The sequence below is a fragment of the Ranitomeya imitator genome, chromosome 2 (genome assembly GCF_032444005.1).
Source record: "Ranitomeya imitator isolate aRanImi1 chromosome 2, aRanImi1.pri, whole genome shotgun sequence".
NCBI lineage: Eukaryota > Metazoa > Chordata > Amphibia > Anura > Dendrobatidae > Ranitomeya > Ranitomeya imitator.
The window spans coordinates 743,201,432-743,273,520 of record NC_091283.1 but is presented as its reverse complement, the minus strand read 5'-3'; the positions used below and the strand labels follow the sequence as shown (position 1 = coordinate 743,273,520).

Sequence of the window (72,089 nt, the reverse complement as noted above, 5' to 3'; positions counted from 1 at the left end):
AACAGGTGTAAAACGCCGCGGAAACCGCACAAAGAATTGACATGCTGCGGAAAATAAACCGCAGCATTTCCGCGCGGAATTTCCCGCAGCATGTGCACTGCGGATTTTGTTTTCCATAGGTACTGTACAACACATGGAAAACTGCTGCGAATCCGGAGGGCCAAATCCACAACGTGTTCACATACCCTAAGATCACAAACAAAGCCGATACTCGCCCTCTCCTGATCCAGCACTGGCTCTTCACTGCTATGCCAGTCTGTTCCCTGCTGGCAGCGGTGACGTCGTGATTTTAGGGCATGTAATCGCTGCAGCCATTTACTGACATCAGAAGCTCTGCCAAGGCAAATGGTGGAAGCTCAGTGACTGGCTGCAGCGGTGCCGTGCTCGGTACTTGTGATGTAACCATTACAGCCTGTAATCACAGCAGTGTAGCAGTGGAAAGAAGGCATTAGATTGGAGGAGGTTGAGTAGCAGCATTACTAGAAATGAAAAGTATAAAATTACAAACACATCAGGACTGTGGTTTTATTATAATGGCTTCAACCTGACAATTTCTGCAGCAGATTCCTCTTCCAGTTTGTGGATAAGATCACATCCCCTGTGCTGCATCTGTAATGGATGCGGATGATACTGAAGATCCACGGCGGTAAATCACAACAAATATGCAAGGTGTGCACGTGGCCTGGAGGGCGCCACACAGGACCGTCGCCCAGAAGTCAGATTCCTGACTGTACAGTTTGCAGGACAGTGGCGTGATCAATACTATACTGGGTAAATTAGTATACATGGTGAGAATGGAGTCCCCGGACCTGATCCACCTGTGCTCGCTGAATGGGAGCACCAATACTTTCTCTTCCCCGACTGTATCAGCAACTCATCCAGACCAGCATCATTGTTACGGCACAATGCACATGTGACTTTATGCCAGGCCAGATCATCAAATATGTGGTCGGGTAGGAGGCAGCTCAGGGGTCCCATCTATGGCCACAGATCACTGACTCAGTTCATTACATATGTGGTCGGGTAGGAGGCAGCTCAGGGGTCCCGTCTATGGCCACAGATCACTGACTCAGTTCATTACATATGTGGTCGGGTAGGAGGCAGCTCAGGGGTCCCGTCTATGGACACAGATCACTGACTGGGGTCATCACGTATGTGGTCGGGTAGAAGGCAGCTCAGGGGTCCCGTCTATGGCCACAGATCACTGACTCAGCTCATCACATATGTGGTCGGGTAGGAGGCGGCTCAGGGGTCCTGTCTATGGCCACAGATCACTGACTGGGCTCATCACATATGTGGTTGGGTAGGAGGCGGCTCAGGGGTCCGGTCTATGGCCACAGATCACTGACTGGGCTCATCACATATGTGGTCGGGTAGGAGGAGGCTCAGGGGTCCTGTCTATGGCCACAGATCACTGGTTGGGCTCATTACGTATGTGGTCGGGTAGGAGGCAGCTCAGGGGTCCTGTCTATGGCCACAGATCACTGGTTGGGTTCATCACATATGTGGTCGGGTAGGAGGAGGCTCAGGGGTCCTGTCTATGGCCACAGATCACTGACTGGGCTCATCACATTTGTGTTCGGGTAGGAGGCGGCTCAGGGGTCCGGTCTATGGCCACAGATCACTGACTGGGCTCATCACATATGTGGTCGGGTAGGAGGCAGCTCAGGGGTCCGGTCTATGGCCACAGATCACTGGTTGGGTTCATCACATATGTGGTCGGGTAGGAGGAGGCTCAGGGGTCCGGTCTATGGCCACAGATCACTGACTGGGCTCATCACATATGTGGTCGGGTAGGAGGAGGCTCAGGGGTCCCGTCTATGGCCACAGATCACTGACTCAGCTCATCACATATGTGGTCGGGTAGGAGGCGGCTCAGGGGTCCCGTCTATGGCCACAGATCACTGGTTGGGCTCATCACATATGTGGTCGGGTAGGAGGCAGCTCAGGGGTCCGGTCTATGGCCACAGATCACTGGTTGGGCTCATCACATATGTGGTCGGGTAGGAGGCGGCTCAGGGGTCCCGTCTATGGCCACAGATCACTGGTTGGGCTCATTACGTATGTGGTCGGGTAGGAGGCGGCTCAGGGGTCCCGTCTATGGCCACAGATCACTGGTTGGGTTCATCACATATGTGGTCGGGTAGGAGGCAGCTCAGGGGTCCGGTCTATGGCCACAGATCACTGGTTGGGCTCATCACATATGTGGTCAGGTAGGAGGCGGCTCAGGGGTCCGGTCTATGGCCACAGATCACTGGTTAGGCTCATCACATATGTGGTCGGGTAGGAGGCGGCTCAGGGGTCCGGTCTATGGCCACAGATCACTGGTTGGGCTCATCACATATGTGGTCAGGTAGGAGGCGGCTCAGGGGTCCGGTCTATGGCCACAGATCACTGGTTGGGCTCATCACATATGTGGTCGGGTAGGAGGAGGCTCAGGGGTCCCGTCTATGGCCACAGATCACTGGTTGGGTTCATCACATATGTGGTCGGGTAGGAGGCAGCTCAGGGGTCCCGTCTATGGCCACAGATCACTGGTTGGGCTCATTACGTATGTGGTCGGGTAGGAGGCAGCTCAGGGGTCCTGTCTATGGCCACAGATCACTGGTTGGGTTCATCACATATGTGGTCGGGTAGGAGGCGGCTCAGGGGTCCTGTCTATGGCCACAGATCACTGGTTGGGTTCATCACATATGTGGTCGGGTAGGAGGCAGCTCAGGGGTCCTGTCTATGGCCACAGATCACTGGTTGGGCTCATTACGTATGTGGTCGGGTAGGAGGCAGCTCAGGGGTCCTGTCTATGGCCACAGATCACTGGTTGGGTTCATCACATATGTGGTCGGGTAGGAGGAGGCTCAGGGGTCCTGTCTATGGCCACAGATCACTGACTGGGCTCATCACATTTGTGTTCGGGTAGGAGGCGGCTCAAGGGTCCGGTCTATGGCCACAGATCACTGACTGGGCTCATCACATATGTGGTCGGGTAGGAGGAGGCTCAGGGGTCCCGTCTATGGCCACAGATCACTGACTCAGCTCATCACATATGTGGTCGGGTAGGAGGCGGCTCAGGGGTCCCGTCTATGGCCACAGATCACTGGTTGGGTTCATCACATATGTGGTCGGGTAGGAGGCAGCTCAGGGGTCCGGTCTATGGCCACAGATCACTGGTTGGGTTCATCACATATGTGGTCGGGTAGGAGGCAGCTCAGGGGTCCGGTCTATGGCCACAGATCACTGGTTGGGCTCATCACATATGTGGTCAGGTAGGAGGCAGCTCAGGGGTCCGGTCTATGGCCACAGATCACTGGTTGGGTTCATCACATATGTGGTCGGGTAGGAGGCAGCTCAGGGGTCCGGTCTATGGCCACAGATCACTGGTTGGGCTCATCACATATGTGGTCGGGTAGGAGGCAGCTCAGGGGTCCGGTCTATGGCCACAGATCACTGGTTGGGTTCATCACATATGTGGTCGGGTAGGAGGCAGCTCAGGGGTCCGGTCTATGGCCACAGATCACTGGTTGGGTTCATCACATATGTGGTCGGGTAGGAGGCAGCTCAGGGGTCCGGTCTATGGCCACAGATCACTGGTTGGGCTCATCACATATGTGGTCAGGTAGGAGGCAGCTCAGGGGTCCGGTCTATGGCCACAGATCACTGGTTGGGCTCATCACATATGTGGTCGGGTAGGAGGAGGCTCAGGGGTCCCGTCTATGGCCACAGATCACTGACTCAGCTCATCACATATGTGGTCGGGTAGGAGGCAGCTCAGGGGTCCTGTCTATGGCCACAGATCACTGGTTGGGCTCATCACATATGTGGTCGGGTAGGAGGCAGCTCAGGGGTCCCGTCTATGGCCACAGATCACTGGTTGGGCTCATCACATATGTGGTCGGGTAGGAGGCGGCTCAGGGGTCCGGTCTATGGCCACAGATCACTGGTTGGGTTCATCACATATGTGGTCGGGTAGGAGGCAGCTCAGGGGTCCTGTCTATGGCCACAGATCACTGGTTGGGCTCATCACATATGTGGTCGGGTAGGAGGAGGCTCAGGGGTCCCGTCTATGGCCACAGATCACTGACTGGGCTCATCACATATGTGGTCAGGTAGGAGGCAGCTCAGGGGTCCGGTCTATGGCCACAGATCACTGGTTGGGTTCATCACATATGTGGTCGGGTAGGAGGCAGCTCAGGGGTCCTGTCTATGGCCACAGATCACTGGTTGGGCTCATCACATATGTGGTCGGGTAGGAGGAGGCTCAGGGGTCCCGTCTATGGCCACAGATCACTGACTGGGCTCATCACATATGTGGTCAGGTAGGAGGCAGCTCAGGGGTCCGGTCTATGGCCACAGATCACTGACTGGGCTCATCACATATGTGGTCGGGTAGGAGGAGGCTCAGGGGTCCCGTCTATGGCCACAGATCACTGACTCAGCTCATCACATATGTGGTCGGGTAGGAGGCGGCTCAGGGGTCCCGTCTATGGCCACAGATCACTGGTTGGGTTCATCACATATGTGGTCGGGTAGGAGGCAGCTCAGGGGTCCGGTCTATGGCCACAGATCACTGGTTGGGTTCATCACATATGTGGTCGGGTAGGAGGCAGCTCAGGGGTCCGGTCTATGGCCACAGATCACTGGTTGGGTTCATCACATATGTGGTCGGGTAGGAGGCGGCTCAGGGGTCCTGTCTATGGCCACAGATCACTGGTTGGGTTCATCACATATGTGGTCGGGTAGGAGGCAGCTCAGGGGTCCTGTCTATGGCCACAGATCACTGGTTGGGCTCATTACGTATGTGGTCGGGTAGGAGGCAGCTCAGGGGTCCTGTCTATGGCCACAGATCACTGGTTGGGTTCATCACATATGTGGTCGGGTAGGAGGAGGCTCAGGGGTCCTGTCTATGGCCACAGATCACTGACTGGGCTCATCACATTTGTGTTCGGGTAGGAGGCGGCTCAAGGGTCCGGTCTATGGCCACAGATCACTGACTGGGCTCATCACATATGTGGTCGGGTAGGAGGAGGCTCAGGGGTCCCGTCTATGGCCACAGATCACTGACTCAGCTCATCACATATGTGGTCGGGTAGGAGGCGGCTCAGGGGTCCCGTCTATGGCCACAGATCACTGGTTGGGTTCATCACATATGTGGTCGGGTAGGAGGCAGCTCAGGGGTCCGGTCTATGGCCACAGATCACTGGTTGGGTTCATCACATATGTGGTCGGGTAGGAGGCAGCTCAGGGGTCCGGTCTATGGCCACAGATCACTGGTTGGGCTCATCACATATGTGGTCAGGTAGGAGGCAGCTCAGGGGTCCGGTCTATGGCCACAGATCACTGGTTGGGTTCATCACATATGTGGTCGGGTAGGAGGCAGCTCAGGGGTCCGGTCTATGGCCACAGATCACTGGTTGGGCTCATCACATATGTGGTCGGGTAGGAGGCAGCTCAGGGGTCCGGTCTATGGCCACAGATCACTGGTTGGGTTCATCACATATGTGGTCGGGTAGGAGGCAGCTCAGGGGTCCGGTCTATGGCCACAGATCACTGGTTGGGTTCATCACATATGTGGTCGGGTAGGAGGCAGCTCAGGGGTCCGGTCTATGGCCACAGATCACTGGTTGGGCTCATCACATATGTGGTCAGGTAGGAGGCAGCTCAGGGGTCCGGTCTATGGCCACAGATCACTGGTTGGGCTCATCACATATGTGGTCGGGTAGGAGGAGGCTCAGGGGTCCCGTCTATGGCCACAGATCACTGACTCAGCTCATCACATATGTGGTCGGGTAGGAGGCAGCTCAGGGGTCCTGTCTATGGCCACAGATCACTGGTTGGGCTCATCACATATGTGGTCGGGTAGGAGGCAGCTCAGGGGTCCCGTCTATGGCCACAGATCACTGGTTGGGCTCATCACATATGTGGTCGGGTAGGAGGCGGCTCAGGGGTCCGGTCTATGGCCACAGATCACTGGTTGGGTTCATCACATATGTGGTCGGGTAGGAGGCAGCTCAGGGGTCCTGTCTATGGCCACAGATCACTGGTTGGGCTCATCACATATGTGGTCGGGTAGGAGGAGGCTCAGGGGTCCCGTCTATGGCCACAGATCACTGACTGGGCTCATCACATATGTGGTCAGGTAGGAGGCAGCTCAGGGGTCCGGTCTATGGCCACAGATCACTGGTTGGGTTCATCACATATGTGGTCGGGTAGGAGGCAGCTCAGGGGTCCTGTCTATGGCCACAGATCACTGGTTGGGCTCATCACATATGTGGTCGGGTAGGAGGAGGCTCAGGGGTCCCGTCTATGGCCACAGATCACTGACTGGGCTCATCACATATGTGGTCAGGTAGGAGGCAGCTCAGGGGTCCGGTCTATGGCCACAGATCACTGGTTGGGCTCATCACATATGTGGTCGGGTAGGAGGCAGCTCAGGGGTCCCGTCTATGGCCACAGATCACTGGTTGGGCTCATCACATATGTGGTCGGGTAGGAGGCGGCTCGGGGGTCCGGTCTATGGCCACAGATCACTGACTCGGCAGCTGAAATGTCACCAGAGTCCAGAGAATCGCTGCACCATCTCTAGTAATTCGCTATTCAGGGCTCTGGGAAAGCGGAGCGCCCCCTGCAGGAGCTGTGGCCACACTTCACACCGTGGTAATTGGAAATGTGCAGTGTTGTGTTCCTGTGATGGAAGGACAGACTCTTCACCTACCTCCAAGCTTAAACCTCCGGTTGGCCACTTTGTCAGCCAGTGCCAGCGGCAGCCGAGGCTTCAGCACGGGCTTCCCATACCGCCGGCTCACCAGCCTGGCCACCTTCTCGTTGAGAAAGTTGCCCTGAGACGCCATGACAGTCAAGGGCACCGCAAGGCACTCTGGGAGGGGAAGTGGCGTCGACGCTGCACCTTGTCTCCGCCCATTCCCATGACGTCACCCGGCGTCTCCTCAGCTGTAGGATCACGTGGTCAGTAGTCATCTTTCTGTCGAGTCCTGAGCACAAATGAGCGGCCGGATACGGTTGGGGGCGGGGCTGATACGGATTCATTTGTCCATTTGCTATTCACATTGTGAAATCTGCGTAAAAAATCCGCGACATAATCGATGTACTGAAAGTGGGAAATGAGCGGAATCTGCCTCGGAACCTCAGGCTGTCCTATCACTATGGCAGAGGTGGCGCACAGTGTAATTACAAGACAATGGCAGAGCTGGCGGATTCTTAGTGGGACGGTGCTGATTCTTAGTGGGATGGTGCGGATTATTAGTGGGACGGGCGCGGATTATTAGTGGGACGGTGCTGATTCTTAGTGGGACGGTGCTGATTCTTAGTGGGATTTCGGATGCTTAGTGTGACGGTGCGGATTCTTAGTGGGACGGTGCGGATTCTTAGTGGGACGGTGCGGATTCTTAGTGGGACGGTGCGGATTCTTAGTGGGACGGTGCGGAGTTTTAGTGGGACGGTGCGGATTCTTAGTGGGATTTCGGATGCTTAGTGTGACGGTGCGGATTCTTAGTGGGATGGTGCGGATTCTTAGTGGGACGGTGCGGATTCTTAGTGGGACGGTGCGGATTCTTAGTGGGACGGTGCGGAGTTTTAGTGGGACGGTGCGGATTCTTAGTGGGACGGTGCTGATTCTTAGTGGGACGGTGCGGATTCTTAGTGGGACGGTGCGGATTCTTAGTGGGACGGTGCGGATTCTTAGTGGGACGGTGCTGATTCTTAGTGGGACGGTGCTGATTCTTAGTGGGACGGTGCTGATTCTTAGTGGGACGGTGCTGATTCTTAGTGGGACGGTGCTGATTCTTAGTGGGACGGTGCTGATTCTTAGTGGGACGGTGCGGATTCTTAGTGGGACGGTGCGGATTCTTAGTGGGACGGTGCTGATTCTTAGTGGGACGGTGCTGATTCTTATTGGGACGGTGCTGATTCTTAATGGGACGGTGCAGATTCTTAGTGGGATGGTGCTGATTCTTAGTGGGACGATGCGGATTCTTAGTGGGACGATGCGGATTCTTAGTGGGACGGTGCTGATTCTTAGTGGGACGATGCGGATTCTTAGTGGGATGGTGCGGATTCTTAGTGGGATTTCGGATTCTTATTGGGACGATGCGGATTCTTAGTGGGACGGTGCTGATTCTTAGTGGGACGATGCGGATTCTTAGTGGGACGGTGCTGATTCTTAATGGGACGGTGCTGATTCTTCATGGGATGGTGCTGATTCTTAATGGGATGGTGCTGATTCTTCGTGGGATGGTGCTGATTCTTAGTGGGACGGGTGCTGATTCTAAGTGGGATGGTACTGATTCTTAGTGGGACGGGCGCGGATTCTTAGTGGGACGGTGCGGATTCTTAGTGGGACGGTGCGGATTCTTAGTGGGACGGCGCGGATTCTTAGTAGGACGGGCGCAGATTCTTAGTGGGATGGTGCTGATTCTTAATGGGATGGTGCTGATTCTTCGTGGGATGGTGCTGATTCTTAGTGGGACGGGTGCTGATTCTAAGTGGGATGGTACTGATTCTTAGTGGGACGGGCGCGGATTCTTAGTGGGACGGTGCGGATTCTTAGTGGGACGGTGCGGATTCTTAGTGGGACGGTGCGGATTCTTAGTGGGACGGCGCGGATTCTTAGTAGGACGGGCGCAGATTCTTAGTGGGATGGTGCTGATTCTTAGTGGGATTTCGGATGCTTAGTGTGACGGTGCGGATTCTTAATGGGACGGGGCGGATTCTTAGTGGGACGGTACGGATTCTTAGTGGGACGGTGCGGATTCTTAGTGGGACGGTGCGGATTCTTAGTGGGACGGTGCGGATTCTTAGTGGGACGGTGCGGATTCTTAGTGGGACGGGTGCTGATTCTTAGTGGGATTTCAGATGCTTAGTGTGACGGTGCGGATTCTTAGTGGGAAGGTGCGGATTCTTAGTGTGACGGTGCGGATTCTTAGTGGGACGGGTGCTGATTCTTAGTGGAACGATGCGGATTGTTAGTGGGACGGGTGCTGATTCTTAGTGGGATGATGCGGATTCTTAGTGGGACCAGTGCGGATTCTTAGTGGGACGGTGCAGATTCTTAATTGGACAGGCGCAGATTCTTAGTAGGACTATTCGGATTCTTAGTGGGACGATGCGGATTCTTATTGGACGGTGCGGATTCTTAGTGGGACGGTGCGGATTCTTAGTGGGACGGTGCGGATTCCTAGTTGGATGGCACGGATTCTTAGTGGGACGGGCGCGGAATGTCGCCGCAGACTTCAACTTTCGGGCTCCTGTAGATTTTGGTGAAAAATGTGCGTGTGAGTTTGTGGTGGAATTGTCCCGGCCATGGGCCTGGCAAGGGTTAATCCACAGTGGACAACACAAAAAGGAATGACGTTCTGCAGAGGTCGGGGTGAAGGAACGTGCCGGAAATCTCTACGACGTGTGCTCTCCTCTGCACGGCCGATCTGTGTTAGGGCTGGTGCGCACTGAGGGGATTTTAGGAACAGAAACTCAAATTCGGCGTCAAAAGTAATCTAAAAGTTGTCGTTTTCTAAAAATTCAGGAATAAGACGTGTGTGCACGAGGCCTTACACCATGATACACTGGAGAATAACTGCAGGAAATCTGCACCTAATACACAAAGCATGTGGCTCTGTGTCCTCAGAGACATCCGCAGGCGCAGACAATGTGGCGCCCCCTGTTCTGGAGCAGCAGATGTCTGGCGGACAGGACACAGTGCAGATTTGGTCCATTTCCCGTTTTTACCATCAGAGAGAAATTCTGATTTTTCTCCCACCATTAAAGGGAGACTGGTGCTGCCAGAACCGCAGGCAGCAGGAATCGCACACGGCTGCTAGAGATGGTGGCAATCCGTTCTCTGGACGGCATCCATCGGTCCCATCAATAATCTGTGGCTGCACGGTAGGAGCCTTAGGATCGCCACTTCCCTGACAGCATCCTTGGCTCTTGGTTTGGTTATCCGGCCTAATGTGACATGTTGCCAGGCCGGCTAAGAGCCGCCAGCCGCCAATGTTGGGAGCTAGGAGGCTGATCACTAGGCTCTCGTCTCACCGCCATAGAGGCGCAGCACTGTGAATCAGTTTGCACCGTCTCTCCTGGCCACGTCAGTGCATGTATGTTTTGAAAAACCGGCTGTGGACTTTCCATCTTGGAAACCTAATTTGAGGAAAGTCGCATACGACCTCTACGTGGCCCACTTCCTTAGGGCCGGAGCGGACCAGCGTATATTTTGTCATCCAAGAAAATCACATTAATTATGCTATCATCCTCTGACCAGACTGATGAGAGTTTGATCAGAGTGCGATGAGAAGAAGTTGGAGAAAAAATGTTCTCCATCATCTCCATTTTGTCAGTGCTCAGAAATTTGACTGCAGTCAGATGTCGTCCAAGTGCAGTCTGATGTTTTCCACTCATTGACTTGCATGGCTGAGAGCGATCTGAATACTGGATTAAACTTGGGCATGTAGCGAGTTTTTCCTCTGATGTGTGCCCGTCCCCGTGAAATAACTTTGGTCACAGTGCGACCCGGTGTTTTGCTGGATCGCACTCGGATTGAAAATACGCTCATGCCCTTAGACTGACAGGTCTCCATCTGTGTATTCTGTGAGTCAAGGGAAGTGGGGTGGGAAGAAGCTGCTCGGGACGTTCCTGGCACTCGTCATACAAGTTCCATAGTCCCTAGCTGACCAATCACAGTATGTGTTCAGTGAAACGCTCACATCTGTAATAATGCAGCCAGTGCCTGATTCATGCGGCTTGTGGTTCGGGCAGCATGAATCTCCTGTCCAAGTTCCCATTAATAGGTAGGAGAAGCTAGTGAATTCTTTTTATTTCTTTTTTTTGGTACAAGAACGATCTGCATGCACCACACTGATGGTAACAATGGATACACCGACTAAAAATGGGTGAAAATCAGATCAGCACCCTGGTAAAAGAAAAAAAACAAAACAATCTGTTTCTTTTTATTTGCAAAAAAAAAACATCTGAATGTGTCCTTAAAATGACAACAAACTGTCCACAGCTGTGACGACTCATAACAAAAATCACATCGCCCTTCATTCTGTGTTTTTGAAGTCACATTGCCGTTGCCCAAGCACGATCCTCAAAATATAGCCACAAAATCTTAACATTCAAGTGTTTTATTGTGGATATTTGGTGACAATTAGTACTGAGAAGTGAAGAAGCATTGACTGGTTGCTATGGGTAAATAAGTCAGTTTTGCTAGACAGTTTTGATTATCTCCCCCATTGTGTGCACTTTTAACAAGACACTCTTTACTACTCAATGCCTATGTTGCTGACCACCTTTGTAATTAGCAGTGGCCGGCCTTGTAGGCAAGGAGCACAGCACTTACAAGCTCTTTTCTATAGTGCTAGTAAGGATTGCTCTGAACTTGTCTGGTTCCAGAATGTTTCAGTGCCTTTGCTGGTATCATAGTTAGGCCGGTTTCACACGTCAGTGGCTCCGGTACGTGAGGTGACAGTTTCCTCACGTACCGGAGACACTGACTCACGTAGACACATTAAAATCAATGTGTCTCTGCACATGTCAGCGTGTTTTCACGGACCGTGTGTCCGTTTGAAAAACACGGAGACATGTCAGTGTTTGTGGGAACGCACGGATCATACGGACCCATTAAAGTCAATGGGTCCGTGTAAAACACGTACCGCACACGGATGCTGTCCGTGTGCAGTCCGTGTGCCGTGCAGGAGACAGCGCTACTGTAAGCGCTGTCCCCCCAGCTTGTGGTGCTGAAGCCCCATTCATTTCTTCTCTCCAGCAGCGTTCGCTGGAGAGAAGGAATGAAAAATCATTTAAAAAAAATTTTTGTTGTTAAAATAAAGTTCCCGGTAATCTCCCCCCTCTTACCCTCTGTGCGCCCGCCCGCTGGCATTAAAATACTTACCCAGCTCCCTCGGTGCTTCCTCTCAGCGATGCAGCTCTTCCTGTATGAGTGGTCACGTGGTGCCGCACATTACAGTGATGAATATGCGGCTCCACCTCCCATAGGGGTGGAGCCGCATATTCATCACTGTAATAAGCGGCACCACGTGACTGCTCATACAGGAAGAGCTGCGACACTGAGAGGATGGAAGCGCCGAGGGAGCTGGGTAAGTATTTTAATGCCAGCGGTTGGGCGCACAGGGGGTGGGAGGGGGGAGATTACCGGGAACTTTATTTTAACAACAAAAACATTTTAAAAAAAATGATTTTTCATTCCTTCTCTCCAGCAAACGCTGCTGGGAGAAGGAATGAATTTTGGATTCAGCACCCAAAGCAGGGCACAGCGCTTAACTCTAGTTCTGTCTCCTGCACGGTGCATGTGGTACCCAGTCGGCACACGGCTGCCGCACGTGTGCCACGTGAGCACACGGACATCCGGTACCAATTTTTCCGGTACCAGAATTATCTGGACGTGTGGGACAGGCCTAAAGCACACAGCGTGGGCCGGTGGTGCAATGATGCTGCTGGTTTGATCTGAACTATCAGGAGTGCGCTGTCCCTGTCAATCAAGCAGGGCGCTGGGGAGCCACCTTAGTGGGGTGATGACTTGCAGCGGTGTACACCGAGAATGATGTGATCAAGAAATAACTTCCAGTGAAAAGAGATCTTGGGTGTAAGCCAGGCATGGACCAAAGCGGTCAGAGGAGGATGTCAAGAATCCTTCTGATTAACTAGCAGTGCCCTTGTTTCCTAAGGGAAACAGAAAGGTAAGGCTCTACAGGGCAAAAGAGCACAAGAATTGGATCATTGCATGGTGGAAAAACATTTCTGATGAACACCGGATTCACATCCCTGTGTCGTGGTCATGGATTGCGATAGCCAATGCCTTTGAGAGCCCCGGACTACTTCCATGAATCACAGACCATGACCCTCAAATGTGTGAATACAGCCAAATCCAGATTTCCATAGTTACATAGTTATTAAGGTTGAAGGAAGACTATATGTCCATCTAGTTCAACCCATAGCCTAACCTAACATGTTGATCCAGAGGAAGGCAAAAAAACCCCATGTGCAAAGAGTAAGCTCCACATTGGGGAAAAAAATTCCTTCCCGACTCCACATACGGCAATCAGACTAGTTCCCTGGATCAACGCCCTATCAAGGAATCTCGTGTATATACCCTGTAACATTATACTTTTCCAGAAAGGTATCCAGTCCCCTCTTAAATTTAAGTAATGAATCACTCATTACAACATCATACGGCAGAGAGTTCCATAGTCTCACTGCTCTTACAGTAAAGAATCCGCGTCTGTTATTATGCTTAAACCTTTTTTCCTCCAACCGCAGAGGATGCCCCCTTGTCCGTTTCAGGTCTATGATTAAAAAGATCATCAGAAAGGTCTTTGTACTGTCCCCTCATATATTTATACATTAAAATAAGATCACCCCTTAGTCTTCGTTTTTCCAAACTAAATAGCCCCAAGTGTAATAACCTATCTTGGTATTGCAGACCCCCCAGTCCTCTAATAACCTTGGTCGCTCTTCTCTGCACCCGCTCCAGTTCAGCTATGTCTTTCTTAAACACCGGAGACCAGAACTGTGCACAGTATTCTAAGTGTGGTCGAACTAGTGACTTGTATAGAGGTAAAATTATGTTCTCCTCATGAGCATCTATGCCTCTTTTAATGCATCCCATTATTTTATTTGCCTTTGTAGCAGCTGCCTGACACTGGCCACTGAATATGAGTTTGTCATCCACCCATACACCCAGGTCTTTTTCGTTGACCATTTTGCCCAGAGTTTTAGAATTAAGCACATAATTATACATCTTATTACTTCTACCCAAGTGCATGACCTTACATTTATCCCCATTAAAGCTCATTTGCCATTTATCAGCCCAAGCTTCTAGTTTACATAAATCATCCTGTAATATAAAATTGTCCTCCTCTGTATTGATTACCCTGCAGAGTTTAGTATCATCTGCAAATATTGAAATTCTACTCTGAATGCCCCCTACCAGGTCATTAATAAATATGTTAAAAAGAAGAGGGCCCAATACTGACCCCTGTGGTACCCCGCTGCTAACCGCTACCCAGTCCGAGTGTGCTCCATTAATAACAACCCTTTGTTTCCTATAGAACAAAATAGAAGAGAAAATCCAGCTTCCAAAAATATCCAATTTATTAAAGTTAAAATCCAAGGTCCAAAAACATGGTTCACAGGAGAGGAGATAGCAGCATGCTACGCGTTTCGAACACTAGGTTCTTTTTCAAAGCTGCCTACTATGCACCAGAATGAGGTTTAAATAGCAACTGTGACCAATCACAGTGAATTAATCCACACCTGATACATCAGTAATTATATACAATAAAAACGCAATAATATTGCAAAAGAGAAAAACAAAGAAAATATATAATACAGACATATAAAAAACATATAATATAACTAAACAGCATTGATCTCTCAGTAATGAAACATGATTTCCTTGCGAGCATTTAAACCCATGGGATAGCAAGTGTTAAGGCAAAACATCCAGTAGGCTTCACGCGTCATTAAGCGTCTTTTCAGATCTCCTCCTCTGGCTGTTATCAGAAGCTTTTCAATGCCGACAACCCGAAGGAATGCAGTATCTCTTTGATGACTGATAATAAAATGCTTAGAGGCGTGAGACATAGAGCGATTATTATTAGTAGAAACAACAATGTCAGTGATATGTTCAGAAATACGCGTCTTTAACATGCGAGTAGTGCAACCTATATAACTTAAATTACATTTAATGCATGTTATCATATAAACTACATTCTTACTATTGCAGTTAATAAATTGCTGAATTTTGTGTTCTTGTCTGTTACTACTATCAGTAAAGGAATGCATAACAATGGAATGCGCACATGTGCGACATTTAGAAGCACCACAATGATGAAAGCCTTTATGATGTAACCATGTGTGGGAGACCTTGCTAGATTTAAATAGGCTGGGTGAAAGAATATCAGACAAAGTGGTAGCCTTTTTTGCAATCACCTGACAGCCTGAAGACAGAATTTTGGAGAGAATCTCATCCTCATAAAGAATGGGAATGTTTTTCAAAATAAGAGATTTGATGTTATTGTATTGAGGACTGTATTTAATGGAGCAGAAATTTTTTTGGTTTTGATGCAATTTACTCTTATTTTTAGATAACAGCATGTCACTGCGTTTTTTATGTTGTACTATATTTTTGGCTCTATCCAGAGACCAATTAGAGTAGCCTCTTTTTTCTAATTTTTTACAACACAAATCAGTCTCTTGCTTTAAAATGCTAGCATCACTACAATTTCTGGTTATTCTAGTCAGCTCACCCACTGGTATAGACTTTATTGTATGTCCAGGATGACTGCTGGACGCATGTAAAATACTATTACCAGATAAAGGTTTATGAAATGTGGAAGTGGCAATACCAGAGCCAACAGTACTATGCAGCATCAAGTCCAAAAAGGAAATCATGTGTGAATTATGGCTGCATGTAAAACAGAGATTAAATTCATTAGAATTGAGATAACTGAGGAACTCCGGTATGGTAGATTCATCGCCACTCCATATGAGGAGCAAATCATCGATATATCTACCATACCAGAATATGTCCATCAAAAATGGATTACGATCCGAATAAAGAAATAATTCCTCCCAGTATGACATTACCAAATTAGCAACGGATGGTGAATGTTTGCCTCCCATAGAAACTCCTTTACATTGGAGAAAAAACTGCTGATCAAAGAAAAAATAATTGTGAGTCATTAAAAAAACAATAACCTGCAAGATATAATTGCACAAATCAATGGTGTAATTACTGTACTTATGCAAATGAAATTCAAGTGCTTGAATAACAATATTTTGTGGAATGCAGGTGTACAGAGAGATGACATCACAACTTATCCATTGAAATCCATCACACCATACAATATTAGAGAGCTTCGGGTTGTCGGTATTGAAAAGCTTCTGATAACAGCCAGAGGAGGAGATCTGAAAAGACGCTTAATGACGCGTGAAGCCTACTGGATGTTTTGCCTTAACACTTGCTATCCCATGGGTTTAAATGCTCGCAAGGAAATCATGTTTCATTACTGAGAGATCAATGCTGTTTAGTTATATTATATGTTTTTTATATGTCTGTATTATATATTTTCTTTGTTTTTCTCTTTTGCAATATTATTGCGTTTTTATTGTATATAATTACTGATGTATCAGGTGTGGATTAATTCACTGTGATTGGTCACAGTTGCTATTTAAACCTCATTCTGGTGCATAGTAGGCAGCTTTGAAAAAGAACCTAGTGTTCGAAACACGTAGCATGCTGCTATCTCCTCTCCTGTGAACCATGTTTTTGGACCTTGGATTTTAACTTTAATAAATTGGATATTTTTGGAAGCTGGATTTTCTCTTCTATTTTGTTCTATTGTTTCACGTGAAGACTGCACGGCATCCGGGCTTCCCCCACAACAAATGCCTAGTAGGTGAGCTGGTTTCTCTCCATTTTTTTTTTTTTCCTTTTGTGTTAGTCCAGTTTTGAAACCGTGCACACCTAGAGCCTGTATATACAAGTGCTAGCTTTGTCTAAATACGTTTGTGCTCTAAAGGCATTCAATTTTTTCTTCCTCTTTGTTTGTGGGTTTTTTGATATATATTTTTAAAATGAATGAAAGTCCAGAAAGAGCTCGTAAGGCTGCTCAGCTGTTTTCAATGGATCTTTCTTCCACAACTGATAGGTCTGAGTCAGACCTCTTCAGCACAGACGTTAACAAACTGGAAAAACTCATGATAAATGAAATGAAAGTGTGGTGGGATTTTACTACATTGGACAATTATGTGCAAAAAGACATGATCCCAAGAGGATTGCGCATTAAAAAAATTCCCACCACCATATATTCACAGCAGTTTGTGGATGAATGGAATATGATCCTAAGTAATTGCTCGACTAAATTAATGCAATTAATTATGAAATATGAGGACATTAAGCTGAAAAACATTCAGTCAGAAATTAATGACATTAAAACTAGTCTTGAAAAGAAAGATATCAATAAATATAATGAGGAATTAAAAAATATTAAAACGTCTCTATTGAAATCAGAGGATTTAATTATGAGCCGCAAGAAAAATAAATTTCAACGTGACTTAAGTGACTATCAAAATAATCAGGTATATGAATGGGGCAGGTGGCAGAAAGCATATAAAAGCCCTCGCCCTATCCTGAAACGTACTAATTCCTCTGATACATCTGAGCGCCGAGTCTCTTTCAGTTCCTCAGACATGGATTCTATGGATAATGGGTCTATTGAAACTGGTGGTGACGCAAACATCAATCAAAGTATGGACAACATCAACACTTACTACCGTAGACCAAGAAGAATTAATTCAAAAAACGCAAGAGGCGCGGGGGCCGTAAACACCGCAGGAAACTTCCGCATGGCTACCCGCAACAGAAAGTAACATCTTTTTCAGGTGATTTTTCTAATATTTTAAATATTTCCAGCTGTGATCTTTCAGTTGAACAATTGCAAGTGTTGTCTTTGGGACTTAAATATGCATCGGATCAACGATTTGATTTATTTCATACATTGATGGACATTAATAGATTTATTCGCAATTTGACAGTTAAAAGACATTTTTTTAAACAGGAATCAACTGTCACTGCGGACACTTCTGTTGTTATAAATGAATTCTGTGATCTCACATTTAATGAACAATGTCTTTTGATGAACTTGAATGAATTGAATGGTTCTAATGTATCTTTGAATCGCGATGTAAATCAAGCTGATCAATTCATAACAAAAAATCCATCATTCTACCCCATTCATTCGAGGGTAGATTGCATGGACAGATTCCAGGCTGTCATGGAACGAGATTTAAGATCTTTGGATACATATGTCCAGCAAGAAACTCACAAAGGTAATTTAAATTGGAAGCAGCGCAGAGCTCTCCATGAAATTAAAAAAATGGACGAGATCACTATAAAAAAGGCAGACAAAGGTGGCCTAATTGTGGTGATGGACACATTGGTCTACAAAGAACAAATGAATGATCTCCTAAATGACAGCACCACGTATAGAAAATTACTCTCAGATCCTACATCTTCTTACAAAAAGGAATTGTTCAGTTTGATTGATGATGGTGCAGCTCTGGGTGTTCTTACTAGAACACATGCTGAATACCTAAAGGTTGATTGCCCCATTATACCTACAATATATGGCTTACCCAAGGTACATAAAGGTGTTACACCTCCACCAATGCGCCCTATATTATCAGGGATGGGCTCTCTAACAGAACATCTTAGTCAATGGGTAGATTCCCTCTTACAGCCATTGGTTACGAGAGTTCCAGGATTCTTGAGAGATTCGAGAGATGTTTTACATCAGCTCTCTAATATTGTATGGTGTGATGGATTTCAATGGATAAGTTGTGATGTCATCTCTCTGTACACCTGCATTCCACAAAATATTGTTATTCAAGCACTTGAATTTCATTTGCATAAGTACAGTAATTACACCATTGATTTGTGCAATTATATCTTGCAGGTTATTGTTTTTTTAATGACTCACAATTATTTTTTCTTTGATCAGCAGTTTTTTCTCCAATGTAAAGGAGTTTCTATGGGAGGCAAACATTCACCATCCGTTGCTAATTTGGTAATGTCATACTGGGAGGAATTATTTCTTTATTCGGATCGTAATCCATTTTTGATGGACATATTCTGGTATGGTAGATATATCGATGATTTGCTCCTCATGTGGAGTGGCGATGAATCTACCATACCGGAGTTCCTCAGTTATCTCAATTCTAATGAATTTAATCTCTGTTTTACATGCAGCCATAATTCACACATGATTTCCTTTTTGGACTTGATGCTGCATAGTACTGTTGGCTCTGGTATTGCCACTTCCACATTTCATAAACCTTTATCTGGTAATAGTATTTTACATGCGTCCAGCAGTCATCCTGGACATACAATAAAGTCTATACCAGTGGGTGAGCTGACTAGAATAACCAGAAATTGTAGTGATGCTAGCATTTTAAAGCAAGAGACTGATTTGTGTTGTAAAAAATTAGAAAAAAGAGGCTACTCTAATTGGTCTCTGGATAGAGCCAAAAATATAGTACAACATAAAAAACGCAGTGACATGCTGTTATCTAAAAATAAGAGTAAATTGCATCAAAACCAAAAAAATTTCTGCTCCATTAAATACAGTCCTCAATACAATAACATCAAATCTCTTATTTTGAAAAACATTCCCATTCTTTATGAGGATGAGATTCTCTCCAAAATTCTGTCTTCAGGCTGTCAGGTGATTGCAAAAAAGGCTACCACTTTGTCTGATATTCTTTCACCCAGCCTATTTAAATCTAGCAAGGTCTCCCACACATGGTTACATCATAAAGGCTTTTATCATTGTGGTGCTTCTAAATGTCGCACATGTGCGCATTCCATTGTTATGCATTCCTTTACTGATAGTAGTGTGGCACCCCTAGGGGTATTTGCCACAAAAATAGTTACTGACAGTAAGTACAAATACTAAAATAGCAAGACTGCACTACCACCTCCGGCCAGAAGGGGGAGCTCCAGAGACTCCCCTTGATCCATTTTGGTCTGAGAGAAGAAATGGCAGTTGGGCCAAGGAGCTGAAAGTGAGAGGTCATACAGTTGAATATCTAACAGCCCTGTGACTGTTACCAGGCCTAAATCACCGGCCTGAGGAGAAGAGGGATAGAGAAAAAGGACATTGTGAGAACCGGGTAGCATTAATCACTACCCAGAACAGGCGCAAAGACGGATACCGGATCCGTGGCTGTATTCATTATATATAATACAGCAACCGGAAAAACGTGAGGTGATATCAGCTTCACTAGGGTCGGATGCAGCAACAGACACAGAGTTCAGCGGTACTCCCAGAGGGGGTAAACCGATAAAAGGACTCGGGTTGCCCGTCGAACCAGGACCCGGAGGGGACAGATTGGGCCGGCAGCCAGTTCACATACAGCAGCAGGGCCACACAGAAATTGCGCACAATAAGAGGCGAAGACCCCGGCAGGGTCAAAGTAACTCAGAGTTCCCATACAGACTCCGGTGACAGGACTGGTTGTAAATCCTTTTATGTTAAAGTAAACTGGTTAAACGTTTCAGTGCCTCAGTCTTTCATTTGGACAATAGCCATCTATCCAGGATCGAGATCGTCACCGCTGGGAGAACCTGCTGCTGATCAAGTAAGTGCCTGTCCCCTCATGATACCCCTTACACTGTGCATTGCCTGAGGCCACAGCACCGGGTCAAGCCACCCGTGACATCCCCCTCAAGAGACAGACTCCATTGGTCCGGTGCTGGGTATCCCGGTCTCCTGGGCGTCACAATTGGCGTCAAGAACAGGATCTAGCCAGCCCGTATGCCGGGTATTGTGTGCCGTGATTGGAGCCCAAAACTGTGAAAACTGGGATGAAAAATCTTGAAAATTGACTTTATTAAAGAAAAATCCATTCCCCATTGAAAACTATTGAAAGTGACTTTTCCCCATTGGTTATAATGGAGTAAAGATGGCCGCCATCCCCTGAGGTAATCACTTCATAACCGTTAGGCACGAGACTGTTAATTGAGCTACGCCATCACCTGAGCCCCAGTCTAACTGAAAAACTTCAGAATCCGCCATTACAGAGCGCGGTGGGTGGGAGCAGCAGGGGGCGTGTCATTGTGGGCGGCACCAAGCTGAGCGCTCTGACATCAGAGCAAGGGGAAAATCGATCCTGCTGCACAGCGGAACGAATCTACACTATCCCGACGGAAGCGGAGGACCGGAAGGGTCCGGATTAACTAAGGGGGCACAGTATGTCGCAGCACGGAGACGCCGCAGCACTCGGCAACGCTAATGCAGCTGAAAGACAGAGTGTCAATAGAGAGTCCGGCAGCGCAGCGGTGCAAGGAGTGGCGCCCATCATGCCGGTGCTGATGCCATATACCCCGGGTGGCCCATGGCTTCCAATGTATGAAGGTGAGCCTAATACCCTTGACGATTTCAGAGAAAAGATGCTGGCCCATTTTGACATGTTCCCTGTGGGTGAAGTTCAGCGTGTTAGTCTCCTGATGATGCAGTTAAGTGGCCATGCTAAGCGAGAAGTCACAGCATGGGCAGCTGATCTAAAAGGCACTGTTGAACGCATATTTGCTGGATTAAAAGCTACATTTGAAACCACGGCCAGCAGCAAAGCTAAAATACGATTCTTTAGTTGCAAACAAAAAGCTAATGAGGGCGTGAGAGACTTTGCCTTAAACCTGCAGGAAGCCCTTAAATCACTTACACTGGCTGAACCCATTTTTAACACCGGAGCGGATAAACTGCTAAGAGATCAATTTATTGAGGGACTCTACACCCCTTCTCACCGGGGGCATGTGAGCATGCTTGTTTTTAAGAACCCTGAATTGACATTTGCCCAATTAAAGGAGAGCGCTATACGTCTCCAGCTGGCAGAGGCACCTCGGGATCAGGATCCTGCGCAACCCATGGCAGAGGCACCTCAACAACAGGGAGTGCCAGTGACATCAGCTATGTCTGGGGCCATTGCTAAGCCCCTGGGGCCCAGTACTAATGAGGCTCTTCAACAAAAGCTTGACTCTTTAGCTGATGTTGTTGCTTCAATGGCTAAAACCATGCAGGAGATGAGAGGACACAAGATGGAGTTGGCAAACTGTAGAGAGGATGTTCCATGGATGAGACCCCGGAGATACCCGACATGGAGAGGACGACCCCGCGACCGCTACCAACCGGATGGACAGCCCATTTGCCGCCGTTGCCAGCAGCCGGGCCACTTTGCACGAGATTGTGATTTAAACGGGAATCCCCTGGGAATGCGGGCCGCTTCGCAGGAATGAACTTTCAAGGCCCAACACCCTGGCACGACAGGTACATCGGAGGACGACCCATTATCCCTATCGTGCTGGACGGAATTCCCCTCAACGCTTTGCTGGACACAGGTTCCCAGATTTCATCTATACCGTATATCCTTTATAAGAGGTACTGGGCTGATGCAGATATTGATAAAGGGCCCTCTGATGTTGAACTAGATATATGGGCCAGTAATGGTAAGTTGGTACCGAAACTAGGATTCAGGGAGATGACCATAAAGATTGGTAAAGTAGAATTGAAGAAACAGGGTATAATTGTTGTTGATGTTGACCGGCGGAACTGTGAACCAACTGTATTGATAGGAATGAATGTGTTAGAGAATTGCTTTTCCGAAGTCATTTCTGTCTTACAGCAAATTGCTGAAACTGCCCAATCCTGCCAGCAGAGAGTTCTCCGGAGGGAAATAAAAGTATTGATGTTAAGGCAACAGGTAGAAGTTGCAGGTGGAGAAATCGGCAGTGTGAGGGTAAGTGATCCAACGTCTATTGTAATCCCACCAAAAACAGAAATGCTGGTATGGTGTAGAGCAGCCATTGGTACTAAGGGACGAGATTATCAAGCCTTAATAGAACCAGTGTACACCGACAGCAGGCCCACTATACTCACAGCACGAGGGATAGTCGAGGTACACCGGGGACGAGTGCCGGTACGACTTTTGAACTGTGGAGAGGAAGAGGTCACTTTGCCAAGGTATGCTACAATGGCAAAGCTATATACTGTTGACAACAATGCCATCACAACCATTGAGCCCTTAGAACCAACCTGTCAGGTGGAAGGCAATGGCTCAGATGGAGAAATGGAGGATTGGTGCCAACAGCTACACGTGGGCATAAATTCAACACCTACCCATCAAAAACAAGGGGTGTATAGGCTAGTGACCGAATATGAACAAGTCTTCAGTAAACACCCATTGGACTTCGGACGGATAGAAGGGGTAGAACACACAATCCCCACAGGTGACCATCCCCCAATAAAAGAAAGATATAGACCCATACCGCCCGCTCACTATCAATGTGCAAAAGATATGCTGAGGGAAATGAAACAGGCCGGGGTAATAAGAGACAGCTGTAGCCCCTGGGCGGCCCCTCTAGTGATTGTCAAAAAAAAGGACGGAACCATGAGAATGTGCGTAGACTACCGGAAGATTAATAACATCACCCATAAAGACGCCTACCCCTTGCCTAGGATAGAAGAGTCCTTAACTGCTTTGAAATCTGCTAATTATTTTTCCACCTTAGACTTAACAAGCGGGTATTGGCAAGTCCCTGTGGCTGAGAGAGATAAGGAAAAGACGGCATTCACCACACCAATGGGTCTATGTGAATTTAATCGCATGCCGTTCGGACTCTGCAACGCATCCGGTACCTTCCAGCGGCTGATGGAATGCTGCCTCGGACACAAGAACTTCGAGACCGTCCTCCTGTACCTAGATGATGTGATCGTCTACTCAAAGACTTACTAGACCTGGCAGAAGTGTTCGAAGCCTTATCCAGGTATGGCATGAAAGTCAAGCCATCCAAATGTCACCTTCTCAAGCCAAAGGTACAGTACCTGGGACACATCGTGAGTTCGGAGGGAGTAGCACCAGATCCCGAGAAAATAAGCGCCATAAGGGATTGGCCAAGACCTACCAGCGCAAAAGAAGTGAGACAATTCCTGGGATTGGTGGGTTACTATCGCAGATTTATAAAAGGATTTACCAAGTTGGCAGCACCCTTGCAAGACACCTTGGTAGGGCAGACGAAGAAACCTTCAAACCGAAACCCTCCTTTTCAGTGGAACGACGAAAGGGAAGACTCCTTTGAACAACTAAAGAAGGCACTAACCGGAGAAGAGGTTCTGGCATACCCAGATTACCATAAACCTTTCATCCTCTACACCGATGCCAGTAATGTGGGACTAGGAGCGGTGCTGTCACAAAAGCAAGAAGGTCGGGAGAAAGTCATCGCCTTTGCAAGTAGAAAGCTCCGGCCTACTGAAAGAAATTCAGAAAATTACAGCTCCTTCAAATTGGAACTACTGGCAGTAGTTTGGGCTGTGACGGAGCGTTTCAAACACTATCTGGCCGCTGCAGAATTTATTGTCTATACTGACAACAATCCGTTGACCCACCTGGACACAGCCAAATTAGGTGCGTTAGAACAGCGATGGATAGCCCGGTTATCTAATTACAACTTCATAATCAAGTATCGAGCAGGTCGCAAGAATGGAAATGCCGATGCCCTATCCCGGATGCCACACTTGAGAGATGTAGAAGAGGAAACGGGGGAGTTTGAAGAAATTGAACTACCAGCCTTCCATCGTCCCAAGGCAAAACATCATCAGTCAAGTACCTATCAGAAACAACAAGAGGTGAATTTTAATCCGTTAGCACACCATAGATGGGCTGACACCCAAGACAGCAATCCGGCTGTGAAGTTGGTGAAGGAACTGTTGACTGAGCAAAGTGCATATCCCTATGAGGATGCCCCAGAAGAGACGCATCAACTCTGGAAAGAGAGAGGCAAAATGTTCCTGTATCAAGGGAAGCTCTGTAGAAGATACACCAATCCGAAAACACATGAATTGGTTTGGCAGATTATTGTGCCTAAACAAGATGTGAAGATGGTCCTCGAAGCTTACCATAATGGTGCTGGTCACTTTGGTTGGAAAAAGTTAGAAGTACTTCTAAGAGAAAGATTTTATTGGGTCGGGATGAGAAAATCAATCGAACAGTGGTGCAGAAATTGTGGCCCGTGTAACCTCAGAAGAAACGATCAAAAGAACCAAAGAGCACCACTGCAGCCCATAATCACCAAACAACCACTTGAACTTGTAGCCATGGACCACGTGAAGTTGACACCAAGCCGGTCCGGCTATGTCTATGCCTTGACCATCGTGGACCATTATTCACGTTTCTTGGTAGTAGTACCCGTAAAAGATCTGACAGCAAAAACAGCAGCCAAAGCATTCCAAACGTACTTTTGTAGACCCCATGGATATCCGGAACAGGTTCTCACCGACCAAGGTACAGCCTTTGAATCAGAGATCTTCAGAGAATTCTGTAATATGTATGGTTGCAAAAAGATCCGGACGACGGCCTATCATCCACAAACAAACGGCTTATGCGAGAAGATGAACCATATTGTAATAGACCTACTAAAGACTTTACCTGAGACAGAAAGGAATCAATGGCCAGAGAAATTGCCTGATTTGGTGGATCTGTATAATCATGTCCCGGTGAGCTCCACCAACTGCACCCCAGCTTACCTTATGCGTGCAAGACCCGGCCAATTACCAATCGATCTAGAAATGGGAATTCTGAAACCAGACGCAGAAGTTCAAGACTCCAATTGGGATATCATACGGCAAAAGCAGTATCGCCAAGTGCAAGAGAGTGTGGAAAGAAGCCTTCAGCAAACTAGAGAAAGACAAGAGCGAACTTTCAACCAGAATGCTCTAGCGACCCCATTAAGACCGGGTGACCAAGTGCTCAAGAGAAATCGTCGAACCAATAAACTGGACAATCAGTGGGAAGCCGTACCCTACACAGTTTTACCAACAAGAGTGGATAATCCTAAAATGTGTCTCATTAGCAAAAACGGAGGCTTAACATCTGTACTAGTGTCACGAGACAATCTTAAATTATGTCCGGAAGCATTGAAAGAGCCAGACGTTGTCCAGCCAGAACCAGAAGTTATTCAACCCATACAGGTTCAACCAGTAAAGGAAAAAGAAGAGGAAGTGTATCACACCTGTATAGGAGACTTTCCCAAAACCCTACTAACATACCATGGTGCAGTAGTGGTTCCCATGGTGGCCTTTTACCCAACACCGAACCCAATACCAGAAGTCCCAAGACAGGAAGAGGCTGACCCCGTACTACAGGAGGTTCCAGGCCAGGAAGAACAGATTCCTGGTCAGAGTAATCCCATTCACGGTGGACTTGCCAACTCCATAGTCGTGGAATTATCTTTAGCAGAGCGGGCAGATACTACATCCGCAGTAGACAGTCGTACACCACATGAAGAGACACCGCTATTACGTAGATCACAGCGTAGTACCCAGGGTCAATTACCGGCCAGGTATGCAGATTACCAACTATAAAGCTCATAATGTGAATTGTATATATGTTATGCCGTATATAGTTAAACAGAAAATGTAGTATAGTCATTGCTATCAGTCTGCAACGTTTAAGCCCTGTGCCTACAGAGACTTGTCTGTATGAACTTATTGCATATTCTTGAACTTTTTATCAGCCCGGAGGCACTAAATCAAAGCTCCGGAAAGACTGCTTTTTGAACTTTGCTTTTTGCTCTTTTCGAACTTTCTTTAGACTTTATATTGATAACTCCGTTGGAAAAATGGAACTAAATTCCTGGACACTAAGTACAGTGCCGTTCCTAATACCTTCAAGGATAGAACTGTATTAATGGACGCTATTTGAAGTGACTTTTTACAGAACTCTATTTTTGTTTCCTTGAGTGGTTTTTGTAACTTTTCATTTTTAAGACTCTGTACATATTAATTGTTATTTCAAAATGTTATTGTCCCACAGTCCCGGAGTACTGTTCTTAACTAAGGGGGAATGTGGCACCCCTAGGGGTATTTGCCACAAAAATAGTTACTGACAGTAAGTACAAATACTAAAATAGCAAGACTGCACTACCACCTCCGGCCAGAAGGGGGAGCTCCAGAGACTCCCCTTGATCCATTCTGGTCTGAGAGAAGAAATGGCAGTTGGGCCAAGGAGCTGAAAGTGAGAGGTCATACAGTTGAATATCTAACAGCCCTGTGACTGTTACCAGGCCTAAATCACCGGCCTGAGGAGAAGAGGGATAGAGAAAAAGGACATTGTGAGAACCGGGTAGCATTAATCACTACCCAGAACAGGCGCAAAGACGGATACCGGATCCGTGGCTGTATTCATTATATATAATACAGCAACCGGAAAAACGTGAGGTGATATCAGCTTCACTAGGGTCGGATGCAGCAACAGACACAGAGTTCAGCGGTACTCCCAGAGGGGGTAAACCGATAAAAGGACTCGGGTTGCCCGTCGAACCAGGACCCGGAGGGGACAGATTGGGCCGGCAGCCAGTTCACATACAGCAGCAGGGCCACACAGAAATTGCGCACAATAAGAGGCGAAGACCCCGGCAGGGTCAAAGTAACTCAGAGTTCCCATACAGACTCCGGTGACAGGACTGGTTGTAAATCCTTTTATGTTAAAGTAAACTGGTTAAACGTTTCAGTGCCTCAGTCTTTCATTTGGACAATAGCCATCTATCCAGGATCGAGATCGTCACCGCTGGGAGAACCTGCTGCTGATCAAGTAAGTGCCTGTCCCCTCATGATACCCCTTACACTGTGCATTGCCTGAGGCCACAGCACCGGGTCAAGCCACCCGTGACATCCCCCTCAAGAGACAGACTCCATTGGTCCGGTGCTGGGTATCCCGGTCTCCTGGGCGTCACAGTAGTAACAGACAAGAACACAAAATTCAGCAATTTATTAACTGCAATAGTAAGAATGTAGTTTATATGATAACATGCATTAAATGTAATTTAAGTTATATAGGTTGCACTACTCGCATGTTAAAGACGCGTATTTCTGAACATATCACTGACATTGTTGTTTCTACTAATAATAATCGCTCTATGTCTCACGCCTCTAAGCATTTTATTATCAGTCATCAAAGAGATACTGCATTCCTTCGGGTTGTCGGCATTGAAAAGCTTCTGATAACAGCCAGAGGAGGAGATCTGAAAAGACGCTTAATGACGCGTGAAGCCTACTGGATGTTTTGCCTTAACACTTGCTATCCCATGGGTTTAAATGCTCGCAAGGAAATCATGTTTCATTACTGAGAGATCAATGCTGTTTAGTTATATTATATGTTTTTTATATGTCTGTATTATATATTTTCTTTGTTTTTCTCTTTTGCAATATTATTGCGTTTTTATTGTATATAATTACTGATGTATCAGGTGTGGATTAATTCACTGTGATTGGTCACAGTTGCTATTTAAACCTCATTCTGGTGCATAGTAGGCAGCTTTGAAAAAGAACCTAGTGTTCGAAACGCGTAGCATGCTGCTATCTCCTCTCCTGTGAACCATGTTTTTGGACCTTGGATTTTAACTTTAATAAATTGGATATTTTTGGAAGCTGGATTTTCTCTTCTATTTTGTTCTATTGTTTCACGTGAAGACTGCACGGCATCCGGGCTTCCCCCACAACAAATGCCTAGTAGGTGAGCTGGTTTCTCTCCATTTTTTTTTTTTTCCTTTTCTTTGTTTCCTATCCCTGAGCCAGCTCTCAACCCACTTGCACATATTTTCCCCTATCCCCATTATTCTCATTTTATGTATCAACCTTTTGTGTGGCACCGTATCAAAAGCTTTTGAAAAGTCCATATACACTACATCCACTGGGTTCCCTTGGTCCAATCTGGAACTTACCTCTTCATAGAAACTGATCAAATTAGTCTGACATGAACGGTCCCTAGTAAACCCGTGCTGATACTGGGTCATGAGGTTATTCCTCTTCAGATACTCCAGTATAGCATCCCTTAGAATGCCCTCCAGTATTTTACCCACAGTAGAGGTTAAGCTTACTGGCCTATAATTTCCGAGTTCAGTTTTTGTCCCCTTTTTGAATATTGGCACCACATTTGCTATACGCCAGTCCTGTGGCACAGACCCTGTTATTATGGAGTCTTTAAAGATTAAAAATAATGGTCTATCAATAACTGTACTTAATTCCTGCAGTACTCGAGGGTGTATCCCATCCGGGCCCGGAGATTTGTCAATTTTAGTGATTTTTAGACGCCGCCGCACTTCCTGCTGGGTTAAGCAGGTGACATTTAATTGGGAATTTTTATCACTAGACATTTTGTCTGCCATGGGATTTTCTTGTGTAAATACTGATGAAAAAAAGTCATTTAGCATATTGGCTTTTTCCTCATCCTCATCCACCATCTCACCCAGACTATTTTTAAGGGGGCCAACACTATCATTTTTTAGTTTCTTACTATTTATGTAGTTAAAGAATATTTTAGGATTATTTTTACTCTCTCTGGCAATGAGTCTCTCTGTCTCAATCTTTGCTGCCTTGATTTGCTTTTTACAGAATTTATTTAATTTTCTGTATTTATTTAATGCCTCCTCACTACCTACTTCCTTTAATTCTCTAAATGCTTTCTTTTTGTCACTTATTGCGCCCCTTACAGCTCTATTTAGCCATATTGGTTTCCTCCTATTTCTAGTATGTTTATTCCCATACGGTATATACTGTGCACAGGTCCTATCCAGGATGCTAATAAACGTCTCCCATTTTCTTTGTGTATTTTTGTGTCTCAGGATATCGTCCCAGTTAATTGCACCAAGATCCTCTCTCATCCGTTGGAAATTTGCCCTCCTGAAGTTTAGTGTCCTTGTAACCCCTCTACTACACATCTTTTTAAAGGATACTTGAAAACTTATTATTTTGTGATCGCTATTTCCCAAGTGACCCCCAACCCTTATATTTGATATGCGGTCTGGCCTGTTGGTTAATATTAGGTCTAGCAGTGCCCCCCTTCTTGTTGGGTCCTGAACCAGTTGTGAAAGGTAATTGTCTCTCATAATTGTCAAAAACTGATTACCTTTGCTGGAACTGCAGGTTTCTATTCCCCAATCTATTTCAGGGTAGTTGAAGTCCCCCATAATAATGACTTCTCCTTGAGTCGCAGCTTCATCTATTTGCTTTACGAGGATATTCTCCATTGCTTCCATTATTTTTGGAGATTTATAACAAACCCCTATCAGTAATTTATTATTTTTTCCCCCTCCCCTTATCTCCACCCACAGGGATTCTACATTTTCATTAAATTCACCTATATTATCGCGCAGGATGGGTTTTAAGGATGATTTTACATATAGACACACCCCTCCCCCTCGCTTATCTGTACGGTCATTTCTGAACAGGCTGTAGCCCTGCAAGTTAACAGCCCAGTCATGGCTCTCATCCAGCCACGTTTCAGATATCCCCACCATGTCATAATTATGCTCCAACAACATTAGTTCTAATTCGTCCATTTTGTTGGCGAGGCTTCTGGCATTAGTATACATGCACTTTATGTTCCTCTCTGTACTTCTATTTCTTAAATTATTAACTGTTCTGACCCCAACCCCCATGCCACCGCCACCCCCAACTTCCTTATTTGTGCCCAGGTCTCTGTCTGCACTATCTTCCCCTCCTATAAAATGAATACCCTCCCCCCCCAATTTCTAGTTTAAACACTCCTCCAACCTTCTAGCCATTCTCTCCCCCAGCACAGCTGCACCCTCCCCATTGAGGTGCAGCCCGTCCCTAGCGTAGAGCCTGTAGCCAACTGAGAAGTCGGCCCAGTTCTGCAGGAACCCAAACCCCTCTTTCCTACACCAATTCTTGAGCCACTTATTAACCTCCCTAATCTCCCGTTGCCTCTCTGGCGTGGCACGTGGTACCGGCAGTATTTCGGAAAATACCACGTTGGAGGTCCTTGCTTTCAGCTTGCAGCCTAATTCCCTGAAATCATCTTTAAGGACCTTCCACCTACCTCTAACTTTGTCATTAGTGCCAATGTGCACCATGACCGCTGGGTCCTCACCAGCCCCTCCCAATAATCTGTCCACCCGATCAGCGATGTGTCGGACTCGAGCGCCAGGTAGGCAGCACACCGTTCGACGATCCCTTTCTTTGTGACAGATTGCCCTATCTGTTCCCCTAATAATTGAGTCCCCCACTACCAGCACCTGTCTGGCCTGCCCTGCTCTCCTATTTCCCTCCTTACTGGAGCAGTCACTCCTCCGGCTTTCAGAGGACATGCCTGGCTGCAGCAGTGCTACCCCTGTACTGGCACCCCCCTCATCTGCCAACTTAGCAAACTTATTGGGGTGTTCCAGATCAGGACTAGCCTCCCTGGCACTCTTCCCTCTACCCCGCTTCCTAACTGTCACCCAGCTTGCTACTTCATTGTCCTGCAGCTCCATCCTACCATCCCCCCCTCATCTGTCCCATTGAGCGTCTGCTCCGTGAGCAGAAGACTCCTCTCCATATTGTCTATGGATCTCAGTGTTGCCAGCTGCACATTTAGAGTCAGAATCTGGGTTTCCAAATGCACAACGTGCTCACATCTCGCACAGCAGTATGCACCCTCGATCGGCTTTATAGTTCTGTTGAACTATAAATGAATGAACCCTTCCTGTCACATTTCAGGCTAGTAGATGTGGATTAATGATTTGTAAAATGATTTCTTGGGGTCCAAAGAGACATTCAGGTTTGTGGAACACCTGTTAAAGGGTTGATATTGATGTTTAGGATTTCTCCACCAATAGGTGGCACTAGAGTTCCCATCCCTTTCCTCTCTCAACAGGCTATTTGCATAATTTGGCACACCCTGGGTACCGTTACACCATAATTCCTCTTTATGGACAGTCGGGCTTACACGCCTCCTGATGAAGTACTAGATGAACCGTGTTGAGGCGGTGGAGACGCCATAATAAGCATAATTATTTAATGTAAGCACTTGCTGTCAGAACCAAATTATGCTACTTAAACTGTTGGGGATGTTTTACCCCTAGAATTGTTTCACATTTAGATTGTCAAGTAATGAAAAGCATATTATCTTATGTAGCTTGTGCCATATAGCGTCTTCATGTATGTCGGTTTAGCGGCCTTCATGTCTCCGCTCTAGTTTTTGTTGGTTTTAACATGTTTATTAAAATCTCCTTTTTTGAGGGTATATTCCCTGTGGTTATTCATTTATCCCTCCTCCGGTGTCTATGTATATTATTTGAGTTTATTTACTCTTAATTAAATTTCAGTGGGTATTTTTGTTATTCACTAAAAGGTAAAATTGCAGCAACATTTGCTCAAGTTGGGGCCGATTTTCCTGTAGATTTTACAAGCTGTTGATATTTTCTGTGCCCAATCCGACATCTGCATATGCAATCTGATACTGTGTCTGAACTATGGAGCATTGATCACTATGAAGTTATATAGAGAAATTGCTCAGTGCTGAATTTTGGACTTGAAGAGATAAAGAAAATAGGACAGCGGTGAATAAATTCTTTAGCGAGCTATAACACGGGAGCTGCAGTTATCTATATGTCCTATCATCATGGCTGTCATAGAGACAGGAGAGATTAATGACATGAAACAACAGTGTCATGATACATGCTGCATACCAATGTGTGAATCTATGCTTTTAGAAGGCAGCCATAGAGCCCATACTGTACCTGTATTTGCCCCCAATCATTGTCTCTGACTATTCTTGACCATTACCTTTGAATATTTAATCTAGAGGATGATATGAGGGGGATGGGTTAAGATGTATCTAGCGATGGACATCTTGCTTTGACTGTAAATATCATTAGCTAATGGAAAAGCTTCCCAGACGTAGTCTCATGGATACACTGACATCATCCATATCTGGTTGAATGAGTCAAATGCTGGAAAGGAATTTTAATTAACCCTCAGACTGTCTTGTGCCACACAGGAATGATAGAAGTTCTGGAAGCCATTAAAGGGTTTATGAGTCGGTCATAGTGTGGTACGAGACATGCAGCCACGGGGACTCGAACATATTTTTCGACCCCGCCAAAACACTCTGTTAGCACCCGAGCATGCTCGGATACACCTTTTCCCAGCACGTTCACTAATCACTAATCATATACTAGGAAAAGGAAGAAATGTAAAATCGAACCTGCCCATGACCTGCTTATATATTTCATTAGAGCGTTTTATGATCTGCTGTATTCATTCATTTCCTTCAATACAACTTGATCATGAAAAACAGTTTTATACTGAAGCTCCATTTTTGCGTTCTGTGCCACCACTGAAATAAAACTTTGAATAGCCTGATCCTGATATTTACATGATTTTTTTCATTCCTGATACATTACACTGTAGAAGTAGTAATATGTTAGGAGAACGCTTTCCAGCTATATCGTTGGTCAAGGTCTGTTTAAAAATTTTTAAAGATTGCCAATTATTCTCCTAAACCCAGTCTACCAATAAAATGTGCAGAATAAAATTAAATGATGTTACCAATTGGAGCTCAAGTGTCTTATGCAAGTGTCGGCAGTTTCTCCTAACTCACCTATAAATACATGCGCTTTTTAGTGAGGAAAAGAAGAATAACCACTGCCAGACTCCTCGGACTGAAATCCAAATGCCAAATGTTTCTTTCCCTCGCCTTGAACTCTGCTGTCAGGGCACAGAGGGGAGACCCTTCATAAGATAATCAGCTAGCCTTGACAAAATTGTCAGGTTTATGGGTCAGTTATCTGATGTGTATGTGTTATGGACCTGGTGGTTAGGAGCACCCGGAACGACCTGATGGTTAAACTAACACAGGACAAGCTCTGGGAAGTGGGAGCTCTGCTGACCGCAACCCCTAATCCTATCACACAACTAGAAATAGCCGTGGAGTGTACCTAACTCTGCCTAGACGCCTCTTCACAGCCTAAGAGCTAACTAGCCCTAGAGATAGAAAATAAAGCCTACCTTGCCTCAGATAAATTCCCCAAAGGAAAAGGCAGCCCCCCACATATATTGACTGTGAGTTAAGATGAAAGTCACAAACACAGAAATGAAACAAGTTTCAGCAAAGGAGGCCAGACTAACAAAACAGACTGAGGATAGGAAAGGTATCTTTGCGGTCAGCACAAAAAACTACAAAAGACCACGCAGAGTGTGCAGAAAGACCTCCGCACCGACTCACGGTGCGGAGGTGCCACTCTGCATCCCAGAGCTTCCAGCTAGCAAGGCAAAATCATGATAGCAAGCTGGACAAGAAAACAATGAACAAATAATTAACTAGCAGGGACTTAGCTTCTGCTGGAGTAGACAGGTCACCAGAAAGATCCAAGAGCGAACTGAACCAGTACAAGAACATTGACAGCTGGCTTGGAGTAACGATCTGAGTGGAGTTAAATAGAGCAGCCAGCCAAAGAATAAACTAAGTCACCTGTGGAAGGAACCTCCGAAGCAGCAGCTCCACTCACAGCCACCAGAGGGAGTCCATGGACAGAACTCGCCGAAGTACCATTCATGACCACAGGAGGGAGTTCGATAACAGAATTCACAACAGTATGGCCACATTAAAGGGTTATTTATGAAACCCATTTTTATATATCTTATTAGGCAATGTGACTTAAATGGCTATTCCCAATATAATAAGTTAACTGATTGCTGGGGGTCTAACTCAGCGATCTGAGAATTGGGGTTTGGAACCCAAGAACCAGGCTCTGCAAAGCACCATTGCGAATGGAGCTGAGGTACGCATGTTTGACCACAGATCCATTTATTGTCTATGGGACTGCTGTAAATGAGCTCAGTCTCATAGACAATGAACGGAGTAGAGGTTGAGAATGCCCCATTGAAGATGTGCTCTGCTGTGACTGGGTTCTAGAGCCTCATTCTCAGGATTGCTAAGGGTCCCAACGATCAGTAAGTTATCTCAAGGGTCAGGAATAACTTGCTATCTTGGAAATAATCCTCAGAAAAGGGTCCATGTTTAAGATCCCTAAAGAGTGTAGGTACAAAGATCATCTGTCACCATAGGCCTGCCAGGAACTGAACCTTTATCATAAATTGTTGCACCCAGAGACAGTTATTGAGGTTTTTAATATGGGTGGAGGCCTGCTCTTATTGTGTGCTGATGTGATCCATGAGAACCGAAGCAGACACTGGCCGGATTTGCTGCTCTGTTCATTGACGTTCCACTTGTCTAATGTTAAGTTTCCATAGTTCTATAATTTTTCCCACAATAAGTCCATCATACTTTATTACTGTAGTGTGTATTAGTCCAGCATCAGGTACGCTAGATGACATCAAGTATCTAAGAACAGAACTGAAAAGCACAGAATAGAGGCAAGATTATCTTTATTACCAAGAATAGGATTGTGTTACATTATATGAATTGTGTTCTAGTTATGTAACATTAGATCCATATTTGTTGTCATAAAATGGTTAGATGAAATGGCATTCTCTGCCGCCCTACATAGATCAGATACACAGCTGGCTGAAAAATACTCCCGGACTCAAGCAGCAGCGTTAATTATGATATTTCCATTATCCCACAAAGAATTGTGGGATCCATCAGCACCCAAGACAGGCCATAAATGGGACATGTGGTCCAGTGGGAGATCTTCACAGCAACAGATGGGTGGACATTGAAGGAACACTGATGGTTTATGCCTTAGAAAGTAAACTCACTGTGGAATACTGATATTGTGCGTGGGCTTAAAGATACACAAAATATTTTAAAATATTCACAAATTATTCCCCAGCAGCACAGAAAATAAACCTAATGTTCCAAATCATAAGAGGATTTTTAATTGACCCATTGATACATCTTTAGAGTATTCTATAGGTAATAACCCAGTATTATAATTTCTGCTACCATAAAAGCTACAATTCAGATATCAGCTAAAAATAAGGCCACATTCACACCGTCAGTATTTGGTCAGTATTTTACCTCGGTATTTATAAGGCAAAACCAGGAGCGGAACAATCAGAGGAAAAGTATAATAGAAACATATGCACCACTTCTGTATATAGCACCCACTCCTGGTTTTGGCTTACAAATCCTGAGGTAAAATACTGACCGAATACTGACCGTGTGAACATGGCCTTAGACTGTATTACACTAAAGACTATTTGTATTACTTCTAGTCCCCCGATATCCCACTATTGCTCCTTAAAGGAGTTTTCCACTTTCAGGAAAATGGATTCCAAATTCTCTAAAATACCTGAAATAACGAAGAGCAGGCACCCACTCTCCCCTCATCCAGTGCCAGCTGCTATTTCTGTGTTTCGACTGCAGTGGCGATGTCATGTCACGTCAACAGTGATCGTTACCGCTGCGGTCAGTGGCTGTGCTGAGCTGCTCAGCGATTGGCTACGGCAGTGAGGCTCGCTTTTGTGGTGACATCATCACTGTAGCCAAATACTGAGAAAGAGGTGCAGGACCCTGGGATCGTGTATGCAGACTGGGATCCCGCAAGCCCTGCTGCCGCTCTTGCAATGAAAGAGCAAGATATCGCAATATTTTGCTCTTTGCACTAACCCAGCGCTGCCGCGTTCTTTCCTGAGCTGTTACCAAACGTTAATTGCTGTGATGATTAGTAAAGTACGCGGCAGCGCTGGGTCTGTGCAGAGAGCGACATCTGGCTTTTTCATTGCCAGAGCAATGTTGCACTTGCCATGTTACCGCTATTTAGTTGCATGCTCCTCTGTGTTTTGCAGACTTTTAGTAAATGTCATAAAAAATTATAATAGACGTAACCAAGTACCTTTCAAAATGCAATCATTAACATCATACTTGTTGTACATTGAAAAGAATTCTGTAAACTAATTATTTCTTTATGCCCCAGGTAATGATGAAAATCTGGCTATAAAAAGGCAATTAACATTATAGCAGCACATACAAAAAAAATGCTAAATCCATCAACCCCAGTCGTATTCTCTACCGCTCCATGTTCACAAATAAACATATAATGGACCAAGCGATACCTTCACATTTACACCATCACAAGTCGTTAAAATGTCATATTAAGGATTGCCGGCTCATGGTATGTAACATGGTACAGTGGGTACGGATAGTATTCTGACCATTTTACATTTTTCACTCTTTGTTTCATTGCAACCATTTGGTAAATTAAAAAAAAGTTCATTTTTTTCTCATTAATGTACACTCTGCACCCCATCTTGACTGGAAAAATCCCAGAAATGTAGCAATTTTTGCAAATTTAATAAAAAAAGAAAAACTGAAATATTATATGGTCATAAGTATTCAGACCCTTTGCTCAGTATTGAGTAGAAGCACCCTTTTGAGCTAGCATTTGATGACCCCATTGACCTATGGAGTTAGTTCCAAATAGTTTGTGAAGTACTTTAAATTAATTCTGGTGACCTTACACATATACAAAAAATGACTCCCCCTCTATTTGCATATTGAGCACTTAGTCATGTCTTGATTGATATCGTTGATGCGAGCGCTGCCTGAACTCACTCAGCGGCTTTGCCCCTCTGACACTGCAGGAGACCATCATTGACTCCTGTGTGCAGCTACCGCACTGTACCGCAGACAGCAGTGAGAGTGCGCACTGACACTGCAGGAGACCATCATTGACTCCTGTGTGCAGCTGCCGCACTGTACCGCAGACAGCAGTGAGAGTGCGCACTGACACTGCAGGAGACCATCATTGACTCCTGTGTGCAGCTACCGCACTGTACCGCAGACAGCAGTGAGAGTGCGCACTGACACTGCAGGAGACCATCATTGACTCCTGTGTGCAGCTACCGCACTGTACCGCAGACAGCGGTGAGTGCGCACTGACACTGCAGGAGACCATCATTGACTCCTGTGTGCAGCTACCGCACTGTACCGCAGACAGCGGTGAGTGCGCACTGACACTGCAGGAGACAATCATTGACTCCTGTGTGCAGCTGCCGCACTGTACCGCAGACAGCAGTGAGAGTGCGCACTGACACTGCAGGAGACCATCATTGACTCCTGTGTGCAGCTGCCGCACTACCGCAGACAGCGGTGAGAGTGCGCACTGACACTGCAGGAGACCATCATTGACTCCTGTGTGCAGCTGCCGCACTGTACCGCAGACAGCAGTGAGAGTGCGCACTGACACTGCAGGAGACCATCATTGACTCCTGTGTACAGCAACCGCACTGTACCGCAGACAGCAGTGAGAGTGCGCACTGACACTGCAGGAGACCATCATTGACTCCTGTGTGCAGCTACCGCACTGTACCGCAGACAGCGGTGAGTGCGCACTGACACTGCAGGAGACAATCATTGACTCCTGTGTGCAGCTGCCGCACTGTACTGCAGACAGCAGTGAGAGTGCGTACTGACACTGCAGGAGACCATCATTGACTCCTGTGTGCAGCTGCCGCACTGTGCCGCAGACAGCGGAGAGAGTGCGCACTGAGGCCGGCTTCACACTCAGCGTATGAAAATACGGTCCGTATATTACGGCCGTAATACGCTGAAATGTCCCCAAAAATAGTGGTCCGTAGCTCCTCCGTAGGCAGGGTGTGTCAGCGTTTTTTGCGCATGGCATCCTCCGTATGTAATCCGTATGGCATCCGTACTGCGTGGTTTTCTCGCAGGCTTGCAAAACCAACATACCGCTATGGAAATGATCCATGTGTCCCAAAAAGAAAAAAATATATATATATATACTGTATATATATATATATATATATATATATATATGTCATTAGACACATATATGTATATATATTAATATTTTTTCCAGCGCTATACAGCTTGAAAGCCGGTAATTCAATTACCGGCTTTTTCTTTCTCCTTCCTAAAACCCGACATGATTTGAGACATGGTTTACATACAGTAAACCATGTCTTCTCTCCATTTTTTTTGCAGATTCCACACTACTAATGTCAGTAGTGTGTATCTGCAAAATTTGGCCGTTCTAGCTCTTAAAATAAAGGGTTAAATGGCGGAAAAAATTGGCGTGGGCTCCCGCGCAATTTTCTCCGCCAGAGTAGTAAAGCCAGTGACTGAGGGCAGATATTAATAGCCTGGAGAGGGTCCACGGTTATTGGCCCCCCCCTGGCTAAAAATATCTGCCCCCAGCCACCCCAGAACAGGCACATCTGGAAGATGCGCCTATTCTGGCACTTGGCCACTCTCTTCCCATTCCCGTGTAGCGGTGGCATATGGGGTAATGAAGGGTTAATGCCACCTTGCTATTGTAAGGTGACATTAAGCCTAATTAATAATGGAGAGGCGTCAATTATGACACCTATCCATTATTAATCCAATTGAATGAAAGGGTTAAATAAAACACAAACACATTATTTAAAATTATTTTATTGAAATAAAAACAATGGTTGTTGGAGTATTTTATTCTACGCCCAATCCAGTCACTGAAGACCCTCGTTCTGTGAAAGAAAAAACATAATAAACCAACAATATACTTACCCTCCGCAGATCTGTAACGTCCAACGATGTAAATCCTTCTGAAGGGGTTAAAACATTTTGCAGCAAGGAGCTTTGCTAATGCAATGCTACTCCTCGCTGCAAAACCCCGGGGAATGAGTCTAAATATAGATCAATGAGCTATATTTAGCTTCATTTGCGGTGAGGCGCCCTCTGCTGGATGTTCATAGATCGTGGGAAATTTCCTAGAAAGCTCCCAGGCTTTCTAGGCAAGTTCCCACGATCTATAAACTGTTTATAGATCGTGGGAACTTGCCTAGAAAGCCTGGGAGCTTTCTAGGAAATTTCCCACGATCTATGAACATCCAGCAGAGGGCGCCTCACCGCAAATGAAGCTAAATATAGCTCATTGATCTATATTTAGACTCATTCCCCGGGGTTTTGCAGCGAGGAGCAGCCTGCATTAGCAAAGCTCCTTGCTGCAAAATGTTTTAACCCCTTCAGAAGGATTTACATCGTTGGACGTTACAGATCTGCAGGGGGTAAGTATATTGTTGGTTTATTATGTTTTTTCTTTCACAGAACGAGGGTCTTCAGTGACTGGATTGGGCGTAGAATAAAATACTCCAACAACCATTGTTTTTATTTCATTAAAATAATTTTAAATAATGTGTTTGTGTTTTATTTAACCCTTTCATTCAATTGGATTAATAATGGATAGGTGTCATAATTGACGCCTCTCCATTATTAATTAGGCTTAATGTCACCTTACAATAGCAAGGTGGCATTAACCCTTCATTACCCCATATCCCACCGCTACACGGGAATGGGAAGAGAGTGGCCAAGTGCCAGAATAGGCGCATCTTCCAGATGTGCCTGTTCTGGGGTGGCTGGGGGCAGATATTTTTAGCCAGGGGGGGGCCAATAACCGTGGACCCTCTCCAGGCTATTAATATCTGCCCTCAGTCACTGCCTTTACTACTCTGGCGGAGAAAATTGCGCGGGAGCCCACGCCAATTTTTTCCGCCATTTAACCCTTTATTTTAAGAGCTAGAACGGCCAAATTTTGCAGATACACACTACTGACATTAGTAGTGTGGAATCTGCAAAAAAAATGGAGAGAAGACATGGTTTACTGTATGTAAACCATGTCTCAAATCATGTCGGGTTTTAGGAAGGAGAAAGAAAAAGCCGGTAATTCAATTACCGGCTTTCAAGCTGTATAGCGCTGGAATAAATATTAATATATATACATATATGTGTCTCACTGACATATATATATATATATACCTATTCTATGTGTACACATTTATTCTACCTATTCTACTGGAAGCTGTCAGTGTGATTTTACTGTACACCGCACTGAATTACCGGCTTTTCTCTCTAACAGCGCTGCGTATTTCTCGCAAGTCACACTGCTTGTCCGTGTGAAATCCGTATTTTTCACGCTTCCATAGACTTTCATTGGCGTATTTCTTGCGCAGTACGGTGACAAACGCAGCATGCTGCGATTTTGTACGGCCGTAGAAAGCCGTATAAGGGCCCCTTTCCATTTGTGAGGAAAACGGACGAGTGCAATCCGATAAAAAATCGGATTGCACTCGGACCAATGTTAATCAATATGTGACACTCCATTTGCGATTTTTTTCCCAGCCGAAATCGGACTGAGAAAAATCTGTGTCGGCTGAGAAAAAAAATCGCAGCATGCTGCGTATTGCTGAGATTCTCGGACGAGACTCGCCAATGCAAGTCAATGGGTGCGAGAAAAAAAACGCACAGCACTCGCACCATGCGAGTGCTGTCCGATTTTTACGCACCCGTGTCCTTAGAAAAGCCGGCAATTCAGCACAGAGTACAGTAAAATCACACTGACAGGTTAGATGAGAGTAGATATATACACATAGAATAGGTATATATACATATATATATGTCAGGGAGACACCTATATATATATATATATATATTTAATGCAGCGTGAGATAGCTTTAAAGCTGGTAATTCAATTACCGGCTTTTGCTTTCTCCTTCACAAACCTGACATGATATGAGACCTGGTTTACATACAGTAAACCATCTCATATCACCATTTTTTTTGCATATTCTACACTACTAATGTTAGTAGTGTGTATATGCAAAATTTGGGCGTTCTAGCTATTATATTTAAGGGTTAAATGGCTGAAAAAATTGGCGTGGGCTCCCGCACAATTTTCTCCGCCAGAGTAGTAAAGCCAGTGACTGAGGGCAGATATTAATAGCCTGGAGAGGGTCCATGGTTATTGGCCCCCCCCCTGGCTAAAAATATCTGCCCCCAGCCACCCCAGAAAAGGCACATCTGGAAGATGCGCCTATTCTGGCACTTGGCCACTCTCTTCCCATTCCCGTGTAGAGGTGGGATATGGGGTAATGAAGGGTTAATGCCACCTTGCTATTGTAAGGTGACATTAAGCCTAATTAATAATGGAGAGGCGTCAATTATGACACCTATCCATTATTAATCCAATTGAATGAAAGGGTTAAATAAAACACAAACACATTATTTAAAATTATTTTAATGAAATAAAAACAATGGTTGTTGGAGTATTTTATTCTACGCCCAATCCAATCACTGAAGACCCTCGTTCTGTGAAAGAAAAAACATAATAAACCAACAATATACTTACCCTCCGCAGATCTGTAACGTCCAACGATGTAAATCCTTCTGAAGGGGTTAAAACATTTTGCAGCAAGGAGCTTTGCTAATGCAGGCTGCTCCTCGCTGCAAAACCCCGGGGAATGAGTCTAAATATAGATCAATGAGCTATATTTAGCTTCATTTGCGGTGAGGCGCCCTCTGCTTGCTGTTTATAGATCGTGGGAACTTGCCTAGAAAGCCTGGGAGCTTTCTAGGAAATTTCCCACGATCTATGAACAGCCAGCAGAGGGCGCCTCACCGCAAATGAAGCTAAATATAGCTCATTGATCTATATTTAGACTCATTCCCAGGGGTTTTGCAGCGAGGAGTAGCATTGCATTAGCAAAGCTCCTGGCTGCAAAATGTTTTAACCCCTTCAGAAGGATTTACATCGTTGGACTTTACAGATCTGTGGAAGGTAAGTATATTGTTGGTTTATTATTTTTTTTTGTCACAGAACGAGGGTCTTCACTGAGTGGATTTGGCGTTAAATAAAAAATTACAACAACCTTTGTTTTTATTTCATTAAAATAATTTTTAATAATGTGTGTGTGTATTTTTTTAACCCTTTCTTTCAATTGGATTAATAATGGATAGGTGTCATAATTGACGCCTCTCCATTATTAATTAGGCTTAATGTCACCTTACAATTGCAAGGTGCCATTAACCCTTCATTACCCCATATCCCACCGCTACACGGGAATGGGAAGAGAGTGGCCAAGTGCCAGAATAGGCGCATCTTCCAGATGTGCCTTTTCTGGGGTGGCTGGGGGCAGATGTTTTTAGCCAGGGGGGGGCCAATAACCGTGGACCCTCTCCAGGCTATTAATATCTGCCCTCAGTCACTGGCTTTACTACTCTGGCGGAGAAAATTGTGCGGGAGCCCACGCCAATTTTTTCCGCCATTTAACCCTTAAATATAATAGCTAGAACGCCCAAATTTTGCATATACACACTACTAACATTAGTAGTGTGGAATATGCAAAAAAAATGGTGATATGAGATGGTTTACTGTATGTAAACCAGGTCTCATATCATGTCGGGTTTGTGAAGGAGAAAGCAAAAGCCGGTAATTGAATTACCAGCTTTAAAGCTATCTAGCGCTGCATTAAATATAAATATATACTGTATATATAGGTGTCTCCCTGACATATATATATGTATATATACCTATTCTATGTGTATATATCTACTCTAATCTAACCTGTCAGTGTGATTTTACTGTACTCTGCGCTGAATTACCGGCTTTTCAAAGGAGACCCGTGCGTAAAAATCGGACAGCAATACGGATGTCATACGGATGTTGCGATAAAAAAATCGCATGACACTCGCATGGCACTCGCAGACGTTACATCAGTTTTTTCGGTCCGTAAATCGGACCGTTTTTTTCTCACACAAGTGGAAAGGGGCCCTAATACTGATCAGTAAAATACGGCAGATAGGAGCAGGGGCATAGAGAATAATTGTGCCGTATTTTTTGCGAGTTTTACGGACGTAGTTTCTGCGCTCTTACGTCCGTAAAACTCGCAAGTGTGAAGCCGGCCTGACACTGAGCACGGCTGGGCTCCTGCAGATTCAGTGCCGTGATGCAGAGCTGCTGATGGAGTCCAGGCAGTGCTCGCTTGGCATTCAAAGCTCTCAGTGTGCAAAGTGAAGGGGCCACACGAAGGGTCCACCAAAGCCCCCCATACACATTATATAGCTTTTTTATATCAACTACACCACTAAAATCTACCCTAAAGGAATAAGTCTCCTACATACCCAGCAATTTGGTGGTGACAGACACATTAGGCCACGTTCAGTATTTGGTCAGTATTTTACATCAGTATTTGTAAGCCAAAACCAGGAGTGGGTGATAATACAGAAGTGGTGACGTGTTTCTATTCTACTTTTTCTCTGATTGTTTCACTCTTCAGTTTGGCTGAGTTAATATACTGACCGTGTACGTGGCCTAAGTCTTCATGTAACTGCCCATAAGTAACACTTTGGAGTGAGTTTCCTTTCTTTTGGGGTAAAGCTATTTGGATATTTTTTCCCTTTCCTCCTAGTTTGCACACCTCTGCTCCTCTGAAGCGCCATCACGATAGGGCGAGCTCTGCTAATACTCTCGTAACATTCAGAGCATTGCCCAAATTCTGACAAAATATTGTATGATAAATTTGGTGCAGTTTACACAACTATTAGACATAACATGGCTCACGGTTTTATACATTTGGAGTCTTTTTTTTCTCGATACTTTTGGATCGTATCTACAGTAGGTCCAGTAGTTATTAATTGTGTCTGAAACACACAGTCGATTTGGCATTACACATTGGACTCCACTTTTTTGATACGATTTGCAAAACAATTCTGACGCATTTGGCTTTTGAAGTCTCCACTAGTGTGACTATAAGTCGTGACGACACATCCCCCGCTCATCACATGTACATTCTGGGTGTACACTTTGCACATTTTTTACTCCATTATTACTCTAGTGCATCTACAATAACATTCATTGAGCAATTTCAGTAATAGTTTGATTTCAAATCTTCTCTAGTTTTGTACTGCAGCTCTAATGCAGAGTTATGTGTTCCTGTGACTGCAGGCAAACCAGGTGTATTCTGAGTGGTCTTATTTGGTTTGTTATCTATCCCTACTTCTTGCTAATGGACATTCAGCAAGACATGCAAGATGGAAGAGAGTAGTTGCAGCAGCCTGGCTCAGTGGTTAGCACTGTTGCTTCTCTGGGGTCCTGGGTTAAAATCCCACCATGGACAACATCTGCAAAGAGTTTGTATGTTCTCCCCGTGTTTGCGTGGGTTTCCTCCGGGTTCTCCGGTTTCCTCCCACACTCCAAAGACATACTGATAGGGAATTTATATTGTGAACCCCAATGGGGACAGTGATGATAATATGTATAAAGTGCTGCAGAATGGCTCTATTAAAGCAAGCTTAAAGGGGTTGCCCAGGTATAGGTATTTAATGATCTATCTACAGGACAGGTCAACAATAGCAAATTGGTGGGGGTCTGACACCTGTCGCCCCCACTGATCAGTTGAGTTTTGCTCTCTCAGCTGATGGATGGAAACACTTTGAAGGGGTTGGTGAGCACAGCTCTATTTCAAGTGTAACAACTGCTCCTGGCCGTCACCGGCTGCTGCAGTACAGCTTTTATGCAAAAGAACAGATTTGCTACTCCGCAGATGCCGGCAATGACTGTCAGCGAACACTACACTTTGAATGGAGCTGTAGTTTACACCTGGCCTTTGCTGAAGCAAAAATCAGCTGATCTGCTGCTGATGACCTATCCTGTAGATTGGTCAACAAGTACAAATACCTGGACAAGCCCTTTATGACATGTTCTACATTAATGAAAGTATTACGCAGGTGACAGAACTCAAAAACAAACCTCAGATTCGAGTCATATTTTCCACCGACCTATATGTCATTATTGGCATTACCTTTGACCTATAATGTGTTACATTACTAAAATAAAGAAATGTGTCCAGCGCCACTACCCCAATGTCTGCTAAGAGCGGATGCCCCATCCATACAGTGACCTAACCGCTGAGGCCATTGTGGCCTTCAAAGTTGATGCAAAACTGAGTCCCAGAATGCGACAACTCATCCGTTACACATTCTCTGCCTCACTTGGGTGTCAGGAAATCACAGCCTAAGATAAACGTCCGTGTCTCGCATGTGAAAACCAAGCTCTGGCGTCGGCACTCCAGAGCGGAGCGTGCGGCCACATAGCAACACATGGAGCCGCATGCTCCGCTCCACAATGCCGGCGCCAGAGCTTGGTTTTCACATGCGAGACACGGACGTTTATCTCGCAAGTGGTAAAGAGGCCTAAGAGCCTGAGAGAAGCCATGGAAGGTCATCAATCCCTGAAGACCGTGGTGTTGGGCACGCCTAGTTGTGGGGGTCTGAGCTCCCTTTCCCTCAGGAGTTGCTCCTGACATGAATTGTGTGCATGGTGCATTTTCTTTTATGTTCTACAACTATACTGTCACCTTAGAAGTCCGCCATCACTTTTTAAATTCACCTTTATCCATTCTTACATCAAATATTTTAGCCTACTATGACTTCACTTGTTCCAGGCAATTCACATGTTCACATTCTGGTGACATAACATTTTTCAATACCTTCAAATGTGGAGAACAACAATTAGAAACCTTAAAAAAAAAAAGTCTCAAAATAAAGTTCAAGATTTCTCAATAAAAATGCTTTGGTATATAGAAAAATAACCATGAGGTGCATGTCCATCCTTCAATGGAAGAACTCAAACATGTCATGGTGGTGAAGGTCCTTCAAGAATTCTTTTACCTTCGGTATTAGAAAATATCAAGTTTCATCAAATGTATAAAATCGCTATCAGTGATTCATGTTTCTTTTTATATACATTTCATGCATGAAATCCCAGAATTTATCCTGACTTGTTTCATTTCGTAGAATCATGGCAGCAAGTGCTTCCCCTTGATCAAAACTTTGCCAGTAATCTTGTAGCCACATCTGCTTCCAGCTAAAAAGAAAAAGAACACACAAAAGATAAGATTTTTATTAAAAATGCATAAAAACAAAGCGTAATAGTAAGAACTGATGGCTGGAAAGAGAAAACCTAGACCTACAAAAACATATATGAACAATGGTGGGAAAACTAATGATGAATACCTGCATATAAATTGATGATGGAAAAGCTGCATTGGATGATGAAGTTACTCCACCTGATCAACAAGTACAAAAACTGCATATTTCCCCCAGAGCTGCACCGTTCCTCTGTGCTGTGTATCCTAGCTATCACAAGATCACTGCAGCCAATCACCGACCACTGATCGTCTGCAGCCTTCACTATAACTTTACAGCGGAGGTCTGCCATTATAGAACAGTGAAGGCTGCAGTCAATCACCAAGTGCAGACATCAATGGTTTAGTGCCAGTTCTGCAGGCAAATATGCAGTTTTTCTATTTTATGCAGAAAAATGGAAATGTTATTAAGGGATTTTCCAGTAGTGGACAACCCCTTTAATGTTGTATCAGTGTGTTGATGAATTTGAGAAACCTAAACTGTTGGTTGGAGCCCTGCACAAATACATTGAAGAAGTTGTCCCTTTTCAGGAAACCTTGTTTCATAGGCTGCAGGCTATAAAAGTACAAACTAGTATTACTTATCCTCCACGGATGTCAGCCAGCTCTCTGCTACTGCCCCTATCTCTGTTGTTTGTCTGCACCGCTGACATCACATGGACAGCACTGCAGCCAATCAGTGAGCTTCTGCTGTCTACAAAGGAAGCGCAACTGAGCTCAGTGATTGGCTGCAGAGCTGTCAAAATTATGTCACCACTGCATATAATCCACAGAGACGGGCAGCGACTGAGAGGGAAGGGTAAGTAATGCTAGGGGTTATTTTATAGCTACTACAGCCTTTGAAGCAAAGTTTTCTCAAAATGGACTGTATCCCCTGAAATGCTCTTTAAAAAGAACCTGTCACCAGAAAAAACGCTATCAACATGCAGATATATGGGGCTAATCTACAGGTTAATAGCGTGACTATCCTGCCCAGCGCCCACTCTAAGTCGGATGTCGCCGGGAGAAAATGAACTTGATTCCCCCCCCCCGGCAGCATTCGGTTTCAGTGACAGGAGCGTTGCCGGCGCGGGTTCAGTCACCGCTCTCTCACAGCGGCCACGGTAGCCGCGTCACCGGCCCTGACTGACACTGGTTCTGCCTTATGGCCGTCTGTCAGTCAGGGGCGCGGTTACGGATGCTGCTCTCTATGGTCAGGGCAGCGACTGAACCCGCGCCGGCGCCGCCCCCGTGACTGAAACCGGAACACTGCGGGGCAATAAAGTTCCTTTACTCCTCACAGCTACGTGCGGGCGCCGGGCAGTATGTGTCTTAGGCCGAAGTCACACATGCGAGAAACACGTCCGTATCTCGCATGTGAACAGCAAGCTCATGCGCCGGCACTTCGGAGCGGAGCGTGCGGCTCCATGTGTTGCTATGCGGCCGCACTCTCCGATCCGAAGTGCCGGTGCCAGAGCTTGCTGTTCACATGCGAGACACGGATGTGTTTCTCGCATGTGTGACTCCGGCATTAGGCTTAGCCTTGCAGCGCTGGAGTCCTGGGTTCTAATCCCACCTTGGACACCATCTGCAAGGAGTTTGTATGTTCTCCCCGTGTTTGCGTGGGTTTCCTCCGGGTACTCCGGTTTCCTCCCACATTCCAAAGACATACTGATAGGAAATTTAGATTGTGAGCCCCAACGGGGACAGTGATGATAATGTGTGCAAAACTGTAAAGCGCTGCGGAATATCTTAGCGCTATATAAAAATAAAGATTATTATATTATTAGGCTGGGTTCACACTGCGTTCTGGCAGTCCGTTAGACGGACTACGTACACTGCGGCATAAACGCGGTGTAACATAGTCCGTTAAGGCCGCCATTAATTCCTATGTCGGACGCATCGCTAGCACACGCCCACAATGGGCATGCGCTAGTGATGTGCCGTCATTGAGTGACGGACCCTGAGACGCGGGCTGCAGCGTTTCCGGGTCCGTCACTGCTAGCACAGATAGAGCTAGCAGATGCTCTATCTGCGCTAGCGCGATGGAGAACGTCGGCACTTGCTTCAGCAGCCCGTTCACGTATGTGTTGAACGGGCTGCTGTTTAACGCAATGTGAACCCGGCCTTAATCCTGTATCATGAGTAACAGCATTTAACAGCTTCAAATGTGTAGGTACTAGTGTTGAGCGAATATACTCATTTCTCGAGATTTCCTGAGCAGGCTTGGGTGTCCTCCGAGTATTTTTTAGTGCTCGGAGATTTAGTTTTTCTTGCCGCAGTTGAATGAATTACATCTGTTAGCCAGCTTGATTACATGTGGGGATTCCCTAGCAGCCAGGCAACCCCCACATGTACTTATGCTGGCTAACAGATGTAAATCATTCAACTGCGGCAAGAAAAACTAAATCTCCGAGCACTAAAAAATACTCGGAGGACCCCCGAGCATGCTCGAGAAATCTCGAGTAACGAGTATATTCGCTCATCACTAGTAGGTATGCTGTGCCTGCCTTTATAATGGTTTTCTGTGCTGGGATTTTAATGGCTGCTTGAAAAATAAAGAATCTAGTGTTTTTAATCTACGGTAAGTTTTTTCCATAGCTTATGACGTATATCAGCCGAATAGAGGCCAAAAGAATACTCCTCAGATCTCCATCAAGTGAATGAGACCATAAGATACATTTGTCTTATGTGCTAGGAACTTCGCAACCATACAGCAATGGCCATTGTAGAAGCAGTGTGAATACATCCTTATGGTATGTGCACACGTTGCCAATTTTTGTGTGGATTTCTTTCTTTTTTAACCCCTGCAAATTTCTATTATGGAATGGGTGCAAAAACGCAGCAGAGCTGCAGAAAGAATTGACATGGTCCTTTTTTCAATCTGCTGCATTTTCGGTCCAGATTTTTCCGCACCATTAGCACAGCTTTTTTTTTTTTGCCATTGATTTACATTGTACTGTAAATCACTTGCAGATCTGCAGTGTTTCTGCATGGAAAAAAAAGCTGCAGATCTGGAGGAAATCAGCAACGTGTGCACATAGCCTTAAAGGGAATCTGTGAGCAGAATTTCACCCCCAAAAGTATTTATATGAGAATGTAGCTCTTTCAAAGACAAGTCCACGACTACCTTTACATGGCCAGTTTGTTCCTCGGAAATGAGTGTTTAAAATGATATTCAAATGGCTATGGTAGATCTGAAGCCTCTGTCACTCCAGCTCTATTTCCTGCCCAGCGCTGCATCCTCCTATTTGACTCGCTGCTCATGTACCTGAAGTCACACAGCATAAAGCCTTTCACTCAAGCAAGGAGGAGGCAGGTGCTGGGCGGGGAATAGAGCTGGAGTGACCAAGGCTTCAGATCTACCGTAGTCCTTCAGCCTATTTGCATATCAATTCAAATGCTGATTACTCAGTAATGGAGGAAAAGACTGTAAAGGTATTACTGGACTTCTCTTTGAAACAGCTACATGCATGTATAAATAGTTTTGGGGGGTGAAATTCAGCAGACAGATTCCCTTTAACCGTAGGAGATTTCATCTCAAGGAAAAATAATATTTTTTCTTGACCAACCTTCACGAGAAAATGAGAGCTGTGTTTTCTAGTGCATGACGGGAAGACATGGTACAGCGCTCTCGCTTATGTGTATCTGCAAATATTTGCACAACCTTTCAAGGATACACACATACAGGAGCAGTGTGCTGTTCTCAAGTGATATTTCCAAAAAGAGCAACACCATAATGTTTCAAACACTTACATAGATTATACACATATATTTTAAGAAACGATATCAGAGAGAAACAGCTGCAACAAAGGTTTCATGCGCGTCTACCCTTAGCTCCTTCCCGACTGGGCAACTACGGTTTTACACTTTAGTTTGTTCCTCCCATTCTTCCAAGAGCCATAAGTTTTTCTTATTTTTCTGATGATGTAGCCGTGTGAGGGCTTCTTCTTTGCAGGCCGAGTTGTGCTTTTGAATGACAGCATTCTATCAAGTGATTTTCCTTAAAGCAAGAAAAAAATTCCGAGTGCTGCAGAAAAGCGCAATTCTGTTGGGTGCTAATCTTAACCCCTTTCTGACCTCGGATGGGATAGTACGTCCGAGGTCAGAACCCCCACTTTGATGCGGGCTCCGATGGTGAGCCCGCATCAAAGCCGGGACATGTCAGCTGTTGTTTTTTACAGCTGACATGTGCCTGCAATAGGTCCACCCGCCTCTATTAACTAGTTAAATGCCGCTGTCAAACGCTGACAGCGGCATTTAACTAGCTCTTCTGGCCATCAGGCCGGAAATGCGCGCATCGCTGACCCCCGTCACGTGATCGGGGGTCAGCAATGCGTCGGCATGACAACCAGAGGTCTATTGAAGACTTCTATGGTTATTGATGCCGGATTGCTGTGAGCGCCACCCTGTGGTCGGCACTCATAGCAATGCAGCAATTCTACTACATAGGGGCGATCTGAGCATCTTTCCTATGTAGCAGAGCCGATCAGGCTATGCCAGCTTCTAGCCTGTTCTAGCCTATTGAAGCATGACAAAAGTTTTTAAAAAAAGTTTGAAAAAATAGAAAAAATATAAAAGTTTAAATCACCCCCTTTCGCCCCATTCAAAATAAAACAATAAAAAAATCAAATATACACATATTTGGTATTGCTGCATTCAGATTTGCCTGATCTATCAATAAAAAAAGGATTAACCTGATCGCTAAACGGCGTAGTGAGAAAAAAATTCAAAATGCCAGAATTCCTTTTTTTTTTTTTTGTCGCTGCGACATTGCATTAAAATGCAATAACGGGCGATCAAAAGAACATATCTGCACCAACATGGTATCACTAAAAACGTCAGCTCAGCGCGCAAAAAATAAGCCCTCACCTGACCCCAGATAACGAAAAATAGAGACGCTAAGGGTATCGGAAAATGGCAAAAAAAATTTTTTTTAGCAAAGTGTTGAATTTTTGTTTACCACTTATATAAAAAAAAACCTAGACATGTTAGGGGTCTATGAACTCGTAATGACCTGGAGAATCATAATGGCAGGTCAGTTTAAGCATTTAGTGAACCTAGCAAAAAAGCCAAACAAAAACCAAGTGTGGAATTGCACTTTTTTTTGCAATTTCACCGCACGTGGAATTTTTTCCCGTTTTCTAGTACACGGCATGCTAAAACCAATGATGTCGTTCAAAAGAACAACTTGTCCCGCAAAAAATAAGCCCTCACATGTCCATATTAACGGAAAAATAAAAAAGTTATGACTCTGGGAAGGAGGGGAGCGAAAAACGAAAAAGCAAAACCGAAAACAGCTGGAGTCATGAAGGGGTTAATTGAGAAATCTGCTTCTTTCTCCTCCTGGGCTGATCTTTCATTCTCAAAATTCACAATTCAGAGTTAAAATCTGTATTCAGTAAAAACAAACTTTACCACTTGTAGATAGGAAATGAAATAGGAAAAGGAGACGACAGTTGGTGCTCATAAAGTTCTATGCAGAACTGTAACTGTTTCAGGAGAACTAGCAGCAGGATGCCTGTGTCTGCCTCCAGCTCTTCCTGAATATAGAGTTTACAGATTTTATCCATGAATTGAGAGTGAACGATTAATTCAGTAGGGAAAAAAAAATCCTCTGATAAGATATATTACACATTTTACTATTTTTATGTGTACTGTTGATTTATGAAATAAAAATCAGAAAAACAGTTACTTTTTAACTATTTGCTCTTGCCTCCATAACAAGTCACATTATTGTCATAATTGCCATGGTATCCCCTCTAGACAATAGGGGGCCTACGTTAAAAGCAGACTAGATAGAGATTGCCCAGTCACTTTCCCTCCTGGCGCTGGTTAGAGATGAGCATTGGAAAGGGGGTTATTGGACTGGGATTGGTCAACTGGTCATTTTTCTTGGAGGAAATTATTCTTCTCCACTTTCATTTACTGACAGATTTTTAGGGCAGACAAAACATCATATCGCACTCAGACCAATGTTAGTCTACGGGGCCGTGCACATCGCTGCATGCCCAAGTTAGATCTGATTTTCGGATGACACTTGACCATGCAAGTCAGTGAGTGCGTGGAAATCATCGGACTGCACTCAGATGACATCAGAGTGCAGTCCGATTTCTGTTAACAGACAGAATAGAGATTTTTTTTTCTCCATCTTGTCCTTATCATCATAGCGCGCTATGCTCACAATCAAGAGTTTGATCAGAGGGTCATTTGCATAATCGACCTGATTCTCTTGGATGAGAGAATCTACGACCGTCTGCCCTTAGAGAGAGCTCACATAGTCCTTACAAGTTATCACTTCCTAAATTTTGCTGCTAATCGCATTCATTAGTTACCTGTCATTATCCGGGAGTTCATCTGCACTTCCTAGACCGGGCACCGGCATGGGACATCCCATGTGATTATTCCCAGCGATATGTGGCACTGGAGACGGACTTTTTCCCTGGGTTTTCTTATGTTTCTTCTCCGCTTTGGCTCTATCATTCTCCTGATCACACACAAAGCATTCAAAGCCATTGAGGTAGTTTGGGGCGGTCATATCATTCACTCCCCATTCTCGGGTCTCCATACTGGCCAGCAGCAGCCTGTTTACTATCCCACCAGGCTTCTTGTACCCCAAGTATCTGAGGTACAAGTCATCATCCTTGTCCAAAGAAACGATGAACGCGGCTAACTCTTTTGGTGTTGCAAAGTCATCAATTAATATAATGGAATGGTTGTTGGGCATCCAGTCGTTAACAGAAGGGGATCCCCTGTAAACTGGAATTGCCCCTATGTGCATGGGCCGCCATAACTTCTCTGTCATATAATCAGCACATATAGCATTTTCCATTGCCAAGTGAAACTTGTATCTTGCAGTAAACGCCATGAACTCTCCATCTTCTGTGGTGGCCGTTGAAGTGTCCTCAAGCCTCTTGCTTGAGAATTGGCGGTTCTTTAAACACTGGCCATACGAGTCAATCTAGATATTAAGAAAAATAATTCAGAGTTTAAAGATCTATATTGTATGGCTGCATATGTATGACGTCTCGATTCAATGCTTGTATGGGAGAACACCTTCATACATTCTTTTTGTCTAATTTTGTACAAAATAATAGAAAAAAATTGTGGCATGCCCTATCAGATGTTGAGATCTCCAGAGATCTCAATCTGTGCATGCGCCACCTCCGGCTGTGATTTTCCCGAAGCTCATCACAGGAAACTAAATAACATCTAATGATCGCCCAGGCACCTCTGCATCGCCCTACTCCTGCCCCCGGCCTCCTGAAGCAGCGATCCAGCCTCCTCTGACCCCACTCCACTGCAGACAACCCCCCCAGTAAGCTACCTTCGGATTATAAGACACACCCTGATCTTCCTCCAAAATTTGGAGAAAAAAAAAAGTGTGTCTTATAATCTGAAAAAAATACAGGAATATTTTAAGGCAAGCTATAAGGCTATATTCACACTTAGCGGTTTTTACCGCGGAACCGCCGCGATTTTGATGCTGCGGGTCCGCAGCAGTTTCCATAGCGTTTACAGTAACATGTAAACCCTATGGAAACCGCAAACCGCTGTGCACATGCTGCGGGAAAAACCGCGCGGGAACGCAGCGGTTTACAACCCGCAGCATGTCACTTCTTTGTGCAGAATCGCTGCGATTCTGCACCCATAGGAATACATTGAACCGCTTACTTCCCGCATGTGGCTGTGCCCACGTTGCGGGAAGTAAGCGGATAATGTGCGGGTGGTACCCGGGGTGGAGGAGAGGAGACTCTCCTCCAGGCCCTGGGAACCATATTTGGGGTTAAAAAATAAAAAATCTGGTTATACTCACCCTCTGATGTCCGGAGCTCCTGGGCGCTGCACGCGGCCGTCCGGTCAGAGTTGCTGTGCGACCAGGACCTGCGGTGACGTCGCGGTCACATGACCGTGACGTCATGAAGGGTCCTTCTCCCACAGCATCTTAGGAACCGGACCGCCGGGTGCAGCGCCCAGGAGATCCGGACATCAGAGGGTGAGTATAACCAATTTTTATTATTTTTAACATTACTATTGATGCTGCATATTGCTGCATATGCAGCATCAATAGTATAGGCGGAAACCCGCAGCGGAAAACGCGGAACAAACCGCGATAAATCTGCAGGGAGAACCGCAGTTGTTTTGCCCTGCAGATTTATCAAATCCGCTGCGGGAGAACCCGCAGGGACCCGACGCAAGGTGTGAACATAGCCTAAGAAGTTCTGTCTGCAGCTAGCATGTAGAAGAAGGTGATCTGGTCAGATGAGACCAAAGTAGGACATTTTGGGCTAAATGTAAAACGCTATGTATGCACACTGCACATCACCATGAAAACACCAACCCCACCATCAAACATAGTGGTGGCAGCATCATACTGTAGGGATGATTTTTCTCAGCAAGGATAGGGAAGCTAGTCAGGGTCGATGTGAAGATGGATGGTGCCAAATATAGGGCAATCCTAGAGGAAAACCTGCTAGAGGCTGCAAAAGACTTGAGTCGGGGGCATAGTTTCACCTTCCAGCAGGACAATGACCCTATACATACTGCCAGAGCTACAACTGAATGGTTCATGTGTATGAATAGCCCATTCAAAGCTCAGAGATAAATCCTATGGAGAATCTACGGCAAGAGTTGAAAATTGCTGTTCACGGACGCTCTCCATCCAATCTCACTGTGCCAGAGCTACTCTGCAAAGAAGAATGGGCAAACATTTCAACCTCTGGCTGATAGAAACATACCCCAAAAGAATTGCAGCACTAATTGCAGTGAAAAATGGTCATACAAAGTATGGACACAGGGGGCTGAATACAAATGCACATCACGATTTTCAGATTTATATTTCTACAATATTTAGAAAACCACTTCACGAATACTTTCTACTTTGTGTTAGTATATCACATAAAAGCCCAATTACCGTAAGTTTGTGGGTGTAATGTGAGAAAATGTGGAAAAGTTCACGGACATCAATACTTTTTCAAGGCACTCTATATGTATAAATATATGTGTGGTCAATACAAATACACGACTTATTCCTTTCAAAGACCTTACAAATTACCAGGGGGCACTCATTACGGGTATAAGGCCATTCTGGCATCTATGCAGGAAAGGCTTCTTTACAGTTAGAGCAGTTAGACTGTGGAATGCCGACCACAAGAGGTAGTAATGGCTGACACTATGACAGCGTTTCTCACAATAAATGGCATTGTGGAGTGAAAATAACCTAGCGATATGGGCGGTCAAGGAAGGTTGAACCTGATGGACCTACGGTACGTTTTTTTTTCAACTAGGATTGTAGCAAGAGACAGTAAAATAATCTGATAGACACCCATTGATGTATAAAGATCACGTGGATCATTGCTCACCTGAATGTACTTCATTAACTCTTTCACATAACGGTCCCTGTCTGACGGAACGTCACAGTGGGACTGCATGTACAGTATGGGGGCATACCCTTTTTGGCGCCACTTGTTTTTTTCAGCTACAGACACTGCTGGGTTCTGAAGGTAACCAATTGTGGGCAGCCACTGCAGAGTGAGGGGGTAATCAGACTCTCGTCTGAACGTGGCAGTGTAGTTAAAGAGACGGATTCCTGGCAAATGTGACAGCACATAGTTATTCATTGGCGATTCCTCATGGAACAGTGCCCACGTCTGGTGCGGCATCCTGGGCAGCGGAGCTTCGTATGCTCGGAAGTCTGTGCCATAGAAGATGATAGATTTAGTCCTTTTGTGAAGTTTTACTCTCTTATCTTTTGTCACCATGCAGGAACTTAGGGGACAGTCTATGCGCTCTGTGTCCCCAGGAAAGTGAGGGAACAGGTTCTCGCTCCACCACAGAAGAATGGGCAACTCTTTGTTGCTCCTGGCGTCGCTGTTCCCTGGACCACGGTAGGAGTCCACCATCACGGTGCCTAGCTCAGCAGTGGACAACATGCTGGATGGCTGGAAAGAGGACTGATCCCATTGTCCGGGCATTGCTGCGGTACTCTGCTCTATGTAGGAATCCTCCGGGAACTGGTCATCATACATGGGATCTCCATTGTGACGGTCTGCAAAGGTGTCATCAATTGTGGAATCCATCCACATAGCCTCTCCTTCTGAAATATCCAGATGTTCAGGACTGTCCCATTGCTCAGAGTCAGCCCAAGTACCAGTCAGTAAGATACTCCCTGCAATAAAGTACCAGATGGTCCGCCATGAAGAATGCCCACTCTTAGGGCTATATTGGCCCACGTAGAGCACGCAAAAGACATCGCAGCATCTCATGTTCCCTATAATCCAAGGATCTCTCGTCTTCATGGATGAAACTATTGTCACCACTTGAGTTGGCGCAGATGAGGCTGAATAGAAAGTGTATAGAGGATCCTACCAGCAGTCCAGGGGCGTCCAGGTCCCATGTCCACACCGTCTGTCTTAGTTTTCGCAGCAGTCAGCCCGTTTATGTTCTGTGTATTCCAGGGTGTTACATACAGACACTGAGCTGGGCAGGAAGTTCCATGCTAATGGCAATGCTGTCTATGTGGCTGCATGGGGCTGCTGGCTGAAAGAATGACATCACGGTCACATGACTGACTTGTAAAGGGGGAAGGGGAGTGTGCTGTAGAAGACTGAGCCATCAGTGACACACAGTCAGTCAGCATGGGAGACCCCTGCGCAGAAACCGCAGAACCTACCCTAGTTCTGACAGGTCCATCCGTGATAACAAACACATGACGTGTGCATATAATAACGACACTAATGTGCTTATTTTTTGTATCAATTAAAAACTGGAGTAAAAAATGGGACGTACTAAAAAGAATGAAGAAAAGGAATAAAGAAAAAGAATGAACATAATAACTTATAGGTCCAAAGAGTTGAAGATGTATTATAGATTTCTTGTGCATCTTAGATATGAAATGAACGTGATTTTTATGTAGACAATTAGGAAATCATCACAGATCCCATATAAATAGGTGTATATTATATTCCCTGAGCTTTATAGGTGGGGAATGAACATGGAATATATGTAGATAATAGGAGAATTAACACATCCCATATAGACAGGCGAATATTATATTTTCTGTGCTTTATAGGTGGGGAATGAACATGGAATATATGTAGATAATAAGAGAATTAACACACATCCCATATAAACAGGTGTATATTATATTTTCTGTACTTTATAGGTGGGGAATGAACATGGAATATATGTAGATGATAAGAGAATTAACACATCCCATATAAACAGGTGTATATTATATTCCCTGTCCTTGATAGGTGGGGAATGAACATGGAATATATGTAGATGATAAGAGAATTAACACACATCCCATATAAACAGGTGTATATTATATTCCCTGTCCTTGATAGGTGGGGAATGAACATGAAACATACTGTGTATTTCATGTTCATTCCCCACCTATCAAGGACAGGGAATATAATATACACCTGTTTATATGGGATGTGTGTTAATTCTCTTATCATCTACATATATTCCATGTTCATTCCCCACCTATCAAGGACAGGGAATATAATATACACCTGTTTATATGGGATGTGTTAATTCTCTTATCATCTACATATATTCCATGTTCATTCCCCACCTATAAAGCGCAGTGTCTTTGCTATAGCCTCTTACCACCTCTTACCACCCCTGTACTGAGGGGTCTTTATTGAGGAATGGCTGCACTGGTCCAGTCAGGCAGCATTCACACTGCAGCTCCTGCTTCTGAATGGGCCAGTGCAGCGGCTTTCCATTATTACCTCCTCAGTACAGGGGTGCAGGTAGCTACAGGGGACAGGGGGGATTGATAGCTCATGTGAACATTGATTAAACAGTTCAGTTGTCAGAACTGTTCAGAGGCAGCAGAGGTGTCAGGCTTTAAGAAACACTAAAAGAAATCAAGAACAAAAAATGTGGTAGTCAGTAATGGTTACTTTTTTAACCTAGCATAGGGGAAACATTATGGAGTCACTCAATTCTGAGGAAAATTTTATGGAATCAGGAAAAACAAACAAACAAAAAAACACTCCAACACATCACTAGTATTTTGTTGCACCACCTCTGGCTTTTATAACAACTTGCAGTCTCTGAGGCCTGGACTTAATGAGTGTCACACAGTACTCTTCATCAATCTGGCTCCAACTTTCTCTGATTTGCTGTTGCCAGATCAGCTTTGCAGGTTGGAGCCTTGTCATGGACCATTTTCTTCAACTTCCACCAAAGATTTTCAATTGGATTGAGATCCGGACTATTTGCAGGCCATGACATTGACCATATGTGTCTTTTTTCAAGGAATGTTTGCACAGTTTTTGCTCTATGGCAGGATGCGTTATCATCTTGAAATGTGATTTCATCATCCCCAAGCATCCTTTCAATTGATGGGATAAGAAAAGTGTCCAAAATATCAACATAGTATAAAAAATGTTTCAGCACAGCCTGCTAGGGAGGTGCACAAATATAGGTTCCCAAGCCTTAATACGTGAAATAATTTATAATTGGCACACTCCAGAAATGTGATGCAAAGGGGTGCAGTCTACTTGCGGTGGATTCCACGTAGCTGCACCAGTCCTCTGCACGCCTTTTTCCTTTCCTTCAACGGCTGGACTGCCACATCATTTAGTGTTTTCCTCAACACTCTCCAGTTGATGCAAACTAACTGTATTGGGGCCCATTATATGGTTCACATCACCTCAGCTATATATCTAGCACACTGATGAAGGTCCACGCGGACCGAAACGTTTGTGACTTCTGTATGTACATTAAATATTCCCCTTTGCATCACATTTCTGGAGTGTGCCAATTATAAATTATTTCAAAATATCAACATAAACTTGTGCATTTATTGAAGATGTAATGACAGCCATCTCCCCAGTGCCTTTACCTGACATGCAGCCCCATATGATCAATGACTGTGGAAATTTGCATGTTCTCTTCAGGCTGTCATCTTTATAAATCTAATTGGAATGGCACCAAACTAAAGTTCCAGCATCATCACCTTGCCCATTGCAGATTCACGATTCATTACTGAATATGACTTTCATCCGGTCATCCACAGTCCACGATTGCTTTTCCTTAGCCCATTGTAACCTTGTTTTTTTCTGTTTAGATGTTAATTATGGCTTTCGTTTAGCTTTTCTGTATGTAAATCCCATTTCCTTTAGGCAGTTTCTTACAGTTCGGTCACAGACGTTGACATTTTGGAGGCTTATTGCTTTAAGTTTCCGGTCTTGACGCTTTGATGTCTTCCTTGGTCTACCAGTATATTTGCCTTTAACAACCTTCTCATGTTGCTTGTATTTGGTCCAGATTTCAGACACAGCTGACTGTGAACAACCAACATCTTTTGCAACATTGTGTGATGATTTACCCTCTTTTAAGAGTTTGATAGTCCTCTCCTTTGTTTCAATTGACATCTCTCCTGTTGGAGCCATGATTTATATCAGTCTACTTGGTGCAACAGCTCTCCAAGGTGTGATCACTCCTTTTTAGATGCAGACTAATGAGCAGATCTAATTTTATGCAGGTGTTAGTTTTGGGAATGAAAATTTACAGGGTGATATCAAAATTTTTTCCTCAGAATTGATTGATTCCATAATTTTTCCCCTATGCTTGGTTTTCCTCAGAGTTGATTGATTCCATAATTTTTCCCCTATGCTTGGTCAAAAAAAGTAACCATTACTGCCTACCACATTTTTTGTTCTTGATTTCAAGGCTAGGTTCACACTTGCATTGTACAGTCCGTTCAACAAATCCGTTAAACGGACTGCACTAACGCAAGTGCCAACTTTGGCACTGCGCTAGCGCAGATGGAGCATCTGCTAGCTCCATATGCGATAGCAGTGCGCTAGGAGTGACGGACCCGGAAACGCTGCAGGCCGCGTCTCGGGTCCGTCACTCAATGACGGCACATCGCTAGCGCACGCCCATTGTGGGCGTGCACTAGCGATGCATTCACCATTACAAGTAATGGCGGCGTTAACGGACTACGTTACACCGCATTATGCCGTGGTGTAACGTAGTCCGTTTAACGGGTTCACACAACGCAGTGTGAACCCAGCCTTAGTGTTTCTTAAAGCCAGAAAGTTTCCATTTGAAATGACTTTAGTTTTGTGCCATGTCTGCTTTTTTTTCTACAAAATTAAACAACTGAATGCGGTCTAAGGGGCAAAATTTCTCCTTATGGAGAGTGACATGCCAGCTCTGGCTTAGACCCCAGTCCATAGCCTCTCATCTAGCCAAATTAGTTCTCATGCTTTGCACTGACGAGGGCCAACAGCCCGAAACACCGTGTCTGCGAATTGAGATACTGATTTGGCTGTTATCCTAAGTCATATTGCACAACTCATTAAAGGGTTGAATATGACTTGTAGGATCGCTACTTCCAACAGGTGGCGCTATAGAGTTTAAGTCCTCTTTTTCTCAGAAGAGGCAATTTGCATATAACAACTGAATGAACATCCTCCAAGGCTGGTGATTCCATAATTTTTGCCAGGGGTTGTATATTTCTCTCTGAAACGCAGCAGCATTTTAGAGTCAAACATGACATACCTGGCTGAGATCATACAGCCGGTGCCTGATACATGCTGCCCACAGATCGGAACCATGTATCTACTGCCAGGTTCGCACATGTACGTATATAGTATAGTATCTAATAGGGATGTGTGCATATGGAGCAGCCAGTAGAGAAGAGAAAAAATTGTATATATGCAGTATATATAATTTTAATTGCTGCCTGTACAATACTCTGTGCTGCCCCTCTACATAGTTGTCTCCATTAATCGCACACAGCTCTGCTATGCACAAATTACACTCACACTTCCGCTTCCTATACAAACAGGTTTTAGTGTACAGATTGCTAACACAGCTCTGCTCAATGTATTCCAGGTTTTGCCAACAAAGGTTCATAAATGTAATATCAACACAGCAGAGCTGAGATTGCTGCATATAAAGAGCAGGACATTGCACACAGCTCTGTGCGCTGCCCTGAACACTGGTGGTGTTTGTGAAGCAATAAATGCGCCAAGTCTGACTTCTCTCCCCTCTAGTCATGAACATTGAAAACAGGAGACAGATGGCGCTGCAGGGAGAGGTCCTGACTGCCGACTCCTGTCAGTGCTGAACCCAGAGAGGTCTGTGAGGAGGAGTTCAGGCCCTGCCTCCTTCTCCTGAGCTGCTCCCCTCCTCACCACATCAAAGGGACTTCAGCAGTGAGTGGCCAACAGCAGGGAGCAGCCCCTCTGGCAAATGCCAGAACTGCCAGATGGCCAGTCCAGCCCTGGTTTTGGGTGGCTGGAGCAGTGGGGGATTTACAAGGTGAATATACTGTTATCTCTTAGACATTGGTATTGTTGCCAAAACTAGGAGTGGGTAAAAAATGTAGAAATGGTGATGTGTTTGTATGAAGGCTCCCTCACACTGGCGAGTAGCCAGCGTATCACTCGGACGAGTCCTGTCTGATGATCATCGGATAGCACTCACTGCTCCCGCGACATTGGCAGCTGCAGGTGTGCTCACCCCGCGAGTTGTAGCTGCCTCATGACATCTCGGTGGGTGATTGTGATGAGTGTCACTAGTGAGAGGTGATCTGGTCAGCATCGCCTCCGTGTGATTGCCGATGCCGGGGTATATTCATCATGGTCAAGGTTATATGACATCTGAGAGATTAACAGCAATAATTATTTGCTGTAGAATCGGCATAAAGTCATAATTAATAGTCAATAAGGAGCTATTTCAATTGTATGGATGAAATTGTACTAAAACATATATCTCTTTTTAAGAAAAAAAAATTCTATCCTCACAACATTGGAACAGTTGACCAATCACAGCGCGTCTTACCATTTCCTTACACACTTCATCCTATGGGATTGTCAATAGTGAAGGCAAATGTGGTTGGATCATCTGTGTCAGAAAACCAGCACCACAATCATTGGGATAAGTATAAATATTTCATAGGATACATGTTCCTGTACTAACTTGATGAAGGCTCATGGAGCTGAAACGCGTTGTATAATGCTTTTAATAACCATTTTTTAATATGTATGATCCAGCAGACTCAATGGAGATTGCAGTCACAATCAATAAATTCCACTATTTTATTACCACTTGTGGTTATTGTACTTTTCTGGATTGAAGTCCAACCATTCTCCTAAACGAATAAATGCACTGCTATATGATTCTTGAGACATTGGGAACTTTTTATCGAGCAGAAGCGCCTACAGATTTCCAATTTTTCCATTGCATTCACGTGGAGTAATTTTTTGTACAAGGAAAAGCACATCTCCACTGCCCTCGGATGAGCCGCGCACCGCAGATAAGATCCCAACCATCCGCAAACTTTTCAGAACTCCAAAGTTCTTACACTATGTTTTCACAGTCACTAAAGCCCCACCCCACTGAGGAAGCCTGTATAGGTGAAACTTGTTGGGGAGACGATGTTGATCTTATTAGCTTTAAAAAGTAAGATGGAGGTGTCCACAACTGCGCTGCTGATAAGGATTCAAAAGCAGGATAAAATCAACGGATTTTATTAAAAGGTTTTATTCACCCTGGGCACATTGTGACCGGTGTCCTGCAGCAGCTGGTGAGTGGTCTCACGTTACTTATCCTACCGTTACCATCAGATAAGACCCTATTGCGCTCCTTTTTGTCTCCTAGCACTTTTCCTTCCTTATTAGCTTTTGTGATACCTGAGTGAAGCACCCGGCAGGACCGTGGGGTACTCTGTACTGGGTCCAGTTCTTAAAGGGACGTGTCACAGTGGCAATGACCCGGTCCGTGGCCCTGGGCATCCAATAAAAGGGGATTTGAAAATGGAAATAAAGTTTGTTCGTGACACCACTGTGGTACTTGGTCAGTGATGACTGACGCTGCTTAAAGGGGTCCTCTGGGGTGATTCAAGGGATTCAAGCTTGAGGAGGCTAATTTGCATATTCCAGGTGCCTTCTTGGAAAGCGAAGAGTCTCCCTAAGCTAGAAGATCGTTGGGTACAGCCGGGACCAGCTGCTTGGAAAGAATCATCAAACCAGGGATTCAAGCTTGAGGAGGCTAATTTGCGTATTCCAGGTGCCTTCTGGGAAAGCGAAGAGTCTCCCTAAGCTAGAAGATCGTTGGGTACAGCCGGGACCAGCTGCTTGGAAAGAATCACCAAACCAGGGATTCAAGCTTGAGGAGGCTAATTTGCATATTCCAGGTGCCTTCTGGGAAAGCGAAGAGTCTCCCTAAGCTAGAAGATCGTTGGGTACAGCCGGGACCAGCTGCTTGGAAAGAATCATCAAACCAGGGATTCAAGCTTGAGGAGGCTAATTTGCATATTCCAGGTGCCTTCTGGGAAAGCGAAGAGTCTCCCTAAGCTAGAAGATCGTTGGGTACAGCCGGGACCAGCTGCTTGGAAAGAATCACCAAACCAGGGATTCAAGCTTGAGGAGGCTAATTTGCATATTCCAGGTGCCTTCTGGGAAAGCGAAGAGTCTCCCTAAGCTAGAAGATCGTTGGGTACAGCCGGGACCAGCTGCTTGGAAAGAATCATCAAACCAGGGATTCAAGCTTGAGGAGGCTAATTTGCATATTCCAGGTGCCTTCTGGGAAAGCGAAGAGTCTCCCTAAGCTAGAAGATCGTTGGGTACAGCCGGGACCAGCTACTTGGAAAGAATCACCAAACCAGGGATTCAAGCTTGAGGAGGCTAATTTGCATATTCCAGGTGCCTTCTGGGAAAGCGAAGAGTCTCCCTAAGCTAGAAGATCGTTGGGTACAGCCGGGACCAGCTGCTTGGAAAGAATCATCAAACCAGGGATTCAAGCTTGAGGAGGCTAATTTGCATATTCCAGGTGCCTTCTGGGAAAGCGAAGAGTCTCCCTAAGCTAGAAGATCGTTGGGTACAGCCGGGACCAGCTGCTTGGAAAGAATCACCAAACCAGGGATTCAAGCTTGAGGAGGCTAATTTGCATATTCCAGGTGCCTTCTGGGAAAGCGAAGAGTCTCCCTAAGCTAGAAGATCGTTGGGTACAGCCGGGACCAGCTGCTTGGAAAGAATCATCAAACCAGGGATTCAAGCTTGAGGAGGCTAATTTGCATATTCCAGGTGCCTTCTGGGAAAGCGAAGAGTCTCCCTAAGCTAGAAGATCGTTGGGTACAGCCGGGACCAGCTGCTTGGAAAGAATCATCAAACCAGGGATTCAAGCTTGAGGAGGCTAATTTGCATATTCCAGGTGCCTTCTGGGAAAAGCAAGGAGTCTCCCTAAGCTAGAAGATCGTTGGGTACAGCCGGGACCAGCTGCTTGGAAAGCATCACCAAACCAGGGATTCAAGCTAGAGGAGGCTAATTTGCATATTCCAGGTGCTTTCTGGGAAAAGCAAGGAGTCTCCCTAAGCTAGAAGATCGTTGGGTACAGCCGGGACCAGCTGCTTGGAAAGCATCACCAAACCACGCGCCTTACGGCGCGCGAATTTTTGCCTGTAGGACATTATTGCAAGAGAGCTTGGCTGAGTAGATTACACAAGAAGGAAAACACACAGCAAGTCAGCAGGATCTAGGAGCAACATGGCAGATGTGACAACCTACATGGTGAGCTGCAGCATGTGCTACATGTTCACAGATCGACCAGAAGAAGAATTAAATTTCACCTGTCAGAAGTGTAGACTAGTGGCCCTTTTAGAAGAAAAGGTGCGGGGTCTGGAAGAAAGAATAGCAACCTTGAAACTCATCAAAGAGAATGAAGACTTTCTAGACAGAACAGAAGCATCTCTACTGGTCACAGAAGGTGAAAAAAGTGTCAGAGAACCTCCAAAAGCAGATGAGTGGAAGCATGTGACCAAAAGAAGCAAGAAGACCATGGAGAAACCACCAACCACACAACTGAAGAACCGATATCAAATCTTTGTAGAGGATGAAGATGGCACACCTAAGGATGAAGCAATACCAGCAAGCAAAAAAGAAAAGGGCACACAGCAACAAGTGACAGCAAAAAGTACAGCCAAGAAGCAACGAAGAGTGGTGGTGGTGGGAGACTCACTACTGAGAGGCACAGAAGCAGCCATCTGCAGACCGGACATAACTGCAAGAGAAGTATGCTGCCTTCCAGGTGCGATGATCAAGGATGTGACCGATAGGATACCAAAGCTCTTCAACTCCAAGGACGTCCACCCATTTCTTCTGATACATGTTGGCACCAATGACACGGCAAGGAAGGACCTACCGACAATCTGCAAAGACTTTCAAGAGTTGGGGAAGAAAGTAAAGGAACTGGATGCACAGGTAGTTTTTTCTTCTATCCTTCCAGTAGACGGGCATGGCACCAGGAGATGGAACAGGATCCTTGATGCAAACAACTGGCTAAGACGATGGTGCAGACAACAAGGATTCGGATTCCTGGACCACGGTGTGAATTACTTGTATGATGGACTCCTCGCCAGAGACGGACTACACCTCAACAAACCTGGGAAACACACATTCGCCAGAAGACTCGCTACACTCATCAGGAGGGCGTTAAACTAGAAGAAGAGGGGACGGGAAGAAAAACATTAGACTTGAACAAAGAAGATCCAGGAAAACTTACTCAGAAGGGAGGTAAGAACATTTCTAAAACAATCCACAGCGAGGAGATTGGAACAAAACAAAATCCTCTAAACTGCATGCTTGCAAACGCCAAAAGCCTGACAAACAAGATGGAAGAACTAGAAGCAGAAATATCTACAGGTAACTTTGACATAGTGGGAATAACCGAGACATGGTTAGATGAAAGCTATGACTGGGCAGTTAACTTACAGGGTTACAGTCTGTTTAGAAAGGATCGTAAAAATCGGAGAGGAGGAGGGGTTTGTCTCTATGTAAAGTCTTGTCTAAAGTCCACTTTAAGGGAGGATATTAGCGAAGGAAATGAGGATGTCGAGTCCATATGGGTCGAAATTCATGGAGGGAAAAATGGTAACAAAATTCTCATTGGGGTCTGTTACAAACCCCCAAATATAACAGAAACCATGGAAAGTCTACTTCTAAAGCAGATAGATGAAGCTGCAACCCATAATGAGGTCCTGGTTATGGGGGACTTTAACTACCCGGATATTAACTGGGAAACAGAAACCTGTGAAACCCATAAAGGCAACAGGTTTCTGCTAATAACCAAGAAAAATTATCTTTCACAATTGGTGCAGAATCCAACCAGAGGAGCAGCACTTTTAGACCTAATACTATCTAATAGACCTGACAGAATAACAAATCTGCAGGTGGTCGGGCATCTAGGAAATAGCGACCACAATATTGTACAGTTTCACCTGTCTTTCACTAGGGGGACTTGTCAGGGAGTCACAAAAACACTGAACTTTAGGAAGGCAAAGTTTGACCAGCTTAGAGATGCCCTTAATCTGGTAGACTGGGACAATATCCTCAGAACTAATAATACAGATAATAAATTGGAAATGTTTAAGAACATCCTAAATAGGCAGTGTAAGCGGTTTATACCTTGTGGGAATAAAAGGACTAGAAATAGGAAAAACCCAATGTGGCTAAACAAAGAAGTAAGACAGGCAATTAACAGTAAAAAGAAAGCATTTGCACTACTAAAGCAGGATGGCACCATTGAAGCTCTAAAAAACTATAGGGAGAAAAATACTTTATCTAAAAAACTAATTAAAGCTGCCAAAAAGGAAACAGAGAAGCACATTGCTAAGGAGAGTAAAACTAATCCCAAACTGTTCTTCAACTATATCAATAGTAAAAGAATAAAAACTGAAAGTGTAGGCCCCTTAAAAAATAGTGAGGAAAGAATGGTTGTAGATGACAAGGAAAAAGCTAACATATTAAACACCTTCTTCTCTACGGTATTCACGGTGGAAAATGAAATGCTAGGTGAAATCCCAAGAAACAATGAAAACCCTATATTAAGGGTCACCAATCTAACCCAAGAAGAGGTGCGAAACCGGCTAAATAAGATTAAAATAGATAAATCTCCGGGTCCGGATGGCATACACCCACGAGTACTAAGAGAACTAAGTAATGTAATAGATAAACCATTATTTCTTATTTTTAGGGACTCTATAGCGACAGGGTCTGTTCCGCAGGATTGGCGCATAGCAAATGTGGTGCCAATATTCAAAAAGGGCTCTAAAAGTGAACCTGGAAATTATAGGCCAGTAAGTCTAACCTCTATTGTTGGTAAAATATTTGAAGGGTTTCTGAGGGATGTTATTCTGGATTATCTCAATGAGAATAACTGTTTAACTCCATATCAGCATGGGTTTATGAGAAATCGCTCCTGCCAAACCAATCTAATCAGTTTTTATGAAGAGGTAAGCTATAGGCTGGACCACGGTGAGTCATTGGACGTGGTATATCTCGATTTTTCCAAAGCGTTTGATACCGTGCCGCACAAGAGGTTGGTACACAAAATGAGAATGCTTGGTCTGGGGGAAATTGTGTGTAAATGGGTTAGTAACTGGCTTAGTGATAGAAAGCAGAGGGTGGTTATAAATGGTATAGTCTCTAACTGGGTCGCTGTGACCAGTGGGGTACCGCAGGGGTCAGTATTGGGACCTGTTCTCTTCAACATATTCATTAATGATCTGGTAGAAGGTTTACACAGTAAAATATCGATATTTGCAGATGATACAAAACTATGTAAAGCAGTTAATACAAGAGAAGATAGTATTCTGCTACAGATGGATCTGGATAAGTTGGAAACTTGGGCTGAAAGGTGGCAGATGAGGTTTAACAATGATAAATGTAAGGTTATACACATGGGAAGAAGGAATCAATGTCACCATTACACACTGAATGGGAAACCACTGGGTAAATCTGACAGGGAGAAGGACTTGGGGATCCTAGTTAATGATAAACTTACCTGGAGCAGCCAGTGCCAGGCAGCAGCTGCCAAGGCAAACAGGATCATGGGGTGCATTAAAAGAGGTCTGGATACACATGATGAGAGCATTATACTGCCTCTGTACAAATCCCTAGTTAGACCGCACATGGAGTACTGTGTCCAGTTTTGGGCACCGGCGCTCAGGAAGGATATAATGGAACTAGAGAGAGTACAAAGGAGGGCAACAAAATTAATAAAGGGGATGGGAGAACTACAATACCCAGATAGATTAGCGAAATTAGGATTATTTAGTCTAGAAAAAAGACGACTGAGGGGCGATCTAATAACCATGTATAAGTATATAAGGGGACAATACAAATATCTCGCTGAGGATCTGTTTATACCAAGGAAGGTGACGGGCACAAGGGGGCATTCTTTGCGTCTGGAGGAGAGAAGGTTTTTCCACCAACATAGAAGAGGATTCTTTACTGTTAGGGCAGTGAGAATCTGGAATTGCTTGCCTGAGGAGGTGGTGATGGCGAACTCAGTCGAGGGGTTCAAGAGAGGCCTGGATGTCTTCCTGGAGCAGAACAATATTGTATCATACAATTAGGTTCTGTAGAAGGACGTAGATCTGGGGATTTATTATGATGGAATATAGGCTGAACTGGATGGACAAATGTCTTTTTTCGGCCTTACTAACTATGTTACTATGTTACTATGTTGTGGCATCAGGGATGGTATAGCTTCCCACAGGTGAAGCTGGGTCCCCAGGGCTCCCGGTGTATAGATAAAGATGGTAGATGGTGTAGCAAGAAACGGAGGACACAGGGTTGCAGTCTCTTTACTTCTTTACTGGTGTAAGGCAGCCACAGTCCAGGGTACTGAATCTCAGGTGCTGTTATGGTCCAGCCGGCTTGGAAGCAGTTCAGCATTCCCCTTAACTAGGTGGGGTTGGAAGCCTTCCACTACATGCTGTGTTGTAGTCCCTTGCTGTCTTAGGCCTTACACAAGGACCTCACATTCTCTCTGTCCGCCTTTTGGTAGGACAGAGAGGTACTCATATGACAGGTAACTCGAGCCTTTTTACAGGGTCTCTCAGATGACATTGGGCTCTCTGTGCTACTGTGTCTTCGGGTGTTAATGGTGGACAGGTGACTTGAAATCCTAGCTGTCTGCCGGTTTCTGCTGTGGGGCATGAAGTTACCACCACAACCTCCGTCTTCTTGCTACCGGTATCTGCGCTTCAGCGTGGAGGGAGCCCAGTCATAGCTCCCCTCCTGCTCCTTACTCTCCTTTGCTTCTTTTCCTCCTTTACTGTCTCTACAACTTGTTCCGTTCTTTCTCTTTGTTTGCAGGAGCTGCAGCACCTCATGTGGCTGCACGGCCCCACTCCTCCTTACTTTCCTCTCCGTCTGCCTCCGCTCACTCACAACAGACCCATTGACTACTTCCGCTCAAGCCAGAATATATATAGGAGAGCCACCCACAAACTGGATCAGAGCTCCCCCTTTTGGCGTGGAGTAAGAACATGTTGCATGTGTGTGAATACCTGCTAAAGGGATCCTTCCTCGCTTCCTAGCATGGCATCACTCTCCCCGTGAGGAAAGCAATGCCACTGTAACAACAAGGATCCTGGGGTGTTACATGTGCATTTTACAGAAAATAGATATCTGAATGATGCTGTTTTGATCCATTGACTGCAGCCATGGTATCGAAGGGCACTAAATGTATCATCAGCAGAAAGGACAGGACTATAAATATCATGAGCCCTTATAGAAAAAAAATACAGGTTCACCATGTTAATTTTAAGAATTTTTTGTCTATTTTTATAGCGAATATAATGAAGGTTAATTTTTCATACATCGCTTTATTTGGGTATGTTTACCCTTTGGGTAATTTGGTAGTATATAGATAATTTTCACCCCACAGTGTTAGGCTATGTGCAGGCGCCAGGCAGCATAATAATAATATTGACCTGCAGATTAACCCATTCACGACATGCGTCGCACATATGTAAGGATGAAGACCGGGCTGCGGGTACCTGCATCATGCCTGGTCTGGAACTGTCGAGGCTGTGTCCAGTGTTGCTGGGTAGAAAGAATGGGGAATCAGACAGGTCCCATGACCCGGGGAGAGGGGGCGTGGCTAGGCCGGGCAGTGAGCAGGAAGCAAGAGAAAGAGTTTTCCCACTGGCACCGAGAGCGGAAGCAGGTGTGTGGTGCGCTCCGCAGCATGAGAGACAGGGTGGAGTTGTGCCCTGGCAGAGCTTACGCGAACGCTCCAGAAAGTCAGTGAGTGTGCAGAGCACCGCGTGCCCAGCTAAGCAGAGTGCAGTGATCGCGCGGAGGAATGGGTGCTAGGTGCAGGACCCTGAAGTGCGTTCCCCATTAGTGACAAACGCACAGCAGGACACGTGTTGGACAGAGACTCCTGCAGCGCTCCCCACTTTGTGTGCACAGATTTATGGACTAGGGACTCAGCGGGCAAAACCGGTGACCGCCCGTTGCCGCCAGAAGCTGGACTGTGATTTGTGGATTTCACCTGAGGAATTTGCGCAAGTGCAGTAAATCAGACCACCGCCATCTTTGTGCAGACAGCGGCGGTCACATTAAAACTGCGCATGCGCTCCTCCTTTTTGAAGATGGCGGCAGTCAGTAAATCATCTGGCTGATCCTGGCGGCGGAGTGTTCGTGACAGTGTTCCGCTGGTGGTACTGCGCAAGAGGCTGCATACGGCGTATACAGTGTGTGTGGTGTGTGCAGCGCATACAGTGTGTGTGTGTATGTGGTGCGTACGGCGTATACAGTGTGTGTATGTGGTACATACGGCTTATAGTGTGTGTGTGTGGTGCGTATGTCATATGCAGTGTGTGTTTGTGTGGTGCACACGGTGTATACAGTGTGTGTGGTGCAACGGTGATCCACTGGTGGTACCGCGCAAGAGGCTGGTACCACCAACAGTTTCCATACTGAGACACCCATCACTTGGGTGTCCCAATATGGCAGTCGGTGACCTTCCGCCGCTTGGAATTCTGGAATCCGGACACATCTGGACGGAACAGGATGTGAAGACTAGACAAGATAAGTGCGGTATATATTAAGATATATATATATATTAAGATATATATATATCTAATATATAAAGCTGAATGTGTGTGTGTATGTATGTGTGTGTGTGTGTGTGTGTGTGTGTATGTATGTCCGGGATTGGCATCTGCACCGTCGTTTTGCACAGTCACACGTCTGGACCCCGAGAGCGTCATAGGCTATGTTGTGAGGCGAAATTTTAACCCTGCGCGTTCCAATTCACCAAACAATTTTGCCCCTATCTACATAATGGGAAAAAAAAAGTGAAAGGAAAAGTGTTGGAGGCGTCGCAGCTACAGCCACAAAATTTTGCACAGTCACACGTCTGGACCCCGAGGGCGTCATAGGCTATGTTGTGAGGTGAAATTTTAACCCCGCACTTTCCAATTCACCAAACAATTTTGCCCCTATCTACATAATGGGAAAAAATGAAAGGAAAAGTGTTGGAGGCAAATTGACAGCTGCCAGATGTGAACAAGGGGGACTTAAAGAATGAGAGCGATGGCGCCAAAGAGTATATACCGTACAGTTGCTAAGGTGGGGCCCCGACATGGGATACTCACCACACACGGGGATATGAACACACACACAAAATGCGCCACACACTACCACGTGCTTGAACACATATTACCCTCAGCACACATTTCACCACAAATACACCAACCTCGCCACATAAAAGTCGAAACACAAAAGTCGCCACTCAAAACTCGCCACGTGCAGAACTCGCCACATGCAAAAACTAGGCTCTTGCAAAACTCGCCACAAATGCAAAACTCACCTCATGGAAAACTCGCCACACGCAAAACTTGCACATGCGGAAAAATTGCCACATGCACAAAAGTTGCAACACATGCAAAAGTTGCCTCACACAAAACTTGCACATACTCAAAAGGCACCACACATAAAACTCACCACGTGCAAAACTCGCCATGCGCAAAACTTGCTGCACACCTTGCTACACTAACCTGTCACATGCAACTCGACACACAAAAAGTTGCTACACGCATGTTGCCACACAAAACTCATCTCACAAAAGTCACTACATGCATGTCGCCACACGCAACTCAACACACAGAACTTGACAAACGAAACTCGCCCTAAAACACACACAAGTCTGGTATTATCCTTCAAAAATAAAAATCTGATTAATAAGCAGACAAACTACAACAAATGTACCATATAGGAAATACGGCAGCTGTCAGTCACATGACCTGTCTATTAT

At 45.3% G+C, this 72,089-nt stretch overlaps 2 protein-coding genes and 1 long non-coding RNA gene across 3 annotated transcripts in view; 1 reads left to right on the top strand and 2 right to left on the bottom strand.

The window, feature by feature from the left end:
* Positions 1 to 6,886, bottom strand: part of CHCHD1 (coiled-coil-helix-coiled-coil-helix domain containing 1) — a 17,078-nt gene extending 10,192 nt beyond the window's left edge. Inside the window, exon 1 of the mRNA XM_069753250.1 lies at positions 6,710 to 6,886. Coding sequence (XP_069609351.1) covers positions 6,710 to 6,845 — 136 coding nt within the window. The 5' untranslated portion in view covers positions 6,846 to 6,886. The remainder of the gene's footprint in view (positions 1 to 6,709) is intronic.
* Positions 6,887 to 16,585: 9,699 nt separating this feature from the next.
* Positions 16,586 to 28,003, top strand: LOC138665616 (uncharacterized). The gene is made up of 2 exons (XR_011318500.1): positions 16,586 to 17,409; positions 27,526 to 28,003. It is a non-coding gene; the product is annotated as an uncharacterized lncRNA (long non-coding RNA).
* Positions 28,004 to 45,470: 17,467 nt separating this feature from the next.
* On the bottom strand, positions 45,471 to 56,553 carry FUT11 (fucosyltransferase 11). Its single transcript, XM_069753249.1, has 3 exons — positions 55,367 to 56,553; positions 52,340 to 52,965; positions 45,471 to 45,964 (listed from the first exon to the last, which is right to left on the bottom strand). Exons 1-3 carry the CDS (start codon positions 56,300 to 56,302, stop codon positions 45,817 to 45,819), a joined length of 1,710 nt encoding a protein of 569 aa, XP_069609350.1. The 5' UTR covers positions 56,303 to 56,553; the 3' UTR covers positions 45,471 to 45,816.
* Positions 56,554 to 72,089: the final 15,536 nt, after the last annotated feature.

What these genes read in the sequence shown, in the direction of transcription:
- FUT11 (XM_069753249.1), bottom strand. Translation starts at nt 56,302, where the DNA reads ATGAAGACGAGAGATCCTTGGATTATAGGGAACATGAGATGCTGCGAT. An exon ending in AGTTAATGAAGTACATTCAG is followed by an intron (nt 52,966 to 55,366) that starts GTGAGCAATGAT and finishes CTTAATATCTAG; the next exon opens with ATTGACTCGTATGGCCAGTG. An exon ending in GAACTCCCGGATAATGACAG is followed by an intron (nt 45,965 to 52,339) that starts GTAACTAATGAA and finishes TTTTCTTTTTAG; the next exon opens with CTGGAAGCAGATGTGGCTAC.